This window comes from Perca fluviatilis, chromosome 7, assembly GCF_010015445.1.
Source record: "Perca fluviatilis chromosome 7, GENO_Pfluv_1.0, whole genome shotgun sequence".
In the NCBI taxonomy this organism is placed as follows: Eukaryota; Metazoa; Chordata; class Actinopteri; order Perciformes; family Percidae; genus Perca; species Perca fluviatilis.
In genome coordinates, this window is record NC_053118.1 from 40,458,487 (window position 1) to 40,509,063 (window position 50,577).

Below are 50,577 nucleotides of genomic sequence, written 5' to 3' on the forward strand. Positions count from 1 at the left end.
TAATCAATAACACACCAGAGACACAGCAGCAGTAATCAATAACACACCAGAGACACAGCAGCAGTAATCAATAACACACCAGAGACACAGCAGCAGTAATCAATAACACACCAGAGACACAGCAGCAGTACTCAATAACACACCAGAGACACAGCAGCAGTAATCAATAACACACCAGAGACACAGCAGCAATAATCAATAACACACCAGAGACACAGCAGCAGTAATCAATAACACACCAGAGACACAGCAGCAGTAATCAATAACACACCAGAGACACAGCAGCAGTACTCAATAACACACCAGAGACACAGCAGCAATAATCAATAACACACCAGAGACACAGCAGCAATACTCAATAACACACCAGAGACACAGCAGCAGTAATCAATAACACACCAGAGACACAGCAGCAATACTCAATAACACACCAGAGACACAGCAGCAGTACTCAATAACACACCAGAGACACAGCAGCAATACTCAATAACACACCAGAGACACAGCAGCAGTAATCAATAACACACCAGAGACACAGCAGCAATAATCAATAACACACCAGAGACACAGCAGCAGTAATCAATAACACACCAGAGACACAGCAGCAGTAATCAATAACACACCAGAGACACAGCAGCAGTAATCAATAACACAGACACAGCAGCAATACTCAATAACACACCAGAGACACGCAGCAGTACTCAATAACACACCAGAGACACAGCAGCAATACTCAATAACACACCAGAGACACAGCAGCAGTAATCAATAACACACCAGAGACACAGCAGCAATAATCAATAACACACCAGAGACACAGCAGCAGTAATCAATAACACACCAGAGACACAGCAGCAGTACTCAATAACACACCAGAGACACAAGCAGTACTCAATAACACACCAGAGACACAGCAGCAATACTCAATAACACACCAGACACAGCAGCAGTAATCAATAACACACCAGAGACACAGCAGCAATACTCAATAACACACCAGAGACACAGCAGCAGTAATCAATAACACACCAGAGACACAGCAGCAGTAATCAATAACACACCAGAGACACAGCAGCAGTAATCAATAACACACCAGAGACACAGCAGCAGTACTCAATAACACACCAGAGACACAGCAGCAATACTCAATAACACACCAGAGACACAGCAGCAGTAATCAATAACACAGACACAGCAGCAATAATCAATAACACACCAGAGACACAGCAGCAGTAATCAATAACACACCAGAGACACAGCAGCAGTAATCAATAACACACCAGAGACACAGCAGCAGTAATCAATAACACACCAGAGACACAGCAGCAGTACTCAATAACACACCAGAGACACAGCAGCAATACTCAATAACACACCAGAGACACAGCAGCAATACTCAATAACACACCAGAGACACAGCAGCAGTAATCAATAACACACCAGAGACACAGCAGCAATAATCAATAACACACCAGAGACACAGCAGCAGTACTCAATAACACACCAGAGACACAGCAGCAGTAATCAATAATTCAATTCAATTCAATTCAATTTTATTTATAGTATCAAATCATAACATAAGTTATCTCGAGACACTTTACAGATAGAGTAGGTCTAGACCACACTCTATAATTTACAAAGCCCCAACAATTACAGCAATTACAGTAATTCCCTCAAGAGCAAGCAGTGCGACAGTGGCGAGGAAAAACTCCCTCTTGGGAAGAAACCTCGGACAGACCCAGGCTCTTGGTAGGCGGTGTCTGACGAGCCGGTTGGGGTGTGATGAACAGTGGCGATAGTAGTCACATTAATAATGGAACAGTGACTGGATGTAGCGGGAAGCTGCAGGGTTCAGCAGGACGCAGCATGACATTGCAGGGCATCACTGAGCTCAGCAGGGAGTGCAGCAGGACCACGCGACAGCTGCAACCAGGGTCTTGGTGCCAACGTTCTCCAAGGAAATACGCTGGGGAAAAAGCATAAGGACTCCGGGAGTAAACTCCCCAGAAGCTAGGATTAGTAACAAGCATTTCTGGACGGGCTGCACACAAATAGTAATAGTAATAGTAACAGTAATAGAAAGGGAGAGGAGAGAGCAGCTCAGTGTGTCAAAGGAAGGAGGTCCCCCGGGCAGTCTAGGACTATAACAGCGCAACTATAACAGGTAACTAAGAGAGACAGGTCATAAGGAGAGGTAGCTTTTTTTGGGCTTAGAACTCTCCCCTCCCCGGATCTGGCTTGGCTGGCCTGCCTCCCTCTACTTTGTTATGTATTATTAATCTAACAATTATGAAGAGAAGCAGTTGGGCCAGTTAGGTGAACACTGCAACTCCTCACTCCCTAACTATAAGCTTTATCAAATAGGAGAGTTTTAAGTTCATTCTTGAATGAGGTGACAGTTTCTGCCCCAACCCAGATCGGGAGCTGGTTCCATAGGAGAGGAGCCTGATAACTGAAGGCTCTAGCTCCCATTCTACTTTTAGAGACTCTAGGTACCACCAGTAACTCTGCATTCTGGGAGCGGTGTTCTAGTGGGACAATAGGGTATTAGGAGCTCTTCTAGATATGATGGTGCTAGACCATTTAGAGCTTTGTAGGTCAAGAGAAGGACTTTAAACTCAATCCTGGATTCAACAGGAAGCCAATGCAGAGAAGCTAATACAGGAGAAATATGATCTCTTTTCTTAGTTCTTGTGAGAACACGCTGCAGCATTCTGGATCAGCTGGAGAGTCTTAAGAGACTTATTTGAGCAACCTGACAGTAGGGAATTACAATAGTCCAGCCTGGAAGTAACAAATGCATGGACTAGTTTTTCAGCGGCGTTTTTTGAGACAGGATATTCCTAATTTTGGCAATGTTACGAAGATGAAAAAAGGCTGTTCTTGAGGTTTGTTTTAGATTGGCATTAAAGGATATATCCTGATCAAAGATAACTCCTAAATTTCTAACAGTGGTGCTGGAGGCCAGGGCAACACCATCCAGAGTAGCTATATCTCTAGATAATGAAGTCCGAGGTGTTTAGGGCCCAGCACAATAACTTCAGTTTTGTTAGGGTTTAACATCAGAAAATTATAGGTCATCCAGGATTTTATATCCTTAATGCACTCTTGAAATTTTGCTAGCTGACTGGTTTCGTCTGGTTTGATTGACAAGTATAATTGGGTGTCATCCGCATAACAGTGAAAGTTAATTGAGTGTTTTCTAATAATATTGCCTAGAGGAAGCATATATAAGGAGAATAGAATTGGTCCAAGCACTGAGCCTTGAGGAACCCCATGGCTAACTTTAGCGTACTTGGAGGATTTATCATTAACATTCACAAATTGAGATCGATCAGAGAAATAGGACCTAAACCAACTCAGAGCAATTCCTTTAATGCCAACCAAGTGTTCCAATCTCTGTAACAGGATTGAATGGTCAATTGTGTCAAATGCAGCACTAAGATCTAGTAAAACAAGAATGGAGACAAGACCTTTGTCTGCAGCAGTTAAAAGGTCGTTAGTAATTTTCACCAGTGCCGTCTCTGTGCTATGATTCTTTCTAAATCCTGATTGAAAGTCATCAAATAAACTGTTGCTATGTAGAAAATCGCATAACTGATTAGCAACCACCTTCTCAAGGATCTTGGATAGAAAAGGAAGGTTAGATATAGGTCTATAGTTTGCACACCAGAGACACAGCAGCAGTACTCAATAACACACCAGAGACACAGCAGCAGTACTCAATAACACACCAGAGACACAGCAGCAATACTCAATAACACACCAGAGACACAGCAGCAGTAATCAATAACACACCAGAGACACAGCAGCAATACTCAATAACACACCAGAGACACAGCAGCAGTAATCAATAACACACCAGAGACACAGCAGCAATACTCAATAACACACCAGAGACACAGCAGCAGTAATCAATAACACACCAGAGACACAGCAGCAGTAATCAATAACACACCAGAGACACAGCAGCAGTAATCAATAACACACCAGAGACACAGCAGCAATACTCAATAACACACCAGAGACACAGCAGCAGTACTCAATAACACACCAGAGACACAGCAGCAGTAATCAATAACACACCAGAGACACAGCAGCAATACTAATAATACACCAGAGACACAGCAGCAATAATCAATAACACACCAGAGACACAGCAGCAATAATCAATAACACACCAGAGACACAGCAGCAATACTCAATAACACACCAGATACACAGCAGCAATCTACAATAACACACCAGAGACACAGCAGCAGTAATCAATAACACACCAGAGACACAGCAGCAGTAATCAATAACACACCAGAGACACAGCAGCAGTAATCAATAACACACCAGAGACACAGCAGCAGTACTCAATAACACACCAGAGACACAGCAGCAATACTCAATAACACACCAGAGACACAGCAGCAGTAATCAATAACACACCAGAGACACAGCAGCAGTAATCAATAACACACCAGAGACACAGCAGCAGTAATCAATAACACACCAGAGACACAGCAGCAGTACTCAATAACACACCAGAGACACAGCAGCAGTAATCAATAACACACCAGAGACACAGCAGCAGTAATCAATAACACACCAGAGACATATCGGCAGCCGTTATCGGTCATCGGCGAAGGCTGATGAAGAACCCTACCCTACCCTACCCTACCCTAACCCTACCCTACCCTAACCTAACCTAACCTAACCTAACCCTACCCTAACCTACCCTAACCCTACCCTAACCCTACCCTAACCTAACCTACCCTAACCTAACCTACCCTACCCTAACCCTACCCTAACCTAACCTACCCTAACCTACCCTAACCCTACCCTAACCCTACCCTACCCTACCCTACCCTACCCCTACCCTAACCGACCTCTAGGGGTAGAGATTGGAACAAAAAGAGGAGCCTTGGCAAAATGATCATTCGTATTGTTTCCACTCGCCCTATTAGGGATAAATGTAGGGCTTCCCATCTCGTAAGGTCATTTTTTTTTTTTTTTTAGATCATTTTTCCATAGTTGACCTTGAACACATGTAGCATGTCAGAAGTTATTACAATTTCTAGGTGTCTGAACCCTTAGTTAGGCCAGTGGAATTTAAATCTTCCAGTTAGTTGGGTCGGCCATTGTCCCACCAACATCAATGCCTCCGATTTTGATTGTTTAATTTGATAGCCCGAGAGTTTCTCCATATTCTTTTAGAGTCCTTATCGGTGCAGGGACAGAAGAAACTGGGTCGCTGATATACGTCAATGTGTCGTTGGTATAGAGCGAAATCTTGTGCACGGCCCGCCCATCGTCTTTTATACCCTTAATGTTTTCACTTTGCCTGATTAGAGCTGCTAGAGGTTCAAATATTAATAGCAGAGGCTGACTTTGGGTTTGTGTATGTGACCCTTTTCCAATCCACCAACCGCGGGTGGAATCCCATAGAAGCTCGTGGTTTATACAGAAATGGCCAATTCACTGTCAAATGCTTTCTGGGCATCGAAACTGATGAACGGTGCAAAAGCGTCTGCAGTTTCCTTCGGATGAGATGCTGTTTCTAGTATAATGTACTGATGAGGAGATAATAGTATAATGTACTGATGAGGAGATAATAGTATAATGTACTGATGATGAGATAATAGTATAATGTACTGATGATGAGATAATAGTATAATGTACTGATGATGAGATGCTGTTTCTAGTATAATGTACTGATGAGATAATAGTATAATGTACTGATGAGGAGATAATAGTATAATGTACTGATGATGAGATAATAGTATAATGTACTGATGATGAGATAATAGTATAATGTACTGATGATGAGATAATAGTATAATGTACTGATGATGAGATGCTGTTTCTAGTATAATGTACTGATGAGGAGATGCTGTTTCTAGTATAATGTACTGATGATGAGTAATAGTATAATGTACTTGATGATGAGATAATAGTATAATGTACTGCTGATGAGATAATAGTATAATGTACTGATGTGATAATAGTATAATGTACTGATGAGGAGATAATAGTATAATGTACTGATGAGGAGATAATAGTATAATGTAATGATGAGGAGATAATAGTATAATGTACTGATGAGGAGATAATAGTATAATGTACTGATGAGGAGATAATAGTATAATGTACTGATGATGAGATAATAGTATAATGTACTGATGAGGAGATAATAGTATAATGTACTGATGAGGAGATAATAGTATAATGTACTGATGAGGAGATAATAGTATAATGTACTGATGAGGAGATAATAGTATAATGTACTGATGAGGAGATAATAGTATAATGTACTGATGAGGAGATAATAGTATAATGTACTGATGAGGAGATAATAGTATAATGTACTGATGATGAGATAATAGTATAATGTACTGATGAGGAGATAATAGTATAATGTACTGATGATGAGATAATAGTATAATGTACTGATGATGAGATAATAGTATAATGTACTGATGATGAGATAATAGTATAATGTACTGATGATGAGATAATAGTATAATGTACTGATGAGGAGATAATAGTATAATGTACTGATGAGGAGATAATAGTATAATGTACTGATGATGAGATAATAGTATAATGTACTGATGATGAGATAATAGTATAATGTACTGATGATGAGATAATAGTATAATGTACTGATGATGAGATAATAGTATAATGTACTGATGAGGAGATAATAGTATAATGTACTGATGATGAGATGCTGTTGTATTGTACTGATGTCCAGCCTTAGGAACCACCAGTTAGCTTCAGGCGACTCGCTCTCTTCCCCATCTCATAGTATCTCTGTTTGGAGAATCTTAAGCTCCTTCAAAAAGGCTAGTGTTTTTTAATTCAGTATAATTCACCCCCCCTCCCCCTCTCTCCCCCCTCTCTCCCTCCCTTTGTCTCCCCCCAGAGGGATGAAGGTGATAGAGAACCGAGCTCTGAAAGACGAGGACCGGATGGAGCAGCAGGAGATTCAGCTCAGAGAAGCCAAACTGATCGCAGAGGAGGCTGACCGCAAATACGAAGAGGTTCACACTTTATACTTATACTATATATATATATACATACAGGGCTCGACATTAAGGCTTGTCCGCTTGTCCGGGACTAGTGGATTTTTTGTAGGGCAAGTGGAAGAGAAATGTACTTGTCCCACTGGACAAGTTAAAACTCAAACAAACTAAAATGCCATGTTAGTTCACGTCATGTGCCACTCATTACGTCTATGTTACTGATTTGAAACGATAATTTCTTTCCCCCGCCATCCCGGTCAGCGGACCGCTAACGTTAGACCCAGCCGAACTTAGCTAACGTTAGCTTGTTAACTCCGCCTTAACGTTACCTCCTCGCCACATCGTTGACAGAAAAGGAGAGACCCGGTGCTAATACGGCACCGGTGCCTTAACGACCGTTATCTACCGGACCGAATTGCAACGCGGTGCCACTGAAATGCCTGCGCTTCTCTCGGATGCTCCGAAAACGGACGTTAGAGGCAACCTAAACATCGCCGCATGTTACGCTAGTTAACACTACACTCAACAGCATAACGTATACGCGTTAGCCGGCTAGCGTAGCTGGCGTATAACAGTTAAAATGCTGACAGCTAAACGGTGTAAAAGTGTGTCTGTATTTCACTGGAGAGGAACGTATGACAGCGAGCCGCTGCTGTTGTCGGAAAAACACAGATGTTGCGTTCACTTGAAATTCGCCCCGCCAGCGTTGTGCTGCATTCAAAGTTGTTGTAAAATACCCTTTTCCTATCCAGTGGTTGTTATTGTTGTTACATTTTTAATAAATCATTTAATTTTGCCTTAGCAATAAACAAGCCGTTCTATAATGTCGTTTTTTTTGCTCCTTTTTGAAAAAAATAAATAATATATGCAGATTAAATATCAGGTAATAATCAACTGTAAAGTAGCTACAGCTTTTTAAAAGGATCCTTTCGGTAAATCAGCCTCTGCCGGGTAGAAATTTGTGAAATTGTATAAAAAAAGTTAACACCAACATTTAGTGGCAAAATCCATTGTATGTCTACAAAATTATTTTAGATATAGTAGAAGTTCAAGTCACCACTACCTCTGGTCAAAATATTGACTTAGTATCTCAGAATATAAACTAAGAATCTCAAAGTAATGAGAAAATGTCAAATATTGACTTAGAATCTCAATATATTTTATCTCAAAATATTGTTCAGTATCTCAATATATTGATTTATCTCAAAATATTGACTTAGTATCTAAATATATTGACTTATCTCAAAATATTGACTTAGTATCTAAATATATTGACTTATCTCAAAATATTGACTTAGTATCTCAATATATTGACTTAGTAACTCAGAATATTGACAAAGAATCTCAAACCAATAAGAACATTTAAAATATTGACTTACAATCTCAATATATTGACTCAATATCTCAAAGTATCGACTTAGTATCTCAATATATTGACTAAGTAACTTTGAATATTGACTAGGAATCTGAAAGTAATGACAAACTTTAAAATACTGACTTAGAATCTCAATATAATAACTTCTGCACACCGGCGTGCAACATATTACTTTGTATTGTGGAGTCTGGAGATCCTTTTTTCTTGTTGAAGGGGAAATCTATTGTTGGGAAACGTTTGTTTCTACTGTTTCAACAGAATTGTATTAATGTTGATAGTGTTTGGATGCTTTCAACGGTTTGTTCAAATTCTGCATTAGCAAAACACAATTTTTTTTATAAAATGATGAATCTTTACCCGGACAAGTGACTTTTATGCATGGATAAGTGAAACGTAAATGTACTTGTCCGAAGGACAAGTGCCTCAAAAAGTTAATGTCAAGCCCCTGATATATATATATATATATATATATATATATATATATATATATATATATATATATATATATATATATATATATATATATATATATATATATATATACGTGTGTGTATATATACGAAGAGGTTCACACTTGTTATATCCAATTATTTTACATTGTTAAAGTGAAGCCAAAACCTTCTGGGTACGGCGCTGCCATCCTGTAATGTTGGCGCTGGAGTCTGCGTGTTACCGATCTAAGTCCCGCCCACACACCCACCCAACCAATCAGGAGTCAATCCTAGCTGTCAATCAGGAGGTTTCAGCCCATATTTATTTCATCATAATAAAAACCAAAGTGATCAGAAACATGAACTCTTGGACAAAAATCTGAAGTACCTAAAGTTACAGAAATCCAGATGTTTTGGCTTCACTTATACAGTCGATGCAGCAACATCTGGTTTATAATACAGAACACAGACACACTGCTCCCCACACTGCTCCTGTTGGATGCAGAGAATACATAATATACATAATACATGTACAGTACTGTGCAAAAGTCTTTCAAGCAGTTGTGAAACAATGCTGTAAACTAACAATGCTTTCAAAAATATAAACTATTGCTTATTTTTATCAATTTACAAAATGCAAAGTGAGTGACCAAAAACCCTCTACGATGATGCTGTCTTGAAGGCAAAGGCTGGTCACACCAAATATTGATTTAGATTTCTATTCTGTTCATTCACTGCATTTTATTAATTGATGAAAATAAACCATTAACATTAAGCATTCTTAGTTTATAGCATGTTTCATACCTGCGTAAAACGTTTGCACAGTACTGTATATGTATGTGACAAGTACTTTTACCTTTCCCTTAACATGTCCAACACATGTTGGTGTGTACTGTCTCTTTAAGAGATACTAAATTACCAAGGAGGTAGTTTTCTGTTTTAAACATAGAAACCCTTTGAATCGGTTACTGTAGTTTTGAAAGATGTTTGCTGATGTTTATTTATTTTTTTTAAATGTTCAAAATAAACTAAATAAAAAGATGTGACATCAGGTGTGTTTGATTGACAGGTGGCTCGTAAACTGATGATGGTGGAAGCAGAACTGGAACGAGCTGAAGACCGGGCCGAGCAGGGAGAGAGGTCAATCACACACACACACACGCAAAGACAGACACACGCACGCACGCACACACACAGACACACACACACACACACACCCACACACACACCCAAAGACACACACACACACCGCACGCGCACACACACAGACACACACACACACACACGCAAAGACAGACACACACCCGCACGCACGCACACACACAGACACACACACACACACCGACCCACACACACACGCAAAGACAGACACACACCCGCACGCACGCACACACACACACACACACACACACCACCCACACACACACGCAAAGACAGACACACACCCGCGTGCACACACACACACACACAGACACACACACACACACACGACCCACACACACACGCCAAAGACAGACACACACCCGCACGCACGCACAGACACACACACACACACACCCGCACGCACGCACACACACACACACATGCATGCACACACTAACCGCTGCTTACTGCATGAAGCTGCTCTGATGCTGCTGAGAGACAGACAGGGAGAGAGAGAGGGAGAGAGAGAGGGAGAGACAGAGAGAGAGAGAGAGAGAGACCGCGTCTGTTATTCTCAGACCCTTTACACCTAGTCTGTTATTCTCAGACCCTTTACACCTAGTCTGTTATTCTCAGACCCTTTACACCTAGTCTGTTATTCTCAGACCCTTTACACCTAGTCTGTTATTCTCAGACCCTTTACACCTAGTCTGTTATTCTCAGACCCTTTACACCTAGTCTGTTATTCTCAGACCCTTTACACCTAGTCTATTATTCTCAGACCCTTTACACCTAGTCTATTATTCTCAGACCCTTTACACCTAGTCTATTATTCTCAGACCCTTTACACCTAGTCTGTTATTCTCAGACCCTTTACACCTAGTCTGTTATTCTCAGACCCTTTACACCTAGTCTGTTATTCTCAGACCCTTTACACCTAGTCTGTTATTCTCAGACCCTTTACACCTAGTCTATTATTCTCAGACCCTTTACACCTAGTCTGTTATTCTCAGACCCTTTACACCTAGTCTGTTATTCTCAGACCCTTTACACCTAGTCTATTATTCTCAGACCCTTTACACCTAGTCTGTTATTCTCAGACCCTTTACACCTAGTCTGTTATTCTCAGACCCTTTACACCTAGTCTACGAGGTCTCTGCTTCGCTAACAGCGCTCTAATTTCTTCCTGTCTGTTTCCATGGAAACATGTCGCTGCTGCATGTCTAACAGTAAGGTCCGGAGGTTGGAAGAGCAGCTGAGGAGTTTCGACCAATCACTGAAGAGCCTGCAGGCCTCTGAGGACAAGGTACTGAGTGTCACCTGAGCTGTTGCCCAATCAGAGCAGCTCCTCCTCCTGACCTCTGACCTTAAGCTTCAGCTCCTCTTCCTGCTGCCTCTCTCTGCATGGCTTTAACCAAACTCACCACACTGACACACTGACCCCCCCAGGGACACACTGACCCCCCAGGGACACACTGACCCAGGGACACACTGACCCAGGGACACACTGACCCCCAGGGACACACTGACCCAGGGACACACTGACCCCCAGGGACACACTGACCCAGGGACACACTGACCCCCAGGGACACTGACCCCCAGGGACACACTGACCCCCAGGGGACACACTGACCCCCCAGGGACACACTGACCCAGGGACACACTGACCCCCAGGGACACACCGACCCCCAGGGACACACTGACCCCCCCAGGGACACACTGACCCCCCCCAGGGACACACTGACCCCCCAGGGACACACTGACCCAGGGACACACTGACCCCCCAGGGACACACACTGACCCCAGGGACACACTGACCCCCAGGGACACACTGACCCCCCAGGGACACACCTGACCCAGGGACACACTGACCCCCAGGGACACACTGACCCCCGGGACACACTGACCCCCCAGGGACACACTGATAGTTACATGTTTTGCTGCTGGCAGTGACCCATTCGCTCGGGCAGAAGCCGAACCGATAGCTGCAGAGCTCCTGATGGCGGCCAGTGCGAGCAGACAGATTAGATAACTAAAAGTGTCTCTGCTTCGCGGCTGGTGTGTCCGTGGCGTCCGAGACACCCTGTCGGTACACGATCCGTTCTGCGCATGCGCGAGATAATCCAGTTTTACCGAGGATACGACCTGCACGATCTGTTCCACGCTAGTCTATGGCTAGCCTCCACCGGGAAGCTAACGTTAGTTTAGCTAACGTGGAACAGTCATAAATCCTCGTACAACAGCGCATGCGCGGAAATTTTGCGCATGTGCAGAACGGATCGTGCAGGCAGAACGGATCGTGTACCGACACACACCCGACTGACCCGTCTGACCCCTCTGTGACCTCTGACCTGCAGTAAGAGCCGGCAGTTGGAGGAGGAGCTGAAAACAGTCTTCACTGGTTCAAAGTCTCTGCAGGCGCAGACGGAGAAGGTAGGAGGAGGAGCACTCTGACATCACAATGTTCACATTTATGATCTTATTCTGAAAGGGTTCTGACATCACAATGTTCACATTTATGATCTTATTCTGAAAGGGTTCTGACATCACAATGTTCACATTTATGATGTTATTCTGAAAGGGTTCTGACATCACAATGTTCACATTTATGATCTTATTCTGAAAGGGTTCTGACATCACAATGTTCACATTTATGATCTTATTCTGAAAGGGTTCTGACATCACAATGTTCACATTTATGATCTTATTCTGAAAGGGTAATATTCTGACTGAACCTAATGTTGACCTTCGACCAAATGCCTCTCCAAGTGAGTCTTCTGTTAGACTAATGCCCAATTTTATATATATATATATATATATATATATATATATATATATATATATATATATATATATATATATATATAATATAATATAATATAATATGAATAAATCCTGAGTCTCCCGTCGTCTCAGTCGTTGGGCGTAAGGTCATAAAACTCTTCGTCTTTCTCCGGTCTGGACGCTCAAACACAATCCAACATGTTTGATATTCTCCTGTGTTGGAGTCTTGGTAGTGAAGTTAAATCATGTGAACATCAACAACCAATGGGTGCTGTGGCGCCACGCTAAAGAGGGAAATCTTCTGATTTTCAACCCTTCTGAAGTGAGTCATCCAGACCCTCCTCCACAGCACTGTGGAGGAGGGTCTGGCTAGTCCACACAGCATTCCTGGATGGGACAACAATGTGCTAAATAGTCTCAGGAAGGAACTGGTTTTGGTGGTACATGTGGACGTTCAAAAGTAGTTTTAGTCGTGCCACAGAAAACTCAGATTGGACAGATAGTCTAGCTAGCTGTTAGACAGACAGACAGACAGACAGACAGACAGACAGATAGCCTAGCTAGCTGTTAGACAGACAGACAGACAGACAGACAGACAGACAGACAGACAGATAGTCTAGCTAGCTGTCTGGATTTACCCTGCAGAGATCTGAGGAGCAGTTAACCATAGTCCTCATAAATCCGGAGCAATTCCTGAAGTGGAAGGTTGAGGATCTAGACTAACTTGGTGGGTAAACCCAGACCTCCGGGTACTGGAGACATTCATCTGCATTTACTGCAGAACACAATCTGCAGACTTTCCCTCAAGTTTGGTTACTTTTCTCAGAACAGATGTAGGTGTAGTCTTGTATAGTGTGACCCTGACAGGTGTAGTCTTGTATAGTGTGACCCTGACAGGTGTAGTCTTGTATAGTGTGACCCTGACAGGTGTAGTCTTGTATAGTGTGACCCTGACAGGTGTAGTCTTGTATAGTGTGACCCTGACAGGTGTAGTCTTGTATAGTGAGACCCTGACAGGTGTAGTCTTGTATAGTGTGACCCTGACAGGTGTAGTCTTGTATAGTGTGACCCTGACAGGTGTAGTCTTGTATAGTGTGACCCTGACAGGTGTAGTCTTGTATAGTGAGACCCTGACAGGTGTAGTCTTGTATAGTGTGACCCTGACAGGTGTAGTCTTGTATAGTGTGACCCTGACAGGTGTAGTCTTGTATAGTGTGACCCTGACAGGTGTAGTCTTGTATAGTGTGACCCTGACAGGTGTAGTCTTGTATAGTGAGACCCTGACAGGTGTAGTCTTGTATAGTGTGACCCTGACAGGTGTAGTCTTGTATAGTGAGACCCTGACAGGTGTAGTCTTGTATAGTGTGACCCTGACAGGTGTAGTCTTGTATAGTGAGACCCTGACAGGTGTAGTCTTGTATAGTGTGACCCTGACAGGTGTAGTCTTGTATAGTGAGACCCTGACAGGTGTAGTCTTGTATAGTGTGACCCTGACAGGTGTAGTCTTGTATAGTGAGACCCTGACAGGTGTAGTCTTGTATAGTGAGACCCTGACAGGTGTAGTCTTGTATAGTGTGACCCTGACAGGTGTAGTCTTGTATAGTGTGACCCTGACAGGTGTAGTCTTGTATAGTGTGACCCTGACAGGTGTAGTCTTGTATAGTGAGACCCTGACAGGTGTAGTCTTGTATAGTGAGACCCTGACAGGTGTAGTCTTGTATAGTGTGACCCTGACAGGTGTAGTCTTGTATAGTGAGACCCTGACAGGTGTAGTCTTGTATAGTGAGACCCTGACAGGTGTAGTCTTGTATAGTGAGACCCTGACAGGTGTAGTCTTGTATAGTGTGACCCTGACAGGTGTAGTCTTGTATAGTGTGACCCTGACAGGTGTCTTTACATGTTATGACAGATAACGATGGAGGTGAGATGGTGTTCAGAGTCCTCTAGTGTTTGGGAGGCTTTAGATTCTGTGTGTTCTGATCCGTGATTGGCTGTTGTCTGTGTTCTGATCCGTGATTGGCTGTTGTCTGTGTGTCAGTGATTGTGTGTCTCTCTGTCTCAGTACTCTCTGAAGGAGGACCGGTACGAAGAGGAGATCAAGAACCTGAGCCGCAAACTCAAGGAGGTAACACTTCCTCTTCACCTGCTCACTTCCTGTGTGTGACTGCTGACTTCCTGTGTGTGACTGCTGACTTCCTGTGTGTGACTGCTGACTTCCTGTTTCCAGGCTGAGAGCAGAGCCGAGGCTGCGGAGCGTTCAGTGGCCAAACTGGAGAAAACCATCGACGGCCTGGAAGGTGAGTTTCTTCTTCTGTTAGGGTGTACGATCAGGTCTGGGTGTATACGATCAGGTCTGGGTGTATACTATCAGGTCTGGGTGTATACTATCAGGTCTGGGTGTATACGATCAGGTCTGGGTGTATACTATCAGGTCTGGGTGTATACTATCAGGTCTGGGTGTATACTATCAGGTCTGGGTGTATACTATCAGGTCTGGGTGTATACTATCAGGTCTGGGGGTATACTATCAGGTCTGGGTGTATACTATCAGGTCTGGGTGTATACTATCAGGTCTGGGGGGTATACTATCAGGTCAGGGTGTATACTATCAGGTCTGGGGGGTATACTATCAGGTCAGGGTGTATACTATCAGGTCAGGGTGTATACTATCAGGTCTGGGTGTATACTATCAGGTCTGGGGGTATACTATCAGGTCTGGGGTATACTATCAGGTCGGGGGTATACTATCAGGTCTGGGTGTATACTATCAGGTCTGGGGTGTATACTATCAGGTCTGGGTGTATACTATCAGGTCTGGGTGTATACTATCAGGTCTGGGGGTATACTATCAGGTCTGGGGGTATACTATCAGGTCTGGGGGGTATACTATCAGGTCTGGGTGTATACTATCAGGTCTGGGGGGTATACTATCAGGTCTGGGTGTATACTATCAGGTCTGGGGGATACTATCAGGTCAGGGTGTATACTATCAGGTCTGGGGGTATACTATCAGGTCTGGGGGTATACTATCAGGTCTGGGGGTATACTATCAGGTCTGGGGGTATACTATCAGGTCTGGGGGGTATACCGTCTGATGACGGGGGTAACTCGGTGTGTATACTATCAGGTCTGGGTGTATACTATCAGGTGGGGGATACTATCGGTCTGGGTATACATCGGTCTGGGGGTATACTATCAGGTCTGGGTGTATACTATCAGGTCAGGGTGTATACTATCAGGTCTGGGGTATACATCAGGTCTGGGGGTATACTTAGGTCAGGGTGTATACTACAGCTGGGGGTATACTATCAGGTCTGGTGTACTATCGTGGGGGTATACTATCGTCTGGGTTATATATCAGGTGAGGAGTACTAGGTGGGGGTATACTTCAGGTCAGGGTGTACATCAGGTCTGGGGTATACTACGGTGTACTCGTTGGGTGTATACTCAGGTCTGGTGTATACTCAGGTTGTATACTTCAGGTCTGGGGGTCTCGGCTGGTATACTATGGTCTGTTATACGTGTATAACGGTTGTGTATACTATCAGGTCAGGGTGTAACATCAGAGTTCTTCTGTATACTTCGGTCTGGTGTATACTGGGGCATCGTGGGATACTCAGCTGGGTGTATACACGTTGGGTGTACATGGTACTACGGTGATACTTCAGTGTACTCGGTCTGGGTACACAGGTATACAGGTGTATACATCAGGGGTGTTACTCAGGGTGTATACTCGGCTGGGGTAAGGTTGGTTACTATCAGGTCTGGGGGTATACATCGGTCTGGGGTGTATACTCAGTCTGGGTGTATACTTCAGGCTGGGTATACATCAGGCAGGGTGTATACTCAGTGGGGGATACTATCAGGTCTGGGGGTGTACTATCAGGTCTGGGGGGTACTATCAGGTCTGGGTGTATACTATCAGGTCAGGGTGTATACTATCAGGTCTGGGTGTATACTATCAGGTCTGGGGGTATACTATCAGGTCAGGGTGTATACTATCAGGTCTGGGGGTATATACTATCAGGTCTGGGGGTATACTATCAGGTCTGGGGGTATACTATCAGGTCTGGGGGTATACTATCAGGTCTGGGTGTATAGTATCAGGTCTGGGGGTATACTATCAGGTCAGGGTGTATACTATCAGGTCTGGGTGTATACTATCAGGTCTGGGGGTATACTATCAGGTCTGGGTGTATACTATCAGGTCTGGGGGTATACTATCAGGTCTGGGTGTATACTATCAGGTCAGGGTGTATACTATCAGGTCTGGGGGTATACTATCAGGTCTGGGGGTATACTATCAGGTCTGGGTGTATACTATCAGGTCTGGGTGTATACTATCAGGTCAGGGGGTATACTATCAGGTCTGGGGGTATACTATCAGGTCAGGGTGTATACTATCAGGTCTGGGGGGTATACTATCAGGTCAGGGTGTACTATCAGGGTTTCACCCTCTCATTCCCCCTGCTCTGGTGTTCCCCCCCCCTCTCATTCCCCCTGCTCTGGTGTTCCCCCCCCCTCTCATTCCCCCTGCTCTGGTGTTCCCCCCCTCATTCCCCTGCTCTGGTGTCTCCCCTCTCATTCCCCCTGCTCTGGTGTTCCCCCCTCTCATTCCCCCTGCTCTGGTGTCTCCCCCTCATTCCCCCTGCTCTGGTGTTCCCCCCCCCTCATTCCCCCTGCTCTGGTGTCTCCCCCCCCTCTCATTCCCCCTGCTCTTGTGTTAACGGCTAACGTTACGTTCTGAGTGGATGGCGAGCGCCAGACGCAGAAATGGACGCCAATAAGATTCTGAATGGAAAGTTTACGTTTAAAAAGTTGCCGAATGGTTCCACTGACGAGACCAACGAGATCTGGTGTTTGGTGGTTGAGAAATCATTCAGAATAGAGTTAACTATGACATTAATGTGATTAAATATTTTAATCGTTTGACAGCACTACTAAATATTGGTCATCATGACACACTCTGTGTCTGTAGTGGGACTGTTTGTGTCTGTAGTGGGACTGTTTGTGTCTGTAGTGGGACTGTTTGTGTCTGTAGTGGGACTGTTTGTGTCTGTAGTGGGACTGTTTGTGTCTGTAGTGGGACTGTTTGTGTCTCTAGTGGGACTGTTTGTGTCTCTAGTGGGACTGTTTGTGTCTCTAGTGGGACTGTTTGTGTCTCTAGTGGGACTGTTTGTGTCTCTAGTGGGACTGTTTGTGTCTCTAGGGGGACTGTTTGTGTCTCTAGTGGGACTGTTTGTGTCTCTAGTGGGACTGTTTGTGTCTCTAGTGGGACTGTTTGTGTCTGTAGTGGGACTGTTTGTGTCTGTAGTGGGACTGTTTGTGTCTCTAGTGGGACTGTTTGTGTCTCTAGTGGGACTGTTTGTGTTCGTAGTGGGACTGTTTGTGTCTGTAGTGGGACTGTTTGTGTCTGTAGTGGGACTGTTTGTGTCTGTAGTGGGACTGTTTGTGTCTGTAGTGTCTGTAGTGGGACTGTTTGTGTCTGTAGTGGGACTGTTTGTGTCTGTAGTGTCTGTAGTGGGACTGTTTGTGTCTGTAGTGTCTGTAGTGGGACTGTTTGTGTCTGTAGTGGGACTGTTTGTGTCTGTAGTGGGACTGTTTGTGTCTGTAGTGTCTGTAGTGGGACTGTTTGTGTCTGTAGTGGGACTGTTTGTGTCTGTAGTGGGACTGTTTGTGTCTGTAGTGGGACTGTTTGTGTCTGTAGTGTCTGTAGTGGGACTTTAATAATAATCATAACATTAGGATAATTAATAACTTTTCTTTTCCTTGTTTCAGATGCTTTGACTTCAGCCAGAAACGCCAACATGGAGCTGCAGGCGACGCTGAATCAGACCATGGAGGAGCTCAACTCCTGTTAGACCCCCCCCACCTCCTCCCCCACCTCCTCCCCCTCCTCTCCCCCACTCCCGCGATAGAGTTACTGCGTTCCCTTTGCGCTCAGAAGTCAGAAACTCCCCCTGATCAGTCCTGTCCAACTTCTCTCTGCTAACAGCAGCTCACCTGGTTAATCTGATTTATAGCTCTGCTATCAGCAGCTCACCTGGTTAATCTGATTTATAGCTCTGCTATCAGCAGCTCACCTGGTTAATCTGATTAATAGCTCTGCTATCAGCAGCTCACCTGGTTAATCTGATTAATAGCTCTGCTATCAGCAGCTCACCTGGTTAATCTGATTAATAGCTCTGCTATCAGCAGCTCACCTGGTTAATCTGATTAATAGCTCTGCTATCAGCAGCTCACCTGGTTAATCTGATTAATAGCTCTGCTATCAGCAGCTCACCTGGTTAATCTGATTTATAGCTCTGCTAACAGCAGCTCACCTGGTTAATCTGATTTATAGCTCTGCTATCAGCAGCTCACCTGGTTAATCTGATTTATAGCTCTGCTAACAGCAGCTCACCTGGTTAATCTGACTTGTTTTAAGTCGTGTGACGTTCAGCTCCGGCTGGTTACGGCTAGAAGCAACATGACATCCTGACTTCACGTAAATATACAAGCCAATTTCCTTAAGCAAAGTGGCATTTTATCTGTACACTTTTTCAGCTATCCGCGTGTATGTCTACGCTGTATAGAGCGGGCGTACACATACACGCCACTTGCCCCCCCCCGACCAACCTCCCTACGCAGACCTTTATAACACGCCAATAACGGCATACGAATTGGCGTGTCCTACATAGGCCACTTGATGAGATCAGTCTGCTAGAAGGGAACACCAGTCTCCTGTTATGTATGTATGGCTTCTAGCCTCAACCCTCTGACTTCTGAGGTCAAAGAAACGCCCCCCCCACCCTCACAAACACATTCCTTCTCTGATCCTTTACATTCGTTTGAAGCGTTGCTTTATTCCCCCCCCATCAGTGCCAACTCCCCCCTCAGTATTATGTGATGAGGCCAGACGAGGAGCTGCCAGATAGTTTTTTTTGTTTTTTTGTCTATAAGGGAGTTTAACAGTAACTTACAGCCATTCCTTCGTTAAGAACTAATAACGACTATTCCTTTGTTTTAAAGGTAACAACCTGGACCCTATTTACCGTGTTTCTGTCCATTAATGGACGCCTTTAATATCATAAATACCCCACCAGACTCCATGTGAATATTCACTACATTTAGCTTGTATAGAGCCAGCATATCTCCACATGTAAATGGGTGAATTAAGGGTTTATTTCAACCAAACCAGAGCGGTGATTGTTGGAACAGTGGAAAGATGAACCAAGACGGCTTTTGATAGTTTAATTTAGTATCTGTCCACTTTGAATGAAGTGTGTTTTACGATGATAAAAGTCCTGATTATTTACATGGAGTCTGGTGGAGTTTGGTGATGGTGATTTCGGGGCTGTTTCATGTTAAACTAAAAGGATCTTACTCTTTAACTAAAAGGTCTATCTCTGTAGGGATCCATCCCATAATGTTAGACACTTAGAATAATAATCTGAATCTGTCAGCAGCAACAACAGAACTTTTAGTGGACCGATTGGTTTTCACTGAGAAACAGGAAACAGAGTCCAGGTTGAAGTTAAGAACTAATTATAAATGACTATGAGTTTGTCTTGACGGTTTGTCCTTTCTTTGTTTTCATTGCCACATTAATGAATGATTTATTATTTTTGGGGGCGTGGTTTGAGGTAGCCAATGCGATGCATTCCACTGCCGTGTGGTAGTCCAGGGGCCAATCAGAAGCAGCGGACCTTTGTCCTGATGACGTGAACAAATAAAGTTTAGAGATGTTTTTACCTGGAAGCCGGTGATGATGTCATCACTGTGTTGATGTCACAGCTCATTGTAATAAATCATGACACAAAGGATTTTATAAAATAAAAGCACCGATCCAAACTGACTCGCTGGGTTTTATTCATCAGACAAGTTTCTGTTCATAAAAATATGTAAACATGGCGTACAGGTGAGTTATCACAGCGATGATGATGCTGCTTCCTGTGTGAAGGTGAGTTATCACAGCGATGATGATGCTGCTTCCTGTGTGAAGGTGAGTTATCACAGCGATGATGATGATGATGATGCTGCTTCCTGTGTGAAGGTGAGTTATCACAGCGATGATGATGATGATGCTGCTTCCTGTGTGAAGGTGAGTTATCACAGCGATGATGATGCTGCTTCCTGTGTGAAGGTGAGTTATCACAGCGATGATGATGATGCTGCTTCCTGTGTGAAGGTGAGTTATCACAGCGATGATGATGATGCTGCTTCCTGTGTAAGGTGAGTTATCCCGCGCGATGATGATGTGCTGCTTCCTGTGTGAAGGTGAGTTATCACAGCGATGATGATGATGATGCTGCTTCCTGTGTGAAGGTGAGTTATCACAGCGATGATGATGATGATGCTGCTTCCTGTGTGAAGGTGAGTTATCACAGCGATGATGATGATGCTGCTGCTTCCGTGTGTGAAGGTGAGTTATCAACGGCGATGATGATGATGATGCTGCTTCCTGTGTGAAGGTGAGTTATCACGCGATGATGATGATGATGCTGCTTCCTGTGTGAAGGTGAGTTATCAGAGCGATGATGATGATGCTGCTGCTTCCTGTGTGAAGGTGAGTTATCACAGCGATGATGCTGCTTCCTGTGTGAAGGTGAGTTATCACAGCGATGATGATGCTGCTTCCTGTGTGAAGGTGAGTTATCACAGCGATGATGATGCTGCTTCCTGTGTGAAGGTGAGTTATCACAGCGATGATGATGATGATGCTGCTTCCTGTGTGAAGGTGAGTTATCACAGCGATGATGATGCTGCTTCCTGTGTGAAGGTGAGTTATCACAGCGATGATGATGATGCTGCTTCCTGTGTGAAGGTGAGTTATCACAGCGATGATGATGATGCTGCTTCCTGTGTGAAGGTGAGTTATCACAGCGATGATGCTGCTGCTTCTTCGGCGAGCTTCAGGATTGGCTGCAGCTGCTCTTCTAGTGAAGGGGCGTCGGCCTCGTTGGTGATGATCCAATCAAACTCCACGCCGCTGTCCAGGCCGCACTCAGACTCTGCATCATCCACACCTGAGAGACAGACAGGTAGAGAGACAGACAGTTACAGTAAAGAGACAGAGACGGTCAATCAGACAGACAGACAAGTAAAGAAAGACAGACAGACAGGTAGAGGGACGGTCAGTCAGACAGGTGCGTTACCTGCGGTGAAGCTCCACCCCCTCTGTGTCCGAGTGGTTTCTGAACTTTGAACTTGAACACTTCGAGTCTGTCGAGGAAACTCGGAGAAGAACCATCGCAGGTCAGACAGCCGGCGAGCATCGCTGACCACCTGACCAATCAGAGAGCAGAGAGTAATCAGACAGCCGGCGAGCATCGCTCACCACCTGACCAATCAGAGAGCAGAGAGTAATCAGACAGCCGGCGAGCATCGCTCACCACCTGACCAATCAGAGAGCAGAGAGTAATCAGACAGCCGGCGAGCATCGCTCACCACCTGACCAATCAGAGAGCAGAGAGTAATCAGACAGCCGGCAACCTCCATTTAGGCGAGCATCGCTGACCACCTGACCAATCAGAGAGCGAGAGTAATCAGACAGCCGGCGAGCATCGCTGACCACCTGACCAATCGGAGAGCAGAGAGTAATCAGACAGCCGGCGAGCATCGCTGACCACCTGCCAATCAGAGACAGAGAGTAATCAGACAGCCGGCGAGCATCGCCCACCTGACCAATCAGAGAGCAGAGAGTAATCAGACAGCCGCCGAGCATCACTGACCACCTGACCAATCAGAAAGAGAGAGTATATCAGACAGCCGGCGAGCATCGCTCACCACCTGACCAATCAGAGAGCAGAGAGTAATCAGACAGCCGCCGAGCATCACGGCCACCTGACCAATCAGAGAGCAGAGAGTAATCAGAAAGCCGGAGAGCATCGCTGACCACCTGACCAATCAGAGAGCAGAGTAATCAGACAGCGGCGACGCCGCTGACCACCTGACCAATCAGAGACAGAGAGTAATCAGCGCGAGCATCGCTGACCACCTGACCAATCAGAGAGCAGAGTAATCAGACAGCGGCGAGCATGCTGACCACCTGACCAATCAGCTATCACATGCTGCACCTGAAACAAAGAAAGAGTAATCAGACAGCCGGCGAGCATCGCTCACCACCTGACCAATCAGAGAGCAGAGAGTAATCAGACAGCCGGCGAGCATATCACCACCTGACCAATCAGAAGCAGAGGTAATCAGACAGCGGCGAGCATCGCTCACCACCTGACAATCAGAGAGCAGAGAGTAATCAGACAGCCGGCGAGCATCACCAACCTCACCACCTGACCAATCAGAGAGAGAGGTAATCAGACAGCCGGCGCAGCTCCACCACCTGACCAATCAGAGAGCAGAGAGTAATCAGCAGCCGGCGAGCATCGCTACCACCTGACCAATCAGAGCAGAGAGTAATCAGACAGCCGGTAAACTCACCACCTGACAATAGAAAATAATAGAGTCCCTGAAAAGAAGCATCACCACCTGACCAAAGAGCAGAGAGTAATCAGACAGCGGCACCATCACCACCTGACCAATCAGAGAGAGAGGTAATCAGACAGCCGCGACCCTCATATTGAGCGAGCATGTCACCACCTGACCAATCAGAGAGCAGAGAGTAATCAGACAGCCGGCGAGCATCGCTCACCACCTGACCAATCAGAGAGCAGAGAGTAATCAGACAGCCGGCGAGCATCGCTCACCACCTGACCAATCAGAGAGCAGAGAGTAATCAGACAGCCGGCGAGCATCGCTCACCACCTGACCAATCAGAGAGCAGAGAGTAATCAGACAGCCGGCGAGCATCGCTCACCACCTGACCAATCAGAGAGCAGTTTGTTTTGTTGATGTTCAACCGGACGCCACGGCGGCTCCGTGCCGTGTCGGCCTCTCAGCGGCGCTTTGAGGTTTAATTATAACATTAATAACAATATGAGATGTTTCAGACTTAATAACAATATGAGATGTTTCAGACTTAATAACAATATGAGGACATGTTTCAGACTTAATAACAATATGAGATGACATGTTTCAGACTTAATAACAATATGAGATGTTTCAGACTTAATAACAATATGAGATGTTTCAGACTTAACAATATGAGGACATGTTTCAGACTTAATAACAATATGAGGATATGTTTCAGACTTAACAATATGAGGATATGTTTCAGACTTAATAACAATATGAGATGACATGTTTCAGACTTAATAACAATATGAGGACATGTTTCAGACTTAATAACAATATGAGATGTTTCAGACTTAATAACAATATGAGGAGAGGTGTTTCAGACTTAATAACAATATGAGGACATGTTTCAGACTTAATAACAATATGAGGACATGTTTCAGACTTAATAACAATATGAGGTGTTTCAGACTTAATAACAATATGAGGTGTTTCAGACTTAATAACAATATGAGGAGAGATGTTTCAGACTTAATAACAATATGAGGACATGTTTCAGACTTAATAACAATATGAGGACATGTTTCAGACTTAATAACAATATGAGGACATGTTTCAGACTTAATAACAATATGAGGACATGTTTCAGACTTAATAACAATATGAGGAGAGGTGTTTCAGACTTAATAACAATATGAGGACATGTTTCAGACTTAATAACAATATGAGGACATGTTTCAGACTTAATAACAATATGAGGACATGTTTCAGACTTAATAACAATATGAGGACATGTTTCAGACTTAATAACAATATGAGGTGTTTCAGACTTAATAACAATATGAGGAGAGATGTTTCAGACTTAATAACAATATGAGGAGAGATGTTTCAGACTTAATAACAATATGAGATGTTTCAGACTTAATAACAATATGAGATGACATGTTTCAGACTTAATAACAATATGAGATGTTTCAGACTTAATAACAATATGAGATGTTTCAGACTTAATAACAATATGAGGAGAGGTGTTTCAGACTTAATAACAATATGAGGACATGTTTCAGACTTAATAACAATATGAGGAGAGGTGTTTCAGACTTAATAACAATATGAGGACATGTTTCAGACTTAATAACAATATGAGGAGAGATGTTTCAGACTTAATAACAATATGAGATGTTTCAGACTTAATAACAATATGAGATGACATGTTTCAGACTTAATAACAATATGAGATGTTTCAGACTTAATAACAATATGAGATGTTTCAGACTTAATAACAATATGAGATGACATGTTTCAGACTTAATAACAATATGAGATGTTTCAGACTTAATAACAATATGAGATGATATGAGGACATGTTTCAGACTTAATAACAATATGAGATGACATGTTTCAGACTTAATAACAATATGAGATGTTTCAGACTTAATAACAATATGAGATGACATGAGGACATGTTTCAGACTTAATAACAATATGAGGACATGTTTCAGACTAAATAACAATATGAGGACATGTTTCAGACTTAATAACAATATGAGGAGAGATGTTTCAGACTTAATAACAATATGAGGAGAGATGTTTCAGACTTAACAGTATGAGGAGAGATGTTTCAGACTTAACAACAATATGAGGAGAGATGTTTCAGACTTAATAACTGTATGAGGACATGTTTCAGACTTAATAACAATATGAGGAGAGATGTTTCAGACTTAATAACAATGAGATGTTTCAGACTTAATAACAATATGAGGACATGTTTCAGACTTAATAACAATATGAGGAGAGATGTTTCAGACTTAATAACAATATGAGGACATGTTTCAGACTTAATAACAATATGAGGAGAGATGTTTCAGACTTAATAACAATATGAGGACATGTTTCAGACTTAATAACAATATGAGGAGAGATGTTTCAGACTTAATAACAATATGAGGAGAGATGTTTCAGACTTAATAAAAATATGAGGAGAGATGTTTCAGACTTAATAACAGTATGAGGACATGTTTCAGACTTAATAACAATATGAGGAGAGATGTTTCAGACTTAATAACAGTATGAGGACATGTTTCAGACTTAATAACAATATGAGGAGAGATGTTTCAGACTTAACAACAATGAGATGTTTCAGACTTAATAACAATGAGATGTTTCAGACTTAATAACAATATGAGGTGTTTCAGACTTAATAACAATATGAGGTGAGGTGTTTCTACGAACAAAGAAATATTTAAAGAGAGACCAATCAGAGAGCAGAGATTAATCAGAGACGTGGTGACATCACGTACCCAGACAGGTTGCCGTGCTCCTCTGGTTGCTAGGCGACAGAAGAATCCGGGGTCGTGGCGTCGGCGAGTTTCTCCCCAAAGAATCATATCGGCCCGAAACTGCTCCTTATAGAGACCAGGTCCCAGCAGCTGGTCCAGGTCCAGACCATGCTCCTACAGGCCCAACACAGAGACAGCATGACTCAGCAGAAACACAGACACACCATGACTCAGCAGAAACTGCTCCTTATAGAGACCAGGTCCCAGCAGCTGGTCCGGGTCCAGACCATGCTCCTACAGGCCCAACACAGAAACGGCATGACTCAGCAGTTATGGTAAAGGGTTACAGGTGTGTGTTGTTCTCACCTGAGCGTACACCATGACTCAGCAGTTATGGTAAAGGGTTACAGGTGTGTGTTGTTCTCACCTGAGCGTACACCATGACTCAGCAGTTATGGTAAAGGGTTACAGGTGTGTGTTGTTCTCACCTGAGCGTACACCATGACTCAGCAGTTATGGTAAAGGGTTACAGGTGTGTGTTGTTCTCACCGGAGCGTACACCATGACTCAGCAGTTATGGTAAAGGTGAGTTACAGGTGTGTGTTGTTCTCACCTGAGCATACTGCTGTTTCAGAGGTCCAGACAGACGCAGGACGCAGCAAACATCTGGTCCCAAACTACAGAAGAAGAAGAAACAGTCAGTGATTGGCTAAGAGACAGGTGTTAACTCTAGTGAATATATTTAATATATCTGACCCGCTAATGATCAGCTGATTATTGATTAGCTCTGTAATGATCAGCTGACTATTGATTAGCTCTGTAATGATCAGCTGATTATTAGATTCAGTTTACAGTTTTAACAGAAATAAATAATAGTTTAACTAAACTCTGATTCAGACTCACAACAATCAACAGATAACTTAATCACTTAGTTAACTTAGTTAACAGCTGTTAGTTAACTTAGTTAACAGCTGTTAGTTAGATTAGTTAACAGCTGTTAGTTAGCTGTTAGCTGTTAGCTGATTGTTGATAAACATGTTGATTAATCTCCCGGTAATAGATAGAATATAAATATTGAACACTAATAAACCATCGTTAGGGTTAGTTAGGGTTAGGGTTAGTTAGGGTTAGTCAGGGTTAGTTAGGGTTAGTTAGGGTTAGGGTTAGTTAGGGTTAGTCAGGGTTAGTTAGGGTTAGTTAGGGTTAGGGTTAGTTAGGGTTAGTCAGGGTTAGTTAGGGTTAGTTAGGGTTAGGGTGGTACGGGTTAGGGGTCGTCTGGTCTAATTTACCGGCTGTGAATCAGGTCCGTCACGTAATCCTTCCCGGACTTCCGTTTCCCGCTGAAGACCAGAACCAGTTTGGGTTCAGGTTCTGGATCCTCCATCAGTCCTCTGGTCCCTAAACCAGAACCCAGACCCTCCATCAGTCCTCTGGTCCTCAGTCCTCTGGTCCTTAAACCCAGAACCCAGACCCTGCATCAGTCCTCTGGTCCCTAAACCCAGAACCCAGACCCTGCATCAGTCCTCTGGTCCCTAAACCAGAACCCAGACCCTCCATCAGTCCTCTGGTCCCTAAACCAGAACCCAGACCCTCTGCTGCTGTAACTCTGTCGGCTCAGGTTCAGACCACACACACACACACACACATATAACAGTTCTGACTTAACTAACTCAGGCAACACTAACATAGCCTACTAACATACAGCCTAATATATATATAATATAATATATATAATAATAAACGGACCCTAACACTAACATACAGCATAATATATATATATATATATAATATAATATATATAATAATAAACGGACCCTAACACTAACATACAGTGTGTATATATATATAATATAATATATATAATAATAAACGGACCCTAACACTAACATACAGCATAATATAATATAATATATAATAATAAACAGACCCTAACACTAACATACAGTGTATATATATATATATATATAATATAATATATATAATAATAAACGGACCCTAACACTAACATACAGCATAATATATATATATATATATATAATATAATATATATAATAATAAACGGACCCTAACACTAACATACAGCATAATATAATATAATATAATATATATAATAATAAACGGACCCTAACACTAACATACAGCATAATATAATATATATAAATAATAAACGGACCCTAACAATAACATACAGTATAATATAATATATATAATGTAATATATATAATAATAAACGGACCCTAACACTAACATACAGCATAATATATATAATATAATATAATATATATATAATAAACGGACCCTAACACTAACATACAGTATAATATAATATATATAATATAATGAATATAATATATATAATATAATATATATAATAAACGGACCGTGGGGCTGCTGCCCTTACTCACTCAGAGACGGTAGAATAGAGCTAACACTAACATACAGTGTGTGTGTGTGTGTGTGTATATATATATATATATTATATATATATAATAATAATAATAAACGGACCCTAACACTAACATACAGTATAATATAATATATTTAAAATAATATATATAATAATAAACGGACCCTAACACTAACATACAGTATAATATAATATATATAATATAATATATATAATAATAAATGGACCCTAACACTAACATACAGTATAATATAATATATATAATATAATATAATATATATAATAAACGGACCGTGGGGCTGCTGCCCTTACTAACTCAGAGACGGTAGAATAGAGCTAACACTAACATACAGTATATTGATATATATAGTACATGTAGTATAATAAGAAGTATCAACAGACCCTTCGGTTGGCTGCGGAGCTCCTGACTGATGTATATCTAGTATCTAGTATATAGTATCTAGTATATAGTATGTGCATGTAGTATAATATGAAGCGTGGCTGCTTCCTGACTGTCGGACCACATCAGCTGTTACCGTAACTATCAGAACAAACAGGAAACCCTTCACAATAAGAGTTCAGTCAACAGGATATTACCCTGAACACAGCACGGTTCCGCTATATATTATATATATGTTATATATAATATAATAGTATTATAATTAACTGATTTATTATCGATCAGGGCAAGTTTAAAGTTTGTTTGTTCGTTCATCATCCGCAGAGTTTACAGACATTACGATAACACGCGACCATCGTCACGTTCTGGACTGAACCAGGTTGGATCCCCCCACCCCTCTCTCTCCAGTTGGTATAATCCGGTCAGAGGTCGTCAGCTGTTAGACAAGATGGCGGCCGCCGTGTTCGGGAGGAGAGAACTTCTGAGATCAGTGAAGACTTCAGTAAACAGGGTCAGAAACACGTTCATATATATATTAAACTATTTAAACTTTTACTGCACAATACAGTCTTCATAACCTGTAGAACTGTGACGTCAGAGAAGAGCTGCCAAAACAAGTCAATAATAATAATAATAATAACAATAATAATAATAATGAGTTTGTTGATAGTAAAGTTTAAATCATAACATGTTATTTGTACGCGGTTTAAATCCCAGAAACTCTTCATGTAGTTTAACCTTTCACCCAGTTTCTCAGAACGCGCACAGCAGCTCCGAGTGCACGCGCATTCAGATCCGAAGACTTGATCGATCCCGCAGGGACATGGTTTAGTTTAGACTTGATCGATCCCTCAGGGACATGGTTTAGTTTAGACTTGATCGATCCCTCAGGGACATGGTTTAGTTTAGACTTGATCGATCCCTCAGGGACATGGTTTAGTTTAGACTTGATCGATCCCTCAGGGACATGGTTTAGTTTAGACTTGATCGATCCCTCAGGGACATGGTTTAGTTTAGACTTGATCGATCCCTCAGGGACATGGTTTAGTTTCAGTAAGAAGAGTAACAGAGCTGCAGGAAGACATGAATACAAACATGAAGTAGAAGTAAAGTCAGATTAGTTTACATTAAAAAGAGATTGTTTAAATTCTGTTGCAGTGCAGTGTCAACATACATCAGTAGAGTGTGAATAATAATAATAATAATAATAATAATAATAAATAGCACCTTTCTTCATGTAGCTGATCAGTTATTGCACCATTATTGAGATGTAGGGCTGCAACTAACAATTATTTTCATAGTTGATTATTTTCTCCATTAATCGATGAGTAGTTCTGTCTCTAAATGTGGATCAGTGTTTCCCAAAAAGCCCAGGATGACGTCATCACATGACCTCACACATCTTATTTTATCAACAACTCAGAGATCTTAGTGTCCTGTCCCAGAGGAGAGAACCAGAACATATTCATATTTAACACGCTGACATCACACTAGTTTACCCGTTCTATCAGAAACTAAATGACTCAGACTGATTCATGATTATCAGAAGGCTTGGAGATTAATTTAAAAGTTGATGACTAATCGATTAATCTTTGCAGCTCTAGTGCTGTGAGACCAGTTTGAACTCTAAGCGAGTAACACTCAGAGTGAGGAGTTATTACATTTAAAGGCCCAGACAGGAAGGAGCTCCTGTGGTGCATTGTGGGTGTTTGAGTCTGTCGCGAGTCTGTCGCTCTATGGTACATTGTGGGTGTCTGAGTGTGTCTCTCTGTGGTGCATTGTGGGTGTCTGAGTGTGGCTCTCTGTGATGCATTGTGGGTGTCTGAGTGTGTCTCTCTGTGGTGCATTGTGGGTGTCTGAGTGTGGCTCTCTGTGATGCATTGTGGGTGTCTGAGTGTGGCTCTCTGTGATGCATTGTGGGTGTCTGAGTGTGTCTCTCTGTGGTGCATTGTGGGTGTCTGAGTGTGTCTCTCTGTGGTGCATTGTGGGTGTCTGAGTGTGGCTCTCTGTGGTGCATTGTGGGTGTCTGAGTGTGGCTCTCTGTGATGCATTGTGGGTGTCTGAGTGTGTCTCTCTGTGATGCATTGTGGGTGTCTGAGTGTGGCTCTCTGTGATGCATTGTGGGTGTCTGAGTGTGGCTCTCTGTGATGCATTGTGGGTGTCTGAGTGTGTCTCTCTGTGATGCATTGTGGGTGTCTGAGTGTGTCTCTCTGTGATGCATTGTGGGTGTCTGAGTGTGGCTCTCTGTGGTGCATTGTGGGTGTCTGAGTGTGTCTCTCTGTGGTGCATTGTGGGTGTCTGAGTCTGTCGCTCTGTGGTGCATTGTGGGTGTCTGAGTGTGGCTCTCTGTGATGCATTGTGGGTGTCTGAGTGTGTCTCTCTGTGGTGCATTGTGGGTGTCTGAGTCTGTCGCTCTGTGGTGCATTGTGGGTGTCTGAGTGCTCCTCTGACTGAGCGGTGTGTTGTGGAGTTGTCCAGGATGGAGTGTATTTTGGGGCAGTGGTGGCCTTAAGGTTAGAGAAGCGAGCTTGAGGTCGTCGGTTCAATCCCCAGATCGACAGGATAAAATCTGGGTGGGGAAAGTGAAAGAGCAGCGCTTGTCCCTCCCTCATTACCACCACTGAGGCTGGAGAAAGAATGTGGGATGAAAAGAGATCACTGATGCGGTCAGCAGTGTTGCCGTAGTAAATCGGACTCCAGCTGAAGTTTATTTAATTTATACATCCTTGACATATGTATGCTATAGTCCTAATAGTAATATACAGGCTTATATTGCAATCTCTTAGGCCTACAGGTGTACCTATATTTAAATAATCACACAGTAGTGGAGTTTATGCAGTGTCTTTAATTTTACTCGTGTTTTTTCCATGAGTCAGAGCCAGGCACCCGTGAGCTGTGAAGGAGAGCGTGTAACACCAGAACCAGAACCAGAACCGAACCAGAACAGGGCAGACCGGTCTGTTTTTGCAGGTTTCTGGTTGTGAATTATAAAATAAATATAATAAAGTTCATAAATCTGACCACCAGCGGGGCCATTAATCCTCAGAGGGAAAACTAGTTTGGTGTGGGATGAATATATATATATATATATATATATATATATATATATATATATATATAATTAATTTGTTGAAAGACAGATTTAGTTTTGTTGATTAATAAAGTTTTTTGACTCTTGAATCAACAACAGACAAATCAGATAAAAGAATATTTCTATCTAACTAAGTGTTGTATTTGCAGTCCTGGTTCCACAGCGCGGGGGCAGTTCTGCAGCAGTCCGGTTCTGCCCCCCCCCAGGCGGGCTTCTTCCCGCCGGCGGAAGGTGCCATGCTGCCGACAGGAAGCTTCAACAACAGAGTGGCGTTCATCACTGGCGGCGGGACGGGACTGGGCCGAGCCATGACCACCACGCTGTCCCAGCTGGGGGCGCAGTGTGTCATCGCCAGCAGGTCAGAGGTCACCCCCCCCCCCTCCAACCCTAAACCTGAGTCTGCCCAAAGCTGTACTATATTAGTTGTATTTATTCATATCTAGAAGTAGATATACTCTACATGTAGTCTCTCATGTCCAGCTCTACACTACAGATGCATTCTGTGATAGCAGTAATAAACTCTCTGAGTTGTTTACATTTCTTTAAACCAATCACAACGGTCCTGGGCGGCGCTGAGCTCTGGATGCAGCCGCGGTGGCTCTGCTAAATAATCTCAGGAAGGAACATGTTCAAAAGAAAACTCCTCATCCAATATTAAATGAAGTTAACTGTTGACACAATCCAGTGACGTGAGATATTTAAATCAGCTGATACATGGTTAACCCTCATTGGCTCTTACCAGTGTATATCCGTGTGGACTTCATCCAAAGCAATCCCACCAATCAGTCCCAAAACCTCCCAGTTAGAGAAGAAATGATCTAAACATATTCTTTATAAAACCTCCCAGTTAGAGAGGAAATTATCTAAACATATTCTTTATAAAACCTCCCAGTTAGAGAGGAAATGATCTAACATATTCTTTATAAAACCTCCCAGTTAGAGAGGAAATGATCTAACCTATTCTTTATATAACCTCCCAGTTAGAGAGGAAATGATCTAACATATTCTTTATATAACCTCCCAGTTAGAGAGGAGATGATCTAACATATTCTTTATAAAACCTCCCAGTTAGAGAGGAGATGATCTAACATATTCTTTATAAAACCTCCCAGTTAGAGAGGAGATGATCTAACATATTCTTTATAAAACCTCCCAGTTAGAGAGGAAATTATCTAACATATTCTTTATAAAAACCTCCCAGTTAGAGAGGAGATGATCTAACATATTCTTTATAAAACCTCCCAGTTAGAGAGGAGATGATCTAACATATTCTTTATAAAAACCTCCCAGTTAGAGAGGAGATGATCTAACATATTCTTTATAAAACCTCCCAGTTAGAGAGGAGATGATCTAACATATTCTTTATAAAAGTCAGAACTTGATATTTTCAGCGTGTACCATTGCTCAGAGGTTCTGGTTAATGTTGGTTAATGATGAGTATAAAGTTAATTCAAACTAAGGGACATTGGGAGGAGCTATCCAGTAAATAAACCGTTGATCTAGATGAATATACGGGACAGAAAACAACAAATAGAATCAGATTTTCTTTATTTGGATTTTATTGTTCAGGAAGATGGACGTCTTGCAGCAAACAGCCGAGGAGATCAGCAGCCAGACGGGAAACAAGGTGACAGACCCAACCAGACCCTACCAGACCCTACCAGACCCTACCAGACTCTACCAGACCCAACCAGACTAAACCATGCTTACATGTGTCACTTTGTAGTTTGGTTTATTTGAAGCTAATGTTCTTGATTCTTTGCTGTTCTGAGTTTGTAGCTTCATAGTTGAATCTCTTAATTTTGAATATTGAATAAGAGGGGGGAACACCAGAGCATGGGGAATGAGAGGGGGAAACACCAGAGCAGGGGGAATGAGAGGGGGAAACACCAGAGCAGGGAAAAAGGAATGAGAATGGGGAAACTACACCAGAGCGGGGGAATGAGAGGATGAAGAAACACCGGGAGCGGGGGAATGAGAGGGGAAACACCGGAACGGGGGAAGAATGAAGAGGAAGGGGAAACACCAGAGCAGGGGGAATGAGAGGGGGAATCATAGCGGTGGAGATGTATCCTGAGCCAGGTGACAGCTGAAGACTCATAAAACATGAACTGACACGCTAAAGCTAAAATAACATAAGTACACTACTGTCTCTGTGTCTGTCTGTCTGTCTGTCTGTCTGTCTGTCTGTCTGTCTCTCTCTCTCTCTCTCTCTCTCTCTTTCGGTCTGTCTGTCTGTCTGTCTGTCTCTCTTTCTGTCTGTCTCTCTGTCTCTCTCTCTCTCTCTCTCTCTCTCTTTCTGTCTGCCTGTCTCTCTGCCTCAGGTCCATGCAGTCCAGTGTGATGTCAAAGATCCCGCGGCTGTTTCTCGTTGTGTGGACCAGATGGAAGCTCTGACGGGACTTCCTGATGTGAGACACACATTTGTTTTCCTCTCCTTGTGAGCTCCGTCATTGGCTCCTTAATACATTCCCCAACGCATGATCCGCCTCCACATGATCCACTTCCACATGATCCGCCGCGGTGAAGCCCCCACACATGATCCGCGGTGAAGCCCCCTACACATGATCCGCTTCCACATGATCCCGCCGGGTGAAGCCCCCTACACATGATCCGCCCCACATGATCCGGTGAAGCCCCCTCACACATGATCCGCTTCCCATGATCCGGTGAAGCCCCCTACACATGATCCGCCTCCACATGATCCGTAGGAAGCCCTACACATGATCCGCCCACATGATCGTGGTAAGCCCCCTACACATGATCCGGCCTCCACATGATCCGTGGTGAAGCCCCTACAATGATCCGCTCCACATGATCCAAGGTGAAGCCCCTACAATGATCCGCTTCCACATGATCCGGGTGAAGCCCCCACATGATCCGCTTACATATCCATTAGCCCCTACAATATCCGCTTCCACATGATCCGCGGTGAAGCCCCTACACATATCCGCTTCCACATGATCCGCAGTAAGCCCCTACACATGATCCGCTTCCACATGATCCGCAGGTGAAGCCCCTACACATGATCCTGGAGAAGCCCCACACATGATCCTGGTGAAGCCCCTAACATGATCCGCGGTGAAGCCCCCTACACATGATCCGCTTCCACATGATCCGCGGTGAAGCCCCCTACACATGATCCGCCTCCACATGATCCGTGGTGAAGCCCCCTACACATGATCCGCCTCCACATGATCCGCGGTGAAGCCCCCTACACATGATCCGCGCCTCTACATGATCGCGGTGCTCACATCTCGTCACTCCATCAGGGTGGCACACATCCGCTTCCCACATGATCCGCGTGAAGCCCCCTACACATGATCCGCTTCCACATGATCCGTGGTGAAGCCCCCTACACATGATCCGCTTCCACATGATCCACGGTGAAGCCCCCTACACATGATCCGCTTCCACATGATCCGTCGTGAAGCCCCCTACACATGATCCGCTTCCACATGATCCGCGGTGAAGCCCCCTACACATGATCCGCTTCCACATGATCCTGAGTGAAGCCCCTTACACATATCCTTCTACATGATCCATGTGAAGCTCCTACACATGATCCGCTTAAGCCTACATGATCTCGGTGAAGCCCCTACACATGATCCGGCTTCACATGATCCCTGAGCCTACACATATCCTCTGAAGCTCCCTACACATGATCTCATGGTGAAGCCCCCTACACATGATCCGCTTCCACATGATCCGCGGTGAAGCCCCCTACACATGATCCGCGGTGAAGCCCCCTACACATGATCCGCCTCCACATGATCCGCCGCGGTGAAGCCCCCTACACATGATCCGCTTCCACATGATCCGCGGTGAAGCCCCCTACACATGATCCGCTTCCACATGATCCGCGGTGAAGCCCCCTACACATGATCCGGCCTACATGATTCCACATGGTGAAGCCCCTACACATGATCCGCTACACATGATCCGCCAGCAGTGAAGCCCCTACACATGATCCGGGCCTACATGATCCGCGGTAAGCCCCCTACAATATCCGTTTCACATGATTAAGAAGGCCCTTCATACATGATCCGCTTCACATGATCCGCGGTGAAGCCCCTACACATGATCCGCTTCCACATGATCCGCGGTGAAGCCCCTACAATGTCCGCTTCCACATGATCTTTCCCTACATGATCCCGCTTCACATGATCCAGGTGAAGCTCCTACATGATCCGCTTCCACATGATCCGTGGTGAGCCCCCTACATGATCCGTGTGATCCCTACACATATCCGCTTCATATACTGAGGAAGCCTCTACACATGTCCGCTTCACATGATCCAAGTGAAGCCCTACAATATCCGCTTCACATGTCCGTGGTGAAGCCCCCTACACATGATCCGTGGTGAAGCCCCCTACACATGATCCGCTTCCACATGATCCGTGGTGAAGCCCCCTACACATGATCCGCTTCCACATGATCCACGGTGAGCCTCACATGATCCGCCTCTCACATGATCCGCGGTGAAGCCCCCTACACATGATCCACGGTGAAGCCCCCTACACATGATCCGCGCTCCACATGATCCACGGTGAAGCCCCCTACACATGATCCGCTTCCACATGATCCGTGGTGAAGCCCCCTACACATGATCCGCTTCCACATGATCCGCTTCCACATGATCCGTAGTAAGCCCCACATACGATCTGCTTCCACATGATCCGCGTGAAGCCCCTACACATGATCCGCTTCCACATGACTGTAGCTCCTACATATGATCTGTAAGCCCCTACACATCCTGAAGCCTCTCACACATATCCATGCCTCCTACATATCCGTAAGAAGCCCCTACTACATCCCAGCCCTACATACCGGAGCTCCCACATGATCCTAAGCCTCCCATACATGATCCGGTGTGAAGCCCCTCACAATATCCGCCTACATGATCAGTGAAGCCCCCTACCATATCCGAAGGTAAGCTCCCCACCACATGATCCGCGTGAAGCCCCTACACTACCCATAAGATCCCCTACAACATATCCACGGTGAAGCCCTAACATCCGCTTCACATGAGTCAAAGTCCCCCTACACATGATCCCGTCCACATAACCATCACACATGTACTAATGATCCGCCTCACATATCGGTTGAAGCCCCTTACCACATGATCCCTGATGATCTATCCCACATGTCCACGCACCACTTCCACATTCGCCTCTACATTCCGTGTAGCCTACACATGATCCACGGTGAAGCCCCCTACACATGATCCGCTTCCACATGATCCGCGGTGAAGCCCCCTACACATGATCCACTTCCACATGATCCACTTCCACATGATCCACTTCCACATGATCCGCTTCACATGATCCGTGGTGAAGCCCCCTACACATGATCCGTGGTGAAGCCCCCTACACATGATCCACTTCCCACATGATCCACTCTACATGATCCACGTCCCACATGATCCACGTCCCACATGATCCGTGGACCCCTCACATGATCCACTCTCCACATGATCGCGCCCCACATGATCCGCGTCTGCAAGCCCCGCCTACATGATCCGCTTCACATAGTGGTGAAGCCCCAACACATGATCCGCGCTACATGATCCATCGTCCACATGTCCCCGTCCACATGATCCACTCCACATGATCCTGGTGAAGCCCCCTACACATGATCCGGGTGAAGCCCCTACCACATGACCGGGCCTACACATGATCCGTGGTGAAGCCCCCTACACATGATCCGTGGTGAAGCCCCCTACACATGATCCGCCTCCACATGATCCGTGGTGAAGCCCCCTACACATGATCCACGGTGAAGCCCCTAACATCTCCGCCTCACATATCCACGGTGAAGCCCCTACACATGATCCGCCGTCCCACATGATCCGTGGTGAAGCCCCCTACATGAATCCGCTTCACATGATCAGGTGAACCCCTTACCACACGCATCCATCACCATGTAATTGAACCTATATCTGTGAAGCGCCCTACACATGATCCGGTAGAAGCCCCTACACATGATCCACGGTGAAGCCCCCACACATGATCCACGTGTGAAGCCCCCACACATGATCCGGAGCCTCACATGATCCACGGTGAAGCCCCTACAATGATCCCGTGTAAGCCCTACACATGATCCGCGGTGAAGCCCCCTACACATGATCCACGGTGAAGCCCCCTACACATGATCCACGGTGAAGCCCCCTACACATGATCCACGGTGAAGCCCCCTACACATGATCCACGGTGAAGCCCCCTACACATGATCCGCTTCCACATGATCCACGGTGAAGCCCCCTACACATGATCCACTTCCACATGATCCACTTCCACATGATCCACTTCATGATCCGCCTCCACATGATCCGCGGTGAAGCCCCCTACACATGATCCGCTTCCACATGATCCACTTCCACATGATCCACTTCCACATGATCCACTTCCACATGATCCACTTCCACATGATCCGCTTCCACATGATCCGCTTTCACATGATCCGCTTCCACATGATCCGTGGTGAAGCCCCCTACACATGATCCGCTTCCACATGATCCGCGGTGAAGCCCCCTACACATGATCCGCTTCCACATGATCCGCGGTAAAGCCCCCTACACATGATCCGCTTCCAAGCAAAATAGAATAGGAAAAGATGTTTATATGTCGTTTTGACACAAATACATTTAATAAATGACATGTTGATCTTTGGAAGTCTCTAGGTTTTGACATAAATGCAGATAAAAATGTCATTTATATCGCTCGCCAGCAGGTTTCCAGCAGCTCGTCAATACGTTGACAAACCTAGACACTAAATTTCGACGATTTAAAAAGCGAGGCAGCTAACTTTGTGGGCCATATAAATGTAAAGTGGTCACGCTTTCCTGGACCCTGATGGGAATATTTTCAGTGATATAGCTATAACTATGTGGTGGTCATGAACCTGATGCTGTGTCTCAATTGGTCTAGGTGATCATCAACAACCTTTGCTGCTGTGTCTTGATTGGTCTAGGTGATCATCAACAACCTTTGCTGCTGTGTCTTGATTGGTCTAGGTGATCATCAACAACCTTTGCTGCTTTGTCTTGATTGGTCTAGGTGATCATCAACAACGCGGCGGGAAACTTTGTATGTCCGTCAGAACGTTTGTCTCCAAACGGCTGGAAGAGCATCACGGACATCGTCCTGAACGGGACGGCCTTCATCACCCTGGAGCTGGGCAAGAGACTGATCCACAAACAGAAAGGTACAGACATCACCATGTCCTGTCCCTGAGGAGAGAAGACACTAGAACATATTCACATTTAACTAGCTGACATCACACAATTTACCTGTTTTATCAGAAATGACTCAAACTGATTAATAATTATCAGAGTTGGAGATTAATTTAATAGTTTATAACTAATCTCTTCATGGACTCAGAGTCCGATAGTTGGAGACTTTGAGTTAGTTTGTCTTTTTTAGAGTTCATATTCATATTGTTGTTGTTCAGGTGCGTCCTTCCTGGCCATCACCACCATCTACGCCGAGTCTGGTTCTGGTTTCGTGGTGCCGAGTGCGTCGGCGAAGGCTGGAGTCGAGGCGCTCTACAAGTCAGTCTGACCTTAAACCTTTGAGCTCCGATCAGACAGTTATATATACAGCGGGGAAAATAAGTATTGAACGTGTCAACATTTTTCCCAGTAAATGTATTTCCGATGGGGCAATTAAAATGAAATTATCACCAGTTGTCAGTAACATCCCAAGTAATCCACACATACAAAGATATCAAAAATGTATGTCCATGACAAAAGTTTTTATAAAGTTATCTGTAACAAAGTGGAATGATAATGGGAATAAATATTGAACACATGAAGAAAAAGGGGTGTAAAAAGGGATGGGAAGCCAATAAACCAGCTGAAATGGACTGTAATGTAAATGGACTGTTTTTATAAAGCGCTTTGAGTAGTCGTTAAGACTAGAAAAGCGCTTTATAAAAACTTTTGTCATGGACATACATTTTTGATATCTTTGAATGTGTGGATTACTTGGGATGTTACTGACATCTGGTGATAATTTCATTATAATTGCCCCACCGGAAAAACCTTCCGATTGGTAGGCAACCTCTCTACCACTTAGCCACAGCCGCCCCCAGCTGAAATCTGTCAGTATTTAGGAAGCAATCCTGCCCCCTATTATTGCAAATTAATTAATTAGTCCTAACTGATGGCCTATAAAAAGGTTTCTCATTAGCAAGGTGTCACTCAAGAAGCATTTCATGATGGGCTGTCCATCATGCTGTGCAGCTGTCCCAAGACCTTCGCAAGCTTATTGTAGAAAAACACACGGATGTCATTGGTTACAGACAAACATCTAAACTTCTGAAAGTTCCAGTGAGCACTGAAGGATGAATGGAGAAATATACCGTGACATTCTTGATAAGAATCTGCTGCCATCCACCAGGATGCTGAAGATGAAACGAGGGTGGACATTTCAGCAAGACAAGGATCCCAAACACACAGCCAAGGAAACTCTCTATTGGTTTCAGAGAAAGTAAATCCAGCTGTTAGAATGGCCCAGTCAATCAGCTGACTTGAATCCAATTGATAACCTCTGGAAAGATCTGCGTTCATAGAAGATGCCCCCGGAGCCTTCAAGATTTGAAGAATGTTTGTGTTGAAGAACAGGCAAAAATCACAGCTGAGCAATGTGTGCGACTAGTTTCTTCATACAGGAGGCGTCTTGAAGCTGTCATTACCAACAAAGGCTTTTTCTACTAAGTATTAAATACATTTCAGCAAGTGTGTTCAATACTTTTTCCCTGTGTTATTTCTCTTTATTACACACAACTTAATGTATGGACTTATTTCTTATTTGTTTTGATATTGTTGACGCGTTCAATACTTATTTTCCCCACTGTTATTTCTTTCTGTATTTATTGTTAATTTCATGTTAATGTTTAATATGTTTGTGTTTGCACCATACCGTTGGTATGTTGAACGTGGTTGCCATGGTAACATAGGCGTTGTGTGTGTCAGGTCTCTGGCTGCAGAGTGGGGGCGTTACGGACACAGGTTCAACATCATCCAGCCTGGACCAATCAGAACCAAGGTACCACCCCTCTGAACACATCTGAGGTGTCTGTGATTGGTTGATTGTCTGTGATTTGTTGATTGTCTGTGATTGATTGATTGGTTGGTTGGTTGGTTGGTTGGTTGGTTGGTTGGTTGGTTGTCTGTGATTGGTTGGTTGTGATTGATTGATTGGTTGATTGGTTGTCTGTGATTGGTTGATTGTCTGTGATTGGTTGGTTGGTTGTGATTGATTGATTGATTGATTGATTGATTGATTGTCTGTGATTGGCTGGTTGTGTGTTGTGTTCAGGGAGCGTTCAGCCGTCTGGACCCGACCGGAGCCTTTGAGAAAGCGATGATCGATCGGATCCCGACCGGCCGACTCGGAACACCGGCGGAGATCGCTAACCTGGCGGCGTACATGAGCAGCGACTACGCTACCTGGATGTCTGGAGCCGTAAGAGACCCTGACCCAGACCCTGACCCTGACCCAGACCCAGGGCCTGATTTACTAACACTAGCGCAGTTTGCGCTGCGTCTGTTTATGCGAGTTCGGTAATAGCGCACGCTATGCTTCCACATTTTGCGTAGTATTTATCAACCCTGACAGCCATCAGCCAATCAGCGTCTTTCTCCGCCCACTAGACCGTAAATTGCGCTGTAGCAAAGCGGTACTTGTGCTATGATACGGCTGAGTGCAGACTGCCATATTCCCACTGCTGATGCTATGACTGTTTGAAATGATCCTGATGCCAATATGTGTAATGTAGCGAGGAGTTTAACAACTGCTGGAATGGGATGTGAACGCTGAGAGTCAATGTCATCTTTGATTTCTTCCAGTAACTCTAATATTGCACGGCTGCTTGATCTGTAACGCTAAATGATGGTGTGTTCACTGACAAAGTGTGATTCTTGTGTTAAAAATATGTTCAGCCTCGCCTATGTCTTCGTCTTGCTCAGATTACTGTTGCCATTTCACCAGCGGCATAAAGGTCTACGAGGAAACTCGACTGCGGCTGGTTTAGACCTGCTTTAAGAGGCGGAGAGTTTCCCCCGCAGAATAGAGGCGCGCTCTTACTGACAGTCTTTATAAATACCACGGGATATATAATTAGGGGCACTTTGCGCTTATCCTCCCACCTTTTCGGGTGGAACTCCCACTTTCCCCACGACCCTCCCACGAACGCATATTGAAAGCGCAACTTGTCTCTTCTCGCTCATGTGGCGACAATCTGCCATTTTACCCAAGTGCGCCCTGTTTGTAAATAGCCCGCATCGGTTACGTCAGTCTTTGTGACCAATTAGCGCAAACGGCTTCATAAATCTAGCCCCCAGACCCTTTAGAGTTTAGACTGATCCCAGACCAGTGTTTAGACTGATCTCAGACCAGAATTTAGACTGATCCCAGACCAGTGTTTAGACTGATCTCAGACCAGAATTTAGACTGATCCCAGACCAGTGTTTAGACTGATCCCAGACCAGAATTTAGACTGATCCCAGACCAGTGTTTAGACTGATCCCAGACCAGAGTTTAGGCTGATCCCAGACCAGAGTTTAGGCTGATCCCAGACCAGAGTTTAGGCTGATCCCAGACGTTGTGTGTTTGTTTCCAGGTGATCCGGTTCGATGGAGGAGAATACGTGTCGATGGCCGGAGAGTTTAACGAGCTGCGCAGGGTGAGTGTCACACAGAAATGTTTCCCTCAGAAACACTGACAGGTGTAAATATAAAGTGACACAAGGAGGTTTTTCTGTGAGAACAGACAGTGTCATGTCATTTCTCCGACGCTCCATTGTTCCGACTTCTCAATAACCTGAAAAATTCCCTTTGGTCCTCCAGCCCACTAGTCCGATGTCCATTTGTTTTGAAAAAAATAAACCCTCTGCTCCAACATCCCATTGTTCCGACCACATAGGCTTTTGTGGATCACCTCCCATAAGGTAACATCACCCCATTTGTACAGGTCCAATCGGCTATCATAACCTTAACCCTCATGCCCTCCTTAACCCTCATGCCCTCTTTGGTCATTTTTGTACATTTTTCTCAAGTTTTTTTTTTCATTTCGTGATCATTTTTGCTGTGTTACTTCTTATGGCATGAAATTTTGTAGGAATCCTTCTTTTCAGTCAAATTTTTTAAATCCAGTGTTTTTTACTCTTACATGTCTTTTATACTTAAATGATTCATTTTGTACCCTCTGGACACCTTCGAGGCAAAAATGTCCACGCACACAAAAACTGTTATTAAATCATCATATATCAATATTCTTTTCTGCTTTTTTTTCATGAATCACTTAAACAACTTCTTACCTAATCAAAACCACCAAACATTCAATCATTTTCAGGATTTTAACCCTTTAAATGCCAGTTTATGTATTTGAAGTATTTCATTTTTTATAAAAAAAAACACAAAAAAATATTTTTTTCCCATATAATGAATAATATGTAGATGGGGCTTTGGTGGTGATTAGAGGCTTGGTTATGTCAAAGATAAGCAACAAAACTGATTTGATTGCATTAGTATTTTTTATGTAATTCCAGATACTCCCTCTGGACACCTTCGAGGCAAAAATGGCCCCATTGACTTCCATTATAACCACATGTTTTGATCTCACTGTCTTTACAGTATAAAACCATGCATTCTGTAATGTCAGCATTTCATTTGGAAGAAAACTAGTCATATTTGACATTTTTACAGTATTTCACCAGATTCAACCATTTTGCCCTTGTAGGCCGATGCATGAAATTATAGTTATATTATGGAGCTGTGTGTGTGTGTGTGTGCGCGCGCGTGCGTGTGTGGTGTATGTGTGTGTGTGTATATGTGTGTGTGTATGTGTGTGTGTGTATATGTATATTTGTGTGTGTCTGTGGGTGTGTGGGTGGGTGGGTGGGTGTGTGTGTGTGGGTTGGGTGTGTGTGTGTGTGTGTGTGTGGCGTGTATGTATGCGAGTGTGTGTGTATGTATGCGTGTGTGTGTGTGTGTGTGTGTGCATGCATGTATGTATGCATGTATGTGTGTGAGAGAGAGTTTGTGTAAATCTGTAAACAAACAATGATAATTTTAGTGGTGAAAAAAGCGCACCTTACTTTGCCAGTTATATTATGGAGCCGTGTGTGTGTGTGTGTGTGTGTGTGTGTGTGTGTGTGTGTGTGTGTGTGTGTGTGTGTGTGTGTGTGTGTGTGTGTGTGTGCATGCGTGTCTGTGTGTGAGAGAGAGTTTGTGTAAATCTGGGTGAAAAAAGGGGCTTCTTTTGAAGGATGCATTTCATGTGCCTTTGAAGAGCGTGCTTGACTAAAAACATTGTCTCCTGCATTTGTTGTAAACAAAACCAACTATTAGTGTGTTGATGCACCTGGCTCTAGAGAAGGAGAAAGACCTGGAGCAGAGAGAAGGAGCCTTTATCTTCCAGCCAACTGCAGGACTCATCTGAAGGTGACACAAGTTTCTGGAGTCTGACAAAATGGTCACTGGTGTCCTCCAACTCTGTGAGTGCCTCTAACCCTTCCTCTGAAAGTGGAGAGGACACTGAAGATCCTGTCCATCCTAACATTGAATGGACAGTGAAGAATTGGCAAGTCTGGTCTCCATCTAATACTGAGACGCTGCGCAACATTCAAGCACCGACCGGCATGATGTCAGAGCCCACGAGATATGCCATATCAAGAATCCATGATGTGGCATCCTCTTTCCACCTTTTCTTCACTCTTGACTTGATCCAGCTGATTCAGGAAATGACAAACCTACACGGGAGGTGTTCAATCTCAGAATCAGGCTTCAAAATTAACATTTTCGTCTACCAGCCAAATGGCTAATGAATGTTCAAATATTACCAGCCATTCAATAGATTACCATTGGGTTTTTTGGCTGGTGAGTGAAGCAAATCTACCAGCCACTTGCATATTTCACCAGCATTTGGCTGGTAAACGGTGCTAATTTAGAACCCTGCTCAGGATGGAGTGATGTGGATGCTCAAGAGATTTGAACATACATGGGACTTCACACCTGGCTGGTGTGTACCGGTCCAAAGGGGAATCCACCCGGAGCCTGTGGGATGTCCATAGTGGGAGACCAGTCTTCAGGGCCACCATGTCCCACAAACCATTTGAAATGATAAGCGCCAGTTTACAGCACATGCAGGAGACAATGTTTTTATTCAAGCACGTCTTCAAAGACACATGAAATGCATCCTTCAAAAGATGCCTTTTTTCCGCCCCTAAAATGATCATTGCTTGCTTACAGGTTTGCACAAACTCCTCACACACATACACATATCACATACACACACACACACACACACACACACACACACAAACAAACACACATACACACACACAAACACAAACACACACACACACACACACACAGCTCCATAATATAACTATAATTTCATGCATCGGCCTACAAGGGCAAAATGGTTGAATCTGGTGAAATACTGTAAAAATGTCAAATATGACTAGTTTTCTTCCAAATGAAATGCTGATATTACAGAATGCATGGTTTTATACTGTAAAGGCAGTGAGATCAAAACATGTGGTTATAATGGAAGTCAATGGGGCCATTTTTGCCTCGAAGGTGTCCAAAGGGAGTATCTGGAATTACATAAAAAATACTAATGCAATCAAATCAGTTTTGTTGCTTATCTTTGACATATCCAAGCCTCTAATCCCCACCAAAGCCCCATTCCCCTATGATTTATTTTATGGAAAATAATTAATGTTTTGTTGGGTTTTTCATAAATAATTGTTACTTCAAAGATTTAAAACTGGCATTTAAAGGGTTAAAATCCAGAAAATTATTAAATTTTTGGTAGTTTTGAGCAATTTACAAGTTGTTTAAGTGATTTATGAAAAAAAAGCAGAAATAATATTGATATATGATGATTTAATATCAGTTTTTTGGACATGTACATTTTTGCCTCGAAGGTGTCCAAAGGGAGTATCTGGAACTATGTAAAAAATACTAATGCAATCAAATTAATTTTGTTGCTTATCTTTGACATATCCAAGCCTCTAATCACCACCAAAGCCCCATCTAGATATTATTCATTATATGGAAAAAAATCATTTTTGTGTTTTTTGTAATAAAAAATGAAATACTTCAAATACATAAACTGGCATTTAAAGGGTTAAAATCCTGAAAATGATTGAATGTTTGGTAGTTTTGATTAGGTTAGAAGTTGTTTAAGTGATTTATGAAAAAAAAGCAGAAAAAAATATTGATATATGATGATTTAATAACAGTTTTTGTGTGCGTGGACATTTTTGCCTCGAAGGTGTCGAGAGTAAGTTTTTTTAAGGAGGGCATGAGGGTTAACCACTCGGGGTCAAATGCCTAACCTCAACCCAGTAGTGGAGTGGCAATGGGGAGAGTCAGGACTTTTCCCGCTGGGCCGGTAGTGTTTTGAGGCCGCGAGGGCCGGCCTGGTAATAGTTACTCATTGGGAGTTCTTAGCAACACCATGCGGCGGCCTGGTGTGCGGCCGCTGTTATGGGAGGTGATCCACAAAAGCCTATATGGTCGGAACAATGGGATGTTGGAGCAGAGGGTTTATTTTTTCGAAACAAAGGCACATTGGACTAGTGGGCTGTAGGACCAAAGGGAATGTTTTGGGTTATTGAGAGGTCGGAGAAATGGGCAGTCCCCGAACAGACGACATCTGAATGAACAAAGTAATAACACTCGACATGTTTCATCTATTTCTGTTTGTGTTATTGAGATTATTTAGAAATTAGAAGAACGCTAAAACATGGAGGATGTTTTATGATTCAGATTTTATTTTCAGGCTCAAAGTGTTAAAGGGGTGATAGAATGCAAAACCGATTTTACCCTGTCATAGTTGAATAACGACAGTTCGGTGGGTAAATAGGACATACATAGAAGCTCTAAATCCCATTGACACCCCTTTACTATGAAAATCTCATATTTTGAAACTGCCGCTGAAAACGGGCGAATCTCAACAAAGCTGAAAGCTGACGTCAACCTCCCAAAAACCGGAACCTTTGTCAGCCCATGGGTGTATTAAGAGAACGGTCACGCCCCAACATTTACATAGGCTACACAACTGACCTGAGATCAGGTAGAATATTTACATAGGCTACACAACTGACCTGAGATCAGGTAGAACATTTACATAGGCTACACAACTGACCTGAGATCAGGTAGAACATTTACATAGGCTACACAACTGACCTGAGATCAGGTAGAACATTTACATAGACTACACAACTGACCTGAGATCAGGTAGAATATTTACATAGGCTACACAACCGACCTGAGATCAGGTAGAACATTTACATAGGCTACAACTGACCTGAGATCAGGTAGAACATTTACATAGGCTACACAACTGACCTGAGATCAGGTAGAACATTTACATAGACTACACAACTGACCTGAGATCAGGTAGAATATTTACATAGGCTACACAACTGACCTGAGATCAGGTAGAACATTTACATAGGCTACACAACTGACCTGAGATCAGGTAGAACATTTACATAGGCTACACAACTGACCTGAGATCAGGTAGAACATTTACATAGGCTACACAACTGACCTGAGATCAGGTGGTTTTCTGAATCTAGCTAGGTCACGCAGATCTCTGCTATTCCATTACAAAATTCACTTCTGAAACTTTTTATGCGGGAAATCAACCATATAAAGCTCAAATATGGGCCGCTTTTACGAAAAGGATGGCTAATTGCAAATTTTCTCCGACTGTGTGTCGGAGTTTAGTGCCGGTGTTGGTGCTGCCTGGGTTGCTACATCGCCGCCCTACCGCAAGTGTCAGCGAGCTTGTTACGCCCGCAATCTTTTACCGCAGCTCGCTGGTTCCAGTTAATCTTATAATGGGTATGTGTGTTGAGTTATTTAAACAAACAATCGGGGAAATAAAGCCTCTTGTCCGCGAGTCTCATTGATAGAGCCGCGGTGAGCTGGAGTCCATCAATGAGAGCTAGCTAGCCTCCTCCTAACTCTGACATTCACAAAAATCAATCGGACAAGTGTTAGCTAAGCTTTGTAAGACCTTGAGGAACCTGTAATATTCATGCCGTGACGAAATTCAAACTGTAAATATACTTTAGTTATGTGAAAGTGAGCAAGCTGCGATATTTCCCCATTGTAATGAATGGGACATATAGCAAGCAGCTGCTCGTCCTACAAAGACGCCTTGCGTTCATAAAAATGCCTTAAAATCAAATCGGACACAACGGTTAGCTTTTAGATTTCTCGCTTAAAAAAGTCTCAGAAGTGAATTTGGTAATGAAACATTGCAGTGTCTGGAATATGAGATTCTGTCGCTTCTCTAATGTATGTGCATTGGGGATTCGCTCAACCAATCAGCGCGCGTCTCTAATGTCTGCGTATGGCAAGTCGCTCAACCAATCAGCGCGCAGCTCATCTAAATATTCATGACCATACCATATTTGGAAGAAAAGCTCTTGTTACAAATAGGGCCAAAACACAGGGATGCATAAGGGCCAATAAAATATCAACCAGGCCATTTTCAGCCCAACCAATGTTACATACCCCATTAGGAGACCATAAGGAACAGTGTGAAATACCCTATATCATCATTCTATCACCCCTTTAAATAAATACTACTGATATCTGCTCAGAATAAGGCCGCACGCTGTTTACTGAGGTGCCCACTCAGATCAAGCGTTGATTCAATGCATGGCTGCCTATCCTGGTTAAATGTAAGGAATAGATTAACTGCCTCATTGCTCAACTCTACTAGATATATTTTAGTGACTAAACAGCCGAGGGTGTTGTATCAGCATCTTGGTCTTAGTTCTGATAAACATGACTACAGCACTAGGCATGCTACGGTGGACAGATTCACATTACCTAAAGTAAGAACAAACAAAGGGAAAAATACCGTAGTGTATATATGATTAATTGGAATGCAATGCCTAGTCATGTCATTCAAGAAAATAGAAAATCTCAATTCAAAGTATTACATAAAGACAATCTCCCAGCTGAGCAGAACTCTGTATTGGCTAATACTTAATGAATGCTGTTAGTATCATTGAGGGTTATTATGTGTGCATTTGCTTGGTCATATTATTAGTGAACAATATCATAATCTCTTCTCTACGATCTGTGAATAATTTAAACTAGGTCCTGTGTTGTGTGTTGTGTTGAATGTAGTTTTGTTGGTGGTTGTTTTTAATGTAATGATGCACGGCATTGTACAGCTGCACAAGTTTTGGGTGGACTCCAGGAAGAATAGCTGTGGCTATAGCCCCAGCTAATGGAGATCCCAATAAATTAAATCAAATCAAATCTGTGTTTGTGTGTCAGGTGACTAATATATAAATACTTCTGATACCTGTGTGTCAGGTGACTCCAGATCAGTGGAAGATGATGGAGGCGATGATCAGGAGCACCAAAGGATCCTAAAAACACAACGACCAATCAGATCACCGCGTCCACCTGTTGATGTCATGATGATAGAACGACTGATCTGTGAACTGGAAACACTAATACCCTAAAGCCAGTTAGCATGTTAGCCAGTTAGCATGTTAGCCAGTTAGCTTGTTAGCCTGTTAGCATGTTAGCCTGTTAGCCAGTTAGCATGTAGCTGCTCAGTGTAAACACAGAAAGATGTTTCTGAAGTTTGATAATAAAACAAATGTAACCCAGAAAGTGTTTGTTATTTAAAGATGAAGGACATACGAGGGTTCCTCTTCACTGGGACGGCAAAGAAAACTAAAAATAGTTTTTAATTTAACTTTCAGCTCGTATTTCAGCTTTCTGCTGCACACACACACACACACACACACACACACACACACTGTGGTAGTATTTATGGTGGCGGTGTAAAGAGCAGTTATGTAACCCAAGTCTCTGTCAGCAGTGACATGTTGCTGCTCTGAAGTTTCTTACACATGCCCTGCGCATCGCCATGACGACGTGCATCGCCATGACGACGTGCATCGCCATGACGACGTGCATCGCTATGACATAGAGTCTGATTCTATCTCTTTATTGTCAGATAGTTTCTGGATTCCACTTAAAGAATCACATATACTTTTAGGTTGCCTTCACTCCCGCCTCATTGAGTCCGTTTAAAACCAACCCTGGAGCGTTTGGCTGGTTTGGTGTTAAGGCAAGGCAAGGCAATTTTATTTGTATAGCACATTTCCGCAGGGGTGCAACTCAATGTGCTTTACATAAAACATAGTTAGAAATTCCATACAAAATTAGAAATAGTTGATACAGAATTAAAACAATCCATACAAAAAAAAAAAAAAAAAAAGCTCATCTGGACTCTGGTCCGGTGATGAGGGGGGTCTCGGGTCTCGGGTCACTTAACGGTGACCCAGAGTTCAGTTCACTTCAGGTTAGAACGACATCCGACCCAAACGCACCAAGTGAACCAACAACAGAGCATTTACTGGCCTGCAGCTTCAACCTTCACAGAGTTTACAGACTTCTGATTTAAGAGATGATAACTTTCAGATCCATCAGCTGTTCTGAGCACACATCGCTGTTCGTCTGTGTGACATCATCAGTCTGTGTGACATCATCCATCTGTGTGACATCATCATCACTCTCTCCTTCATTCGCTGTCTGTCAGCTGCTCATTGTTCGCCTTTTTCTAAAATATTAGAAACCAGAAACTGAGACATTGTAAATGTCGCTCTAATCTTTCTGAGAGCAGAAGTGTCGGCGAGTTTCAGATATTCTGTCCAATAAACAGCCACCGTCCTGACCGTGTGGCGTGTGTTTACAG

General features: G+C 43.6%; 3 protein-coding genes across 9 annotated transcripts in view; 2 read left to right on the forward strand and 1 right to left on the reverse strand.

Moving 5' to 3' along the window:
- Nucleotides 1-18,660, forward strand: part of LOC120562382 (tropomyosin alpha-4 chain-like) — a 25,859-nt gene extending 7,199 nt beyond the window's left edge. For 2 of the 3 annotated variants that reach the window (XM_039806089.1, XM_039806090.1), the window contains exons 4-9: nt 6,917-7,034; nt 9,892-9,962; nt 12,323-12,398; nt 14,812-14,874; nt 14,977-15,046; nt 18,528-18,660. In XM_039806089.1, the coding sequence (XP_039662023.1) occupies nt 6,917-7,034; nt 9,892-9,962; nt 12,323-12,398; nt 14,812-14,874; nt 14,977-15,046; nt 18,528-18,610 (481 nt within the window). In that variant the 3' untranslated portion in view covers nt 18,611-18,660. Of the gene's footprint in view, nt 1-6,916; nt 7,035-9,891; nt 9,963-11,195; nt 11,272-12,322; nt 12,399-14,811; nt 14,875-14,976; nt 15,047-18,527 lie in introns of all 3 variants that reach the window. The other variant, XM_039806091.1, reaches the window with a different exon arrangement.
- A 2,919-nt stretch (nt 18,661-21,579) lies between these two features.
- Nucleotides 21,580-28,860, reverse strand: pmvk (phosphomevalonate kinase). Of its 5 annotated transcripts, none has more exons than XM_039806093.1 (6): nt 28,731-28,860; nt 27,211-27,453; nt 26,535-26,598; nt 25,943-26,095; nt 21,887-22,016; nt 21,580-21,757 (listed from the first exon to the last, which is right to left on the reverse strand). In XM_039806093.1, exons 2-6 carry the CDS (start codon nt 27,342-27,344, stop codon nt 21,609-21,611), a joined length of 630 nt encoding a protein of 209 aa, XP_039662027.1. In that variant the 5' UTR covers nt 27,345-27,453; nt 28,731-28,860; the 3' UTR covers nt 21,580-21,608. The 5 variants fall into 5 exon arrangements, with proteins under 5 accessions (XP_039662027.1, XP_039662030.1, XP_039662029.1 ...); XM_039806096.1 differs by having other exon boundaries at nt 27,211-27,319; nt 28,731-28,854; XM_039806095.1 differs by having other exon boundaries at nt 27,211-27,372; nt 28,731-28,854.
- A 256-nt stretch (nt 28,861-29,116) lies between these two features.
- On the forward strand, nt 29,117-49,487 carry decr1 (2,4-dienoyl CoA reductase 1, mitochondrial). Its single transcript, XM_039806097.1, has 10 exons — nt 29,117-29,239; nt 31,969-32,177; nt 33,389-33,446; nt 34,144-34,230; nt 38,878-39,025; nt 39,272-39,371; nt 40,797-40,869; nt 41,143-41,289; nt 42,446-42,508; nt 49,182-49,487. The coding sequence occupies exons 1-10, from the start codon at nt 29,177-29,179 to the stop codon at nt 49,239-49,241; spliced, it is 1,008 nt and encodes a 335-aa protein (XP_039662031.1). The 5' UTR covers nt 29,117-29,176; the 3' UTR covers nt 49,242-49,487.
- Nucleotides 49,488-50,577: the final 1,090 nt, after the last annotated feature.

What these genes read in the sequence shown, in the direction of transcription:
- pmvk (XM_039806093.1), bottom strand. Translation starts at nt 27,344, where the DNA reads ATGGAGGGTCTGGGTTCTGGTTTAGGGACCAGAGGACTGATGGAGGAT. An exon ending in ACGGACCTGATTCACAGCCG is followed by an intron (nt 26,599 to 27,210) that starts GTAAATTAGACC and finishes CTTCTTCTGTAG; the next exon opens with TTTGGGACCAGATGTTTGCT. An exon ending in TGAAACAGCAGTATGCTCAG is followed by an intron (nt 26,096 to 26,534) that starts GTGAGAACAACA and finishes TTGGGCCTGTAG; the next exon opens with GAGCATGGTCTGGACCTGGA.
- decr1 (XM_039806097.1), top strand. Translation starts at nt 29,177, where the DNA reads ATGGCGGCCGCCGTGTTCGGGAGGAGAGAACTTCTGAGATCAGTGAAG. An exon ending in TGAAGACTTCAGTAAACAGG is followed by an intron (nt 29,240 to 31,968) that starts GTCAGAAACACG and finishes TTGTATTTGCAG; the next exon opens with TCCTGGTTCCACAGCGCGGG. An exon ending in ACTGATCCACAAACAGAAAG is followed by an intron (nt 39,026 to 39,271) that starts GTACAGACATCA and finishes GTTGTTGTTCAG; the next exon opens with GTGCGTCCTTCCTGGCCATC.